Genomic DNA, 72,089 nt, shown 5'->3' with positions numbered 1-72,089 from the left:
TGCCTGGCCAAGTAACAGGCCAGGTCTTCCAGGCTACATGAAGGAAAAGAGATATAACTCAATGCAAATTGCTTACATAAGCAAAGCAAAGCAAAAAAGTTCACAAGGAACTAAGCAACTAAAGTACCTGAAATCAGTCAAGCACAGTTAGTATACAAGTCAAAGTTAAATCAAAATGAAACAGATATCAACCAGTCAACCCAAGCAAGTGAATGTGCAAAGCACAAGGCTCAAGGCATGTGAGCCAAGCCACCTACAAAACAAACAAGTTAGTCAATGATATTCAAGCAAGCTCAATCAAAAAGAATTGGTCTCATTGGTCATTTGGTGCTCAACCTGAAAACATAAGCTCAAAAGTGAGTAACAGGACCACTAGGGCAAGCCTAGGGTCAAAAGAGAATGAAAAAGTCAAAACAGCAAAGGGCAAGCATCCAAAATCATGTTCAAACAATCAAGAAACAAAACCAATTGGTTTCACATTCATATCAATCATCATCATCATTTCATGAACAGTTTAAGTCAAAGCATTGCAAACAGAAGCTCATAGAAGTCAACAGAAAGACTTTCATCAAAAGTCAACTCAAACATTTCCAAAAATCACCAAATAAATCATGCTTAATCACAACCCACAGCATGGTAAGCATGTCAAATTTCATCTCATTTGGACAAGTGGAAGGCAGTCAATGAAAATCAGAAAGTCAAAGCAATTTTGAACATGCTCAAAGAAGTCAACCAAACATGCATCAACTTAGAAAAATCATAAATCAGAAATGGTGTATGATAAATGAATGGGACTAAAACCATGGCAAAGATGAGGATGTCTAGTTATCTCATGTAAAATTTCATGTCCATCTAATAAATTATGAGAATTTCACAAATGAAATGGGAACATGTGTCACCAAAAGTCAACATATGACTAAACAGGGGAGAAAATCTCAAACAATTAGGAAATGCCACAAATAATTCCAAGAACATTCACATGTAAACTAGATATACAAGAGTAAGTTCATGCAAAAAATCAGATCAATTGGAGGTCAAGAAGCATGGTATCAAAAATCATGAAGTTGGACATCAATGGTGTGACACAAATTGTCACACCCTAATTCAAAAAATCATAACTCACAAACCAGAAATGATAAATTCACAAACTCTACACCAAAATCACCATGAGTGTGTCTAGTTTAAGCACAAAAAATTTGGGAGCCATTGGATAAAGTATCACCATTTCACAAATGTTTTGGCAAAGTGTACAAAAATTGGGTACATGAACAAAACCCTAATGCCATTTAAAATTCACTCATCCAAAAAATCAGCAAAAATCATGATAAAAAGGTAGAGATCCAGATGAACATAATGCAAAAATTCCCATGAAAATTGGATTTGAAATGAGTGAGTTATGATTTTTGCAAGTGAGCCATGCCAAGTGAAATAAAAATTGAAACAATTAAATGATTTAAATGAAATAAAAACCGGGAATGGCATATTTGTAATTCCCAGGTCACTTATCCAAAACGCAGCGTTTTGGCCAGGGAAACGAAATGTTTCTATTGGTCCGTTTCAAATGGAAAAGGGCGCGGTTCATACAAAACCCTAATTCAGAAATCCGCAGGAAAATCCGCAGCCAGCTCATGAAGGCTGCAGGAAAATCCGCAGGAAAAACGCAGCAACAGCGCGAAATTTCCAGAAAAAACCAAAAGTCCCAGAAACGCCATTTAAACATATTTTCATGAAGATCTAACAGCCCCTAACACGAATCAACATGCCATTTGTCTAAAAAACAACAACAACATCAAGAATCGACCAAATCTTGTCATAAACATAAAACTTTAAAACCCTCGTTCTCTCTCATTTTGGCACGGTTTCAATCGGTTTAAAGCTCATGACACTCACAGTGAAAAGACCTACAAGATGCATCATGTAATTTCATCAAAGGTTGAGTTCGAATTCTTACCAAGTTTTGAAGAAAGTGGAGAATCAGTTGTTGTTTGATGATGCAAGCTCGAAACAGGTACACACAAAGCTCCCAGGAGATGTATGGTTGGATACTTTTAGCTCAATGATGCTTGAAACAGAACAAATCAAAGCCTGCCATTGATGAGGCTCTTGAATGCAACAGTCGTGTGTGGGCCTTCCAGCTGGGGAATGGTGGTGAAAATAGGTTCAAAATGATGAATGGATGTTGTATTAAGCAAGGCCAGGTTCAGTTCTTTGGCCAATGTTGACAGATTTTGGAAAATGCAAAGAATGAAGTTTTTTTGAGAATGAGTGAATTTCTGTGTTTTTGAGGCTGCAACTAGGGGTTTCATTCAGCAGAAAATATGATGTATGTCTGCTGTTTTACTGGTGCTGAATCCAAGTCCATGGAAATGTGGGATAGAGTGGGTGAGAAGTGTACTTTTCTTCCAATTTTCAAGCAACTAGGTGATGGGTGTGTGTACTGCATGGAAATGGGCTTGCAACAGGTCATAAACCACATTTCAGAACATGTTTGGATAGTAGAAATGGTTGGAAATGATTATTTTAAAACTTCACTTTTTCACCTTACTTAAAATTAATTCAAGTAGGTTCAAAAATGCCATTTTGATTGGTGAAGTTTTGGTACATGAAAGTTACATTTTTGGAAAGAGGGGATCAAATGTGACTTGTAGGAAAAAACCCCACCCAATTTGGCCAAATGGTTTGAGAGATATGGCCTTTTGAAGTTCAAGAATTTCTGAAAATGATTCGATCATAACTTGCCAACCATACATGGGAATTGAGTGTTCTTGGACTTTTTGGAAATGGGAGAACAAGATCTTCAACTTTCATGTTGGGCAAAAATTTATTTGAAGCTTGTATCATGATGTAAGTTTGAGGATCAAGACTTTCCATTTTTGGTAAGTTTCAGTTACAGGTCCAGTTTCCATTTTTGGAAATTTCTGATCTGGCTTCAAATTCTTCCATGATGTTGTTTGACATGATATATGAGGACTATATGGACATGAATGAGACCTCTCAAACCAATTTCCATCATCAAATCACTGATTAAATGGACAGTTGACCAATAGTTGACTTTTAGGGTTTCTGACTGATTGTGCATTGACTGATGACTTCTGAACATCCAATCCTTGACCAAAACACTTCAAATGGATCCCCAAGTCATGTGAACATGTTGGACCAATCCTAGGGCTTTGTCTCCTTGAGAATTGTGCTTGCTTGCTTGGTTGACTGATCTCCTGATCAGTTTTGACCTAATTTCTTGATTGGCTTGCACTTGAGGCAACTGGGACAATGCAATGCTATGCAGTGGGCCATGTTATGTTATGACCTAATATGAGAATGTATGTACAATGATAGGTGCAAATTTGAGGTGCTACAGCTGCCCCTATTCAATCAACTGGGAACCCGAATGGATGAGAGCAAAGGCTGTCAGACTTTCAGGGTAAACAGGGATTGAATACCAAGAACCGTAGAATTTGCACAATACAGGGATCCACCAATGGAAACGTCCACTGGGATTTGATATTTATTACTGGGTATATATTTTTTGGTTTTGTTTTCAAAGGGTACGGCCACATCCAGACATCGCAACGACGATGAATGGGAAAAGAAATCACAACTAGATGCCAACGGACAACTAGGAAAAACTCAATGTTTAGCGAGACCAACGGAGAGGTAACCAGACATTAATGAATGACTGGAAGGGATACAAACATACGTCAACGGACGAAATGGGAAAAACTCAACGTTTACCAAGACCCACGGAGAGGTAACCAGACATTAACGAATGACTGGAAGAGATACAACCATACGTCAACGGACGAAATGGGAAAAACTCAACGTTTACCAAGACCAACGGAGAGGTAACCAACCGGGGACGACCAGGAAAAACTCGACGTTTATCGAGACCAACGGAGAGGTAACCAGACATTTACTGATGAATGGGAAGACTCGACGTTTACAGACACCAAAAAGATCGACCAGACATTTACTGATGAATGGGAAAACTCGACGTTTACAGACATCGAAAGATGATGTTTACAGACACCAAAAAAAGATCGACCAGACATTTACTGATGAATGGGAATAAGAGAAACACAACCAGACGTCAACGGACGAATGGGAAAAACTCGTCGTTTATCGAAACCAACGGAGAGGTAAGTCCACATGGGGAGGGTACAACTAGACATCACTGGATGACTAGGAAAAACTCGACGTTTATCGACACCAACGGAGAGGAGGAAACTCTTCTGGGAGAGTGAACACATCCAAATCATCAACGGATGATCGGGAAAAACTCGACGTTTATCGACACCAACGGAGAGGAGGAATCTTCACTAGGGGAGGGACGACGTTACGAACATCGAAAGATGATGTTTACAGACATCAAAGAAGACCAGACACTTACGCATGACTGGGAATCACCGAAAGATGGTGTTACCGACACCAAGGAAAACGCACGCGGGTGCTGACGGGATACTGACATCCGCAAGATGACCGGGCAAGGCTGAACACTTGCAGGGGGGTCTCACTGGGGAGAAGCAGGCTTTCCTTTCACCAACGGATGAGGAAATAAACCTCTATAGGGGATTATCAACACCAATTGTTGACTGGAGCAACTGTAGCAAATGCGTTGTACAGGTTGAACAAAAATCCGTCTCTGCAGGGAATACGGTCTAATGGGGTTTCGAACATATGAATGCATATGTTTGATTTTTCTATGGCGTAATGCTCCATTTATGAATGGGAATGCTACGCGATTTTTGAGGATGCAATGATTACTACATGCAAAATGCAAATGAAACCTGGCTAGGGAGCCAAAAGATCAGGTACTCCAACCCTGTGGGGAGACCCTGACTGAGGAAATATTCTGCGGGGAACTCTTCTTGGGGAATGGTAAAGCGACTTCACTGGGAGGAAGACTCAACCAATCCATATGTAGGAGAATCACTGCTGGAGATGTATTTCATGAGACCCGCTCCACTCGGGGAACTTGCTGAGGAAAAACCACACCACTCTGCTGAGGAGAACGATCCTAGTGGAGAGAACAACCATAGTGGTGAGAGTAACAACTCTGTTGAGGATGATAACACGTCATATCATACTGGAGATGAATTCCCACAAACCTGCTTGGGATAAGCACTCACGGCCATACTGGAGATAATAGCATCACAAAACCAATTGTTGGGGAACACACCAACAGTCTACTGATAGACTCCACTGGGGTGCTCCCGGGGAAAATAACTGCCAGGCGCTCAGCGGGGATTCTCAACTGGGGAAATCTGCAAGCATAGGCCTGCTGGGGAGAAGCAATCCTTAGATCTGCTGGGGAAAGAAGGTACTGTCTACAGGCATCTCCGCAGGGGAAATAACTCTGATAGCTTCAATACTGGCTTGGGCTGGGGACGTGATAACCTTCAGGCTTGCTGAGGAGACAACGATCTCGAATCTGCCAGGGAGATCACACTCTTAATCCTCTGGGGAGATACAGCTTGTTTGACAGGGATGTCGGTCGACTCGTCGAACACTGGTATCCATCATCCACCCATAGTGTTGACTTTCCACTTTTAAGAACTCCCAGACTCTTCTGGACTTTTCTGCTCCATCATCTTGTATTCCCAACTCGTCCGTACTTCACGGAGGTTGAACTCTTGGGATTCATACATACTTTCCAATCATCAGACTTTGAAGAGTCTTCTTGATTAACTTTCCAGAATCGTTGTCGTAATCCTTCACCGTCTTTTCACGGTTCATCTATCCCTTGCCCCTGGTTGGACTCTGAGGGGATCTCTTGTCAAAAAGGTTCATATTACCACTGGCAAGTGAATGAAGATATCTAACAGCACCTGCACAAGAGATCGTCAGATAAAAATGTGTCCCAGGTATGCCCCAGGTGTTCTGATATTTCAACACTTAGGTCACTCAGACTTCCAAGTAAGATTTCCAAATTTCAATCTCACAAGCATGCATCAGAAGGGACCTCTATGTTTCAAAAATGCAAATATTCTTATCAAAATGAAAGATGTTTTCGTAATCAAAACAGTAATGACACAAAAACAAAATTTATTTGACCGAACACACGTTTTATTGACTGGAATAAAAGATGGCTCACAATCGAGCAACACCCAAGAAGCAAACCCTGGAAAGAGGTGATTGCACATAAAAGGAAAAAAATATATCCTAAGGGCAACGTGAAACCATGATCTCATCGGGTTCCAACTCAGTTACACCTCATATGTCCTCAAGACTTTCCGCACTTTCTGTCTTCTGAACAAGACGCTTCCGATCGGTCTCTATCGGAGATTATCCAAGTCATCATGAGCACAAATGATCATGCTAGACACAGTTGTTCGTTTCATTCCCTCTTTTGCCTGGACCGCCCTTTCGGGTTTCAGTCCACCGGGATACCCTTTTTTGCCCAAGTCGCCCTTGCGGGTTTTCAACTTGCCGGGTGTACAGTTCTTTTCTTTTATTTTTATCCCTAACTTTTGCCCGAACCTTTCTCTTTTTCTTGGTTCGCCGGGATGCCCCTTTTTTGCCTGGACCCTTTATTCTTTTTGTCCAGCGGGTTTCTTTCACGAAGTATTTTCTAACTGCGTCCGCACTCACAGTGGATGGAAAATCGTCGTCATCCGTGGTTGTCAACTACAAGGTTCTGTCAGGGGAAACCTTCTTGACCACAAATGAATTCATAACTGCTCATCCATTTGCCCCACAATCGTCTTGAGGAGGAAGGATCCTTTTCAACCAATTCTTCCACGTGGTACGCGCGAGGTCACACTTCTTGGTTAACAACATGCTTCGTTCACTGGGTACAATTGCCCCATGCCAGGTAACTGTCAGCTCTTTCCCTCAGTTGGGCTCAACGTGTCATTTCGAGTCCTTATCCATTCAGTCTTCTCTGATTTCTCATATTTCTGTGAGGAAGACACTGCCCCAGGTAGATACACATCCCTAGGTTCAATATCCAGGATACAGACTTTATGTTCAGCCCCCATTGTTGGTGCAACCAACTGTGATCCGGGAAGCACTAACTTATTCACCTCATCTCCTTCCCCCTCAGACATCGGAATCCGTTCGGATTCGGGGTCAGACCCCTCCTCCGGGATCAGTCACTCTCAATCTTTCGATTTGAGTACCTCGAGATGTCCTCATCAGGGACCTCAAACTTCCTTGGTTGATAACCTTTCCATGGGTTGCTACTAGCTTCTTAAACACATATCTGATCAGATCCATTTTGGACATCCACAAAGTGGTATGAATCAGCATACACTGTCTCAGTCGGCGAGCAGCCTATGCCGAAGTACATCAAGTTTTTTCGAACAGTGAGTGTATTGTTTCACAGTCGATAAACTTTTTGCTTAGGTAAATTGCATACTCTTTTCGACAAGACTAGTCATGCTGACTCAATACGCACCTCGTAGACCCCTCGAGGGTTATCAAGTACCGGATTAACGGTTATTTCTTTCACTGAGGTATCGGAATCAGAGGTTCCTACAACTTACCCTCTCTCTTTTTTTTTTTTTTTTTTTTTTTTTTTTTTAGCAGGATCGACCTCGATTCCTCTGATTCGCTCACAACAAGCCTCGGTAGCTTGATGGACAACACTCCATAAGTGTACTGATTCAGACTCAAAAGTATGAGTTATCTCAACCGGTCAAACAACTTGCCCCAAGTCTATCGGATGCCCCTGTTCTGCTTGGGACTTTGCCATCATGTCATCAACATGGCATTTGCTTTCACGATGAATCATATCACGAAACAAAGTCACCGTAGACCTCTGATACGTGGCACCGGCCTCATGTGACGGAACGACATCAACTTAGAACAAGAAGGTGTCCCTTGTGTGATGGACCTGGTTTACTTCATATCATCTGGCAACAATTCAATCTGGTCTGGGCCAAGAAGTCATCCATGAAGATAAACACTGAGACCTGAGCCATATAATCAACCAATACCTCATTGTGATGTACCGGGAATCCATCTTTCAGATTAGCTCTGCTCGCATCTTGATAGTCTATTCACACCTTCTCTCTTTCTCATCCTTTGTCGGCCTCAGCTTTTGCACAGTCTCCTCCTGATGGTAGTTTATGCCCCAAAACATTGGTATCCCACCTTGGTGTATCTAGATACAACCAGGCACATGTATCAACCTTCTCTTTCAAAAGGGCTACCATTCTGCTCTTGACTTGCCTCTGAAACGACCTCAGCTTTTCGCTTTCTAACCTCGGCGGAGCTTGGAGTAACAATCTTGAATCGCTCCTCGTGTGGTTGAATCACCTTCTCCTCTTGTTTCAATGACCTGGCTAATTCCAGCAAATCACAATCTTCTTCGCCTTTTTCTCTGGCATGATAGATCGAATTGTCGAAGTCATACAGAGGTGTAACCAAATCGTTATCGGTGAGATCAGGAGAGTAATCACTTTGGAACGAGACAAAATCAAAAGGAAAGAGAATGAAAAAACGTTGCCATTTTTATTTGTTTTTTCCTTTTTTAAATTGCAAAATTAAATGAAAAATAGGGAACACCGCCTTTAACTACAAAAACATCCATTCATCACTGATGCAAAATGTTGCATAATGAAACACATGAGATGGCCCTTACAATGGACCATTACGTTTCGGGCAAAACGTATGGCTTTCATGCAAACAAAAATTGAAAAACAGAAATACTACTCTTCAGAATGAGTGACAGTGATGCTTTTGGAGTCCTTCCAGTTTCCTGGTACGCACGACTTTATCCACAACTCGAGTTCGCGGTCACTGCCAACATCTTCACCCACTGAACGGGCATGACCAGGATCCAACATTCCTGCACTGACGAAGGCGTACAGTGGACGACATCCTCTGTCTGGTCTAGACGACTCTAAATCCGACTGATAACCGATTCCAAACATGTCTGCTTTTACCACGATGTCAATGATCCTCCCCCAGCCTTGGGCCTCTTTGTTCTTCACCACTTCCAGAGCTTGTTTATAAGAAGAAATGGACAGCTTCTTCTTTTTCCCAGCGACAAAGGCATTCTCCACCTGGACGGTTTCAACTGCCAGACTGGGTGCTTTACATCTTTCATTGTCCATTTCTACTTTCTTCATCTTCTGGGTCGGGTCCTTCATCAATACACACCCTTCTGTAGTGACAGTCGCACAAGCATTATCAACAGCAGGGAAGGCTCCATCTCGTAGCGGAAGTTTTGGAACCATAGCCATTGGACCTTTTAGCCGACCCTCTTCAATCACTTCTATTCCTTTCTTGACCTTTTTCATCATCTTTACCTTTACTGGTCCCTGCCTGAGTACGGGGTTGACATCCTCATTCATTATCTGGGCCAAGCTGATAGCCTTGAAGTCCACCAGATCTTGGACAATATGCTTAAAAGCTCTGCAACCTTCAATGCTGTGTCCGGGTGCCCCAGAGTGAAACTCGCACTTGGCACTCTCATCATAGTTGGCAGGCCTCCGCTGCTGTTCTATAGGAATCAAAATCCTCGGCCGAACTAAACCAAGATCCATCAACCTTTGGAAAAGAAGGGCATAAGTTACAGGTGGTTCCTCAAACTGACGATCTTCCTTCTCCTTCTTCACCTGGCTCTTAGCTCCCGGTGTCTTCTGTTGAGGTGGCAGTTGTTGCTGTTGAGCAGGTGGATTGCTGACAGGAGTGGTTACAGTGGCAGCATAAGGATGATAACGATCTTTACTACGTTCTTTCTTTGCAGGCACACCAACTGGCTCAACTTCCCTCTTGAATGGACCACTGTCGGAGGATCTCCTTGCTACAGTACCAGAAGGTTTGTTCACTTCGGAGGACGGAGTCTTCCCCTGAACCTTCTCTACTATCAGCCATTTCTCAATCTTTTCCAATCTCTCAGACATGGCCTTCTGCCCCAAGGCAAGTCCTTGCACAACACTGAACAACTCCCTCATCATCTCTTTCAGTTCAAGGATATCGGCGTTGGGAAGATCCATCAGCTTGGATTTGTTGACCCCCAGCAGGTTATCTGAACAGACGAGCTATGCGTACCGGTTGAATACTGAAACCTACAAAACAGCAAATGTGTTAGTATGACTCACACATGCAATGTCTGTCCGTACTAGGAATATTCAGTCCTCTTTTTTTTTTGGTTTCATTGAGACAGATAAAATTTCATCAACAATATTTTAACATCTGGATGTCTCTCAACCTGAGTCTTAGTTTAAAAAATAATGGACCCTGAGTACGGACAGACATGAGTTGAATGCAGATGAATGCGAGATGATATGATGCAAATGCATGAATGCAGGCCCTTGTGCCACCAAATCATTTGAAGACCTCACACTTCTCTGAACCAGTCACATCTGCGGGATCAAGTCACCATAAATCCAACTTGGGGGGTTCCGAAATAAACGGAACCGGAGATTATATTACTATCTTCACAGGAACAACCACTGAACGGGTGACAAACGGATCCTCTGAATAAGTACTCTCAACTCAGCCCGGGGATCCGAAATAAACGGAACCCGCTGATAAACCACGGACAGAACTCTGGCGTCCCAGAAATAAATGCCCCATACTTCACAGTCGCCATCAGTACCAAGAGTTATCAACAAATCACCAACCAATCAGCAACTGTACCTGTAATGATCAAACCCTCCCCACTCACGGGTGTTATCTAGGCCAGGGTAAGGTCGAAAGAAACGCAGCATAAATAACCTTTCGCAGAACATCATCATATACACACCCGAAGTATGTAACGATAATGTCCCACCAGGGTCTGAACTGCTCGTGATATCAATGTTCCGCTAAGTGGCGCAATACCACCCGCTTCCCATGAATCACTCTATTCCTAAGTATCCTAAATTTCACTCATGGCCTGGGTATTGGGCCTTTTACCTCAAGTAACTCCCACCCCAACAGAGAGACACAGCACAGCCAATAGATGAATATGAATGCAAACATTAAATGCAAACAGTAAATGCAAATATATACAAATGAATGCAATAAATACAACAAACAGCAACCAAAACCCTAACCTAGAGAGCGCTAGGAGAGACTCGCTTAGGGAAGATGGACCAGCACAGGTCAACTTCTCTATAATCCCCAGCAGAGTCGCCAGCTGTCGCATCACGCGAAAAACCGGCGGGAAAACAAGAACAACAGAGCCGCCACCGTGCGTTATTTATCCCAAAAGAGGGAAAGGAAACGCTCAGAGTAAACCTGGAAAATACATGGTCTCGCGACCAAAGAGAATGGGTTCGGGAGTCGGTTATGCGAAGGGAAGGTATTAGCACCCCTACGCATCCGTCGTACTCGACGGGATCCACGCACAATGGGAAGGAAAATGGTTGCTAAAAATACTGCTCACACACACACAAACATCGGCTGAAAGAGACACAGGAAGCAAACAAGACTGAAACTGACTCGGCAGGATATCGCATCCTGGGCCTACTTAGTCTATCAGGCATAGACATCAGAGTCGAAGTAGTTCGGACTGGGGAAACGACACATGCTCGCTAGGATATCGCATCCTATGCATACGTATCTTCTCGGACGAGAGAAGAATCAGAGCATTCGTAGCTCGGCTGACACGCACACAAACAAACACAGGCAAAGGCAAACGTGGAGCCTGAATGCCAATCACTGGACTTACATCAGCATTCGAACCAAAACACACACAAAGAGGCAAACGTGGAGCCTGAACGCCAATCACTGGACTTACATCAGCATCCGAACCAACAAACCCACACTGGAACCCGAATGCCACTCGATGGACTTACATCAGCTTCCAAGCACACAACAAGACAAAACAAAGACACAGGCGCCCGGAGAGATCTGCTCATCTCCTGCCTACGTACCTCATCTGGTATGAGGATCAGGGCGACGTAGTTCCCCTACAGAGGGATACAGGACTAGCCTAACCAGATAACAGAGGGAGACACAACACTAGGGAGACTACGACTCGAGCCTAGATGTTATCATGCAAAATCATCCCTAAGTTAAGGTTTCTAGCTAACTGGCACAGGGAGCCAGCCTATCCTAGTCATGACTTGCACAGGAAGCAAGCCACACACACACCTAACTTGCACAGGAAGCAAGTCAAGCACAACCTATCTTGCACAGGAAGCAAGTCTAAACTAACCCTAACTCGCACAGGAAGCAAGTCAAACAAACATACAAGCACAGGTAGCACACACTATACACAAACAAGGGGCTCAAGCAAGGCTAGGTTTTAGTCGAGGGGTCATATCAACCTCAACAAACAAACCTCTGGAACTGGGTGAATGTGCTCTTAACCTTGCCATTGAGAGACTAAGGTGAAGCAGATGAAAGATGAGTGAAGATAAGACTTCACAGCTCTTATCCCTGGCCTGGGAGAGCTTAAGACAAGAATGTGTGGGTTCAGAAAGTGGGAACCCTTCTACACATTTGATACTGACTCAACTGTACGATTGTACAAGATCTTGGGTTTGTATCTGCAATGCATCAACACAGTGGTGTGAGCAAAGCAGAAGACACACAGAATAGCAGGGGATAGATTGCTTATCCCTTGGGTTCTGCCAATTGCCTCTTCACTTAGGAGGTCTTTGACTATGTACAGGGACAAAATTAAACATCCACAAACATTGCCTCTTAAGGAGGACTTCAGACAGTTGCCTGGCCAAGTAACAGGCCAGGTCTTCCAGGCTACATGAAGGAAAAGAGATATACCTCAATGCAAATTGCTTACATAAGCAAAGCAAAGAAAAAAAGTTCACAAGGAACTAAGCAACTAAAGTACCTGAAATCAGTCAAGCACAGTTAGTATACAAGTCAAAGTTAAATCAAAATGAAACAGATATCAACCAGTCAACCCAAGCAAGTGAATGTGCAAAGCACAAGGCTCAAGGCATGTGAGCCAAGCCACCTACAAAACAAACAAGTTAGTCAATGATATTCAAGCAAGCTCAATCAAAAAGAATTGGTCTCATTGGTCATTTGGTGCTCAACCTGAAAACATAAGCTCAAAAGTGAGTAACAGGACCACTAGGGCAAGCCTAGGGTCAAAAGAGAATGAAAAAGTCAAAACAGCAAAGGGCAAGCATCCAAAATCATGTTCAAACAGTCAAGAAACAAAACCAATTGGTTTCACATTCATATCAATCATCATCATCATTTCATGAACAGTTTAAGTCAAAGCATTGCAAACAGAAGCTCATAGAAGTCAACAGAAAGACTTGCATCAAAAGTCAACTCAAACATTTCCAAAAATCACCAAATAAATCATGCTTAATCACAACCCACAGCATGGTAAGCATGTCAAATTTCATATCATTTGGACAAGTGGAAGGTAGTCAATGAAAATCAGAAAGTCAAAGCAATTTTGAACATGCTCAAAGAAGTCAACCAAACATGCATCAACTTAGAAAAATCATAAATCAGAAATGGTGTATGATAAATGAATGGGACTAAAACCATGGCAAAGATGAGGATGTCTAGTTATCTCATGTAAAATTTCATGTCCATCTAATAAAGTATGAGAATTTCACAAATGAAATGGGAACATGTGTCACCAAAAGTCAACATATGACTAAACAGGGGAGAAAATCTCAAACAATTAGGAAATGCCACAAATAATTCCAAGAAAATTCACATGTAAACTAGACATACAAGAGTAAGTTCATGCAAAAAATCAGATCAATTGGAGGTCAAGAAGCATGGTATCAAAAATCATGAAGTTGGACATCAATGGTGTGACACAAATTGTCACACCCTAATTCAAAAAATCATAACTCACAAACCAGCAATGATAAATTCACAAACTCTACACCAAAATCACCATGAGTGTGTCTAGTTTAAGCACAAAAAATTTGGGAGCCATTGGATAAAGTATCACCATTTCACAAATGTTTTGGCAAAGTGTACAAAAATTGGGTACATGAACAAAACCCTAATGCCATTTAAAATTCACTCATCCAAAAAATCAGCAAAAATCATGATAAAAAAGTAGAGATCCAGATGAACATAATGCAAAAATTCCCATGAAAATTGGATTTGAAATGAGTGAGTTATGATTTTTGCAAGTGAGCCATGCCAAGTGAAATAAAAATTGAAACAATTAAATGATTTAAATGAAATAAAAACCGGGAATGGCATATTTGTAATTCCCAGGTCACTTATCCAAAACGCAGCGTTTTGGCCAGGGAAACGAAATGTTTCTATTGGTCCGTTTCAAATGGAAAAGGGCGCGGTTCATACAAAACCCTAATTCAGAAATCCGCAGGAAAATCCGCAGCCAGCTCATGAAGGCTGCAGGAAAATCCGCAGGAAAAACGCAGCGCGAAATTTCTAGAAAAAACCAAAAGTCCCAGAAACGCCATTTAAACATATTTTCATGAAGATCTAACAGCCCCTAACACGAATCAACATGCCATTTGTCTAAAAAACAACAACAACATCAAGAATCGACCAAATCTTGTCATAAACATAAAACTTTAAAACCCTCGTTCTCTCTCATTTTGGCACGGTTTCAATCGGTTTAAAGCTCATGACACTCACAGTGAAAAGACCTACAAGATGCATCATGTAATTTCATCAAAGGTTGAGTTCGAATTCTTACCAAGTTTTGAAGAAAGTGGAGAATCAGTTGTTGTTTGATGATGCAAGCTCGAAACAGGTACACACAAAGCTCCCAGGAGATGTATGGTTGGATACTTTTAGCTCAATGATGCTTGAAACAGAACAAATCAAAGCCTGCCATTGATGAGGCTCTTGAATGCAACAGTCGTGTGTGGGCCTTCCAGCTGGGGAATGGTGGTGAAAATAGGTTCAAAATGATGAATGGATGTTGTATTAAGCAAGGCCAGGTTCAGTTCTTTGGCCAATGTTGACAGATTTTGGAAAATGCAAAGAATGAAGTTTTTTTGAGAATGAGTGAATTTCTGTGTTTTTGAGGCTGCAACTAGGGGTTTCATTCAGCAGAAAATATGATGTATGTCTGCTGTTTTACTGGTGCTGAATCCAAGTCCATGGAAATGTGGGATAGAGTGGGTGAGAAGTGTACTTTTCTTCCAATTTTCAAGCAACTAGGTGATGGGTGTGTGTACTGCATGGAAATGGGCTTGCAACAGGTCATAAACCACATTTCAGAACATGTTTGGATAGTAGAAATGGTTGGAAATGATTATTTTAAAACTTCACTTTTTCACCTTACTTAAAATTAATTCAAGTAGGTTCAAAAATGCCATTTTGATTGGTGAAGTTTTGGTACATGAAAGTTACATTTTTGGAAAGAGGGGATCAAATGTGACTTGTAGGAAAAAACCCCACCCAATTTGGCCAAATGGTTTGAGAGATATGGCCTTTTGAAGTTCAAGAATTTCTGAAAATGATTCGATCATAACTTGCCAACCATACACGGGAATTGAGTGTTCTTGGACTTTTTGGAAATGGGAGAACAAGATCTTCAACTTTCATGTTGGGCAAAAATTCATTTGAAGCTTGTATCATGATGTAAGTTTGAGGATCAAGACTTTCCATTTTTGGTAAGTTTCAGTTACAGGTCCAGTTTCCATTTTTGGAAATTTCTGATCTGGCTTCAAATTCTTCCATGATGTTGTTTGACATGATATATGAGGACTATATGGACATGAATGAGACCTCTCAAACCAATTTCCATCATCAAATCACTGATTAAATGGACAGTTGACCAACAGTTGACTTTTAGGGTTTCTGACTGATTGTGCATTGACTGATGACTTCTGAACATCCAATCCTTGACCAAAACACTTCAAATGGATCCCCAAGTCATGTGAACATGTTGGACCAATCCTAGGGCTTTGTCTCCTTGAGAATTGTGCTTGCTTGCTTGGTTGACTGATCTCCTGATCAGTTTTGACCTAATTTCTTGATTGGCTTGCACTTGAGGCAACTGGGACAATGCAATGCTATGCAGTGGGCCATGTTATGTTATGACCTAATATGAGAATGTATGTACAATGATAGGTGCAAATTTGAGGTGCTACAGAAAGCAACAAGCTAAGTTTGGGATTATGATCACTCACCATTTATGTTAGTTTTGATGTCATTTGAATGGCAAAAGCAGGTGAATTATTGTGAGTTTGGGTAGTAGTTTAAGTTTATTTATGTAGATTTTTACAAAAGTTTGATCTACTAGTGTTTAGATAATTCTGAGATATTTTCTACACTTGAGGTAGTATTTGATATGTTTACAGGGCCAAAAGATCAAGAGGAGCTGGATCAGAGAAGAAACCGGACGATAATGCATGAGCAGGAGAAAAAAAAGCAAGTTTCCTGCCCATACGCATGTGAAGCCTCTCATACGCGTATGCCCACTCACCCTCACCCCCCAGCATACGCGTACCAGTAGGAGGGGGTGAAAAATAGATCTCTGCTCACTCCCGTATGGGAAGGCCCATACGCATATGAGACCAGTCAAGCCAAGCCCCACATGCGCAGCAGAAGCCTTACACGTATGGATTCAGCTGGGCCATACGCCCTACCCCGGGCCATACGCGTATGAGGCAGTGAAAAAAGAAGCCTGGAGGAAGCCATATATGTATGAGCGGCCCATATCTGAAAAAAAGCTCAAACTTGCCTATTTAGCCGAAAAATGCGAATTTCTAAGGGTTGGACGATTTTTGAGTATAGAGAACACATTTTGAAGGTTGAAGCACTGAAGAATTTGTGGTGGATCAAGACTTTAATGAACTTTTATGATTGAATACCTATTTTCTTCCGTTGATTTGTAATGTCTACACCTTTTTTCATGTTTTTCTTTATGACTATGGGTAGCTAAACCCCCCAATGCTAAGTATTTATGATACAAATTTAGGTTTTCACCTTGTAATAACTTTGATTCTATGATATATGATTTATTTACAATTTATGATTAATTCTTTCTCTTTCTAAAAAATTAAATATGATATGTGATTAATATTTAGGTTGGACCGCCATTGTTAATGTTTAATTATGAATAATTCATAGTAGATATCACCTAGGCTTAGGGATACCTGTGGAAACCAGAATATTCTTGATTAAAATGATGCTTAATTTCATTTGTAGTTCAATATGGACACAAGGATTAATTAATTTGAATGATTAAAGGTTTTCTCACTAAGGACTTAGGAGTAAACACCCTTAAGAATCGGTAGTCAAGGTTATTGAATTAAGTGGTCGCAAGGTTAATTTACTGTTGTTGATGAATTCAATCATACACCTTCCCTATCATGTTTACTCATAATATCTTTTAATGTGTTCAACTGCTGTTTTTACCTTCTATTGTATTTTATTTTCCATTGTCCAAACAAACAACCCAAAACCCAAAGACTTTTGTTTAATTAAGATAAAACACGAACTCTCTATCGTCAAACAGTCCTTGAGATGTATACTTGGGAATCTTTCCTTTATTACTACATATGAAGATTAATACACTTTCTAATTTACCGATCACATTGCAAACAACTATTTTCCCTTGGTGAAAATATATCAGATGAAAGACACTACCATTGAAGAAGCACAAGATGTGAGTACTATCAAAGTTGATGAGTTGATCGGTTCTCTTATCACCTTTGAAATGATAATTAATGATAAATTTGAGAAAAAGAACACGGGTGTGGCATTCATTTACCATGCAATCTTTGTTTACTCTGACTGATCATTTAAATATATATGTTCTAGGTTTGATGTGAATAGGACGATGAGAGTATGACTAGTTATATGTGTTGTATGTCCATCTAACAATGGTGACCTAGTATGTCTTCTCATTACCTACTTCTGTAGTTGCTCAGGGTGTTTTGCTAAGTTGGCTCCCGTGCACGTCACTGCCAGTTCTCAGGTCATTTTGTCTCTGCGATTGCTAAGGTCCTTCCATCACCCCTACTTCTTTGGTCGTTTTTCTGCCACCATTGATCATGGTGTAATGGTAATCCGCCAATTTATTCTTCTAGACATTCTTATTTTTTGATGATTTTTCTCTATTATATATTTTTTTGTTTACGTATGTATGTAATTTTTTTGTCCACATAAGGATGATAAAGAATAAATACATTTGTAGGATAACTATGATGAATGATATTATTAGAAGCTTGACGGATGATTCAGATGAAGAGATTTAAAATGTTATGACTCTCTATATTAATTTTGACTATACTTGTTTCTTGATGAAAAACTATAACCATAAATGACCTAATTGGGCCTCATGAGTAGAATATTTAAACGGTCATCCAAAAGATTATTTCTAATGACATTATCCCGACTTATTAAATTATCTAATTTGTTAAAATAAAGAGGAAAAATTATATATATATATATATATATATATATATATATATATATATATATATATATATATATATATAAAGAAAAATAATATATTGAAAGGAGCAAAAGGATGTTCAACCTAGACACTACAATTATTAGCGACGTGACTTTCACGTCACAAATGTGAAAATCATATCACAACCTAAATTAACGTTGTAGTAAATTACGAGACAGGAGCAATTGTGGTGACTTTTTTGCCACGTGAAAGTCACGTCACAAATTTTCCTCGTAAATTTATGTAGTAAAATTTTGCAACGTAATTTTCACGTCACAAAATTCTCCTGCAATTCTGCTGAACAACATGCTTGTAAGTCATATTGACATATTTGCCACGTGAGATTTATGACACAACTATCAGTTTTGTGACGTGTTTTCCGCGCCACTAAATTAAAAATTTATTATTAATTAGCTTTGTATATTCTATGTCGCCGACTAATTTTTTATTAAAAAGATATATTTAATAAATAATTAAAATACAAAATTAATAATAAAAATTTATAAATTTATTTATAATTAAAAATATTAATTTCAATTAATAATTAAAAATACTAATATTTTCAAATAATAATTAAAAATACAAATAACAATAAAAAGTCAATCAACATCATCATCCTGATCATCATCATCCATAACTTCGTCCACATCATCTTCATCATCCGTAACTTCGTCCGCATCATCATCATCATCTTCTACATTATCCCCATTGATTTATTTATTTGGTTCCCTTGTTGTGAGAGCAATTGTCGCTATAACGTTCCTTCCCTATCTACAACTCTTTCATATAATGTTCAATTTCCTAGGTTGTAGTTCTCGACCAAAGATCCATCACCAAATAAACACTCGGTAGGTCCTCTTCTGTCAACTATTAAATTCCAAATATAAAGATCCACACGATCATCAATCAAGTTTGAACCTATCGAAGTATACTAAGGATTTTGAACTAAAGTTCTGCGAGCAATGTCTGATAGTCCTTCTACACATACAAGAAAAAAATTTAAACTAAATATAATTTAAAGATTTTAGTTATATACAAGAATTAAATAAAATAAAATAAAATAGTGAAATATAGCCACGTGATTTTCACGCCACAAACAACATTAAATTAGTTGTCATATGAGAATCACGCCACAACTTTACCATTAAATATTAATATAATTTAAACAATTTATTCATATACAGAAAGTAATTTAAATAAAATAATACAATATAAACAACTTACCAAAGTTAATCTGGTACGTTCGTCAACAAAATCCCCCGATTTTTTGATACGAGTCTTTGCAACCAGATCATTCATTCATAGGGGTCTCCCCAAACCCTTAGACTAATTAATAAAATTAACTTTAATTAAAAATATATAGTAAATCAAAATATAACTTAAAAAAGTAGTTATAAGTACCATGTGTCGAGCATGTTCGGGAATAATAATGCTTCCAACTACATTGAGGTAACCCCCATTTTCAGATGCGTTCATTTTCTTTGCACTTTTCAGATCTTGCCTTAAAACCAGGTTTATCCCAATAGACAAGAAGTAGATCAAAAAATTCCTTGCCTATCCAATTAGGATGAACACTTTTCTCTTCCCAACCATGTCTAGCACGCTGTAGCATATCAGAAAGTTGGATTGTTGTTCTGCCTCACCAATTTTTCAATCCTAGCCTCGTTAACTACTTCCCACATATATTTTTTCTACAATGTTGTATGGCATTCAAATAAATTATTAGATGATTATAATAAAAAAGTAATTAAAATAAAAATAACTTAAAATAAATCCATTATACCTTAAATTTGTTAAACCAAACATCTTTATCACTCTTGGAAAGTTCTCGAAATCTCTTCCAATTTTTTTATACATTTGTTAAATAACATAACTTATACATTTGGCAGCAATCCGACTCGGCTCAAAAATAAACAGCAACAATTTGAATAAGTATTATTAAATCTAAAAAACGGGCAACATGTTTAAATAAATTAAAAATTTAGAAATTGAAAACTTACGATTTTCCATTGGGTCAAATATAGTATCTTCCATTAATCATCTCATACTCACTCGAATGTGCAACGAGATCCTTCCCCTCTCGATTGTCCTCATGATCATCCTCATCCTCTCCCTCGTGATCCTCCTCACTCGCATTGATGTGTATGGTAGGTGAAGTGTGAGGTCCCCTAGGATGCATGGATGATATGTGTGTGATAGGTGATGTGTGGGGTCTTCTAGGCTGCATGGATAATGAAGGTATATGTGTGGGATGTAGGATGCAGGATCCCTTAGGTTGCATGGATAGTGAGGGTATGTGTGAGGGACATGGGGTGCGGGAGCCCCTATGCTGCATGAATGGTGAGGTTATGTGTGAGGGATGATGAGGGTATGGATGCATGAAGGATGCGGGTACCTGTGCAGGATATAGAAATCTAGACACCCTAGTATGCTGGATGGAAAGCTAGACATCATAGTCGGCTGGTATGGAAAGATAGACACCCTAGTCTGTTGGTATGGAGATCTATATCCACCATTTTGTTGGAATGGAAAGGTAGATACCCCAAATGGGATAATGAAAGTTGGATTCCCAGATGGGAATATAAGATAGTCATGAGGGAAGAGTAGTGACATAAGAGGTTAGAACTAGACATAGAGATGGGATCTATCTGACTCTGTAGGGGATGACAGACGGCCAATTGAGGTGCCTCACATACCGTTACTCTCGGGCGCTAATGTTGGGTCTTCTTACCCTTCCTTATCATATTGAGGTGGCATTTTATCTATTTTGAAAGAATACACATATAATAAATTAACACAACATATATAACTAATTCGTCAACAAAATTAATAAATCAATAAACCACATTTAAATCAACACATTATTTTCTACCAACAACATAGATGCATATTCTCTCTACACGAATCATTAAGTAAAATTACAAAAATGATCTATTCAAACTCTTCATACTCTTCATCCATATGATTCTCATCATCTGATCTGATATTATCCTCATATCCAAACTCTTCATTCTCTTCATCCACATTATTTTCTTCCAACAATATAGATGTATCAACTTGACGACCCTCAACCACTGTATCACACAAACTTGTAATTTGTTCAACTTCAATCACATCATTAATTTGAGAAATTTCATCAACTTGGTAAGCAACGTCTTCCACCAGATTGTTAGATTCAATATGACCCAATGGTTTTGTTTTGATTACAACACACCACCCTCGCTTACGGGGCACAGTTGAAGGATAAGGAACATAATAAACTTGCCTAACAATATGTGACATTATGAAAAGGTAGTACTTTTTGTACCTTTAATCCATTCGAATATCTACGGTATTATATTTCTTATCTATTTTTGTGCCTCTTTGAGATGAATAATACAAATTACAGTAAAACAAGACAACTTTATTTTCTGAGTCAAAGTAATTATACACCAACTCGTAGATATGTGTAACAATGCCATAGAAGTCGTATTCACCATAATTTGTAACTCCTTTTATGAATACATCACTGTTTATCTTTTTTTCCCTTCAGTCCATGTCTCAATGTGAAATTTATATTCATTCACAAAGTATGTGTGCCATTCATTTGCACTTTGAACAGGGCCTTCAGACAAGTTTCTCAAATGGATTATTTCTTGAGTCGGTTCAATAATGCATGACAATTTCTCCTTGAACCATGTTGGAAAATTTGTATGAATGTGACTGGTAGGTAGTTGCTTGTTCACCGGTAGTATGAAAATAAGAGGTGTTAAATGCCTTATAAAGAAACACACTATAAGTTTGAAGGTAATAAGTTTTATATTCACAATGTAAAGATAAATAAATAGTTGGGGTGGGGTATACTTACTCAAGATATGGTTTAACTTCATCACAATTAATCATGGCAAGAACATGCGCAAATTGCATTTCTTTTTGGGTCAGCCCATGCACGTTCTTATTTCTAAAGGGACGACTTGGAAGACCTAAGAATGATAAGGTAAATTGGCTTCTTTCATTAACAGTTAATGCATTCCTTATGATTCTTGGAGTTAATATCAAGTGATTGAAATAATGACTGCAAAAATGTGATGTTTCCCGATGCAAGTAATATGCACATATTGATTCTTCAACTTTAGCTTTATTTTTCACTAATCGTTTTGAATCACCCATGAGCCTTTCAAAGAAATACATCCACCTATATTGGACAAGGACTCCAAGATAAGCTTCATATGCAAGATGCACAAGTAGATGCTCCATAGAGTCAAAAAAGCTATGAGGAAATACTTGTTCCAACTTATAGAGAATGATTGGAATATTTTGGTCCAATTTAATAATGTCGTCAACTCTTAAAGTTGGCGCACAAATATCTATAAAAATTCGCTAATTTGAGTTATTGGATTAAGCACATGTTTGGATAGTGAATCGAACGCAATTGGAAGCAATCGTTCCATGAAAGCATGGCAATCATGAATTTTTATTCCATGCAACTTCCCAATGTTGGGCTTAGCACACCTTGCTAAGTTTGAAGCATAACCATCAGGTATTCTCAAATCATTTAACCATTGACAAACCACTTTAGCTTCTTGGGAAGTTAGACTGTAAGTAGCCTTGTGTTATAGTAATTTTCCATTCGGTTGAGGCTTCAACTTCAACTCTTTTCAATTACACCAAATTTCCATGTCTTTTATAGACTTCTTATCATATTTTGTTTTGCCTTGAAAATCCATCATTGTATTAAATACATTATCAAAAAAAATTCTTCTCGATATGCATAAAATCAAGATTATGTGGCAACAAATCATCTTTCCATTATGGGAGGTCCCAAAATATACTTCTTTTTGTTCAATTGTGTGTGACCCTGTATCCTTGAATTCTGCATGCTTTACCATTATCTGTGAATTTTGGCAGTTCTCAAACTCGGTTCCATACTTCACCTGGTGAAAATTGACTGAGAGGAAATTTTTTTACTCACTCGCCTTTCTTGAAATCATTCTTGTTTCTTCTATAGACATTATGTTCTGGTAGGAATCTGCGGTGACAGTCACACCACAAACCCCCCCCCCCCCCCCTCATTTTCCAACGTAAATGCCTTGGTGTATTCCATGAAATAAGGACAACCGATTTTGCCATGTGTACCCCAACCAGACAACATGCCATATGCGGGAAAGTCGTTAATAGTCCATATTAAGGAATCTCGCAAAGTAAAGTTTTGCTTACGGGATATATCATAAGTCCATTCTCCAATCCACAACCTTTTCAAATAATCAATTAAAGGTTGTAAATACACATCGACTCAGACTTTTTGACACGAAGGTCTTGGAATGAGGCAAGTAAAAAACATGTATGGTTTTGTCATGCACATCTCAGGAGGGAGGTTGTAAGGGGTTACAATAACTGGCCAACAAGAGTATCCACCTCCTGACGCTTGGACATTTGGAGTAAAACCATCAGAGCATAATCCAAGCCTCACATTTCTAGGTTCTGCAACAAAATCAATAAGTATTCGATCAAAGTGCTTCCATGCCTTGCCATTAGATGGATGTTTCATAGTGCGAGAACTTGTTTTGTTTGTAAGATTCCATGTTATTTGACTTGCACTATGCATTGAAGCAAACATTCTTTTTAACCTTGGTATTATCGAAAGATAAAACTTGGACTTCATTGGTACACATATTTGCTTACAGTTAATGGCTTTACCGCGAACTTTATATCTTGGACTTTTACAAAACTTACATTCCTCCAACGCTCCATCATTAGTACCAAACTCATTGTCATAAAACAACATGAAACCACTAATGCAACAATAAATCTTTCTTACTTCTAAACCCAACTTTGATACCAACCTCTTTGCATCAAAAAGCTTGTAGGCAAATTGTCTTTCAAAGGAGTCGCGTTCAACATCATTTTTGTGAAGAGTTCAAAACACTGATCAGGAACATTCCAATTTGACTTGGCGGCCAATAACCTCACACACATTGATAATTTTGTGTCTGATGACCCCTCAAACAATGGCGTATTCATTTCTTTCAACAACTGATAAAATCTTTACTCTTCCTCATTCGATATCTCTTCGCCATCAAAATCTTCAAGTTCATCATCAGTCACATTCACCCCAAAAGCACCGCCAACCATATCATCAATCAGATTAAATTGTTTATCATATTTCATATGTGATCGACTACTTGAAGCACGTGTATTAGTTGTCTCTGGTACGTTACCCGACAATTCTTCTCCATTATGTTCAAATCCACTAATTTTTAATGAAACTCTTTCTCTTCAAATGATGTTCTACTTCCTCTGGATCATTAATTATAGGTCTACATTCACATTTAAGACAATGACATCTTACTCCTCTTTCGCTTTGACAACATTCTTGAGCAAATCCTCACGTGATAAACCCTTGAACTCCTTCCTCAAATTTTGGTTTAAGTCCACGTCTTCCTGGATACAACCTATCGTACATCCAACTATGGTAGTACCGATAATATTTCATACTGCATATTTGTATAATCATTCTATTTAATATATGATCTATAATATATACCCACTTACTATATTTACAAATACATTTCATACTATTTTGGTTTTAATAAACTTATATAATATATTCTTTAAGATAAACATATTATGTTGTTTTTGTTTTAAATAAACATAAAATATTTTATGTGTTTAATTATGTTCCATTTAAAAAAACAATATATTAACACATATAACATATCATACATATAATAACCATATATTCTATTTTAAAAACTTATATAATAGATTCATACTATTTTGTTTTAAATAAACTTATATAATATATTCTTTAAGATAAACATACTATTCTATTGTTGTTTTAAACATATAATAAACATTTAATATTTTATGTTTTTAATAAATGACTATAATGTTCTATTTAAAAACAAACTATTTTATGACTATAATAAACATTTAAAATTTTATGTTTTTAATAAATAACAAATATGACATATAATACACATATATAATATTTTATGTTTTTAATAAATATGTTGTTTAAAATTGTTATTATTCTGCTTTAAATATAATATATTATGTTTAGTTATATATTATAAAAATAAAAATAAAAGATACAATATATTATGTTTTTAAAAATTAATATATTCTGTTTTTATAAAAATAAAAATAAAAATATTTTTCTATTTTTATAATATATTCTGTTTTTAATAAAAAATAATACTATATTATGTTCTTTAAAATTAATATATATTTTTTTATAATATATTCTGTTTTTATAAAAATAAAAAATATTTATTTTGATTTTTTTTTTAAATATAATATATAATTCTGTTTTTCAAAAATATATATAATATATCTTGTTTTTAATTACATTTTATTTATACATATATTATATTATGTTTTTAAATATATATTATAAAATATAAATAAAAAAAACAATATATTCTATTTTTAATAAGTATATATTATATTTTTAATAATAATATAATATTTTTTTTAAATAATATAATCTGTTTTTTTACTAAAAATATTTTGTCTTTAATATATCTATATATTTAATTTTAATAATATATTATAAAAATAAAAAATGTTTTTGGATTTATTAAATAAATATTTTATATTTTCGGATTAATAAACATTATATATTAAAAATATGAAGAAAAAAACCTAAATATATTAAAAACAACAACAAACAACCAACAAATAATCTATACTACAAACAACCAACAACTTCATGATTTTATATATTAAAATCTGGAAAGAAAAAAAATAGCTTAAATAGCTCAATGAAGAAACACTAAATTTTCCACAATCTTTGAGTTTTGATAAAGCTCTTGAGCCTTGATGAAAGTCTAAAATATTGAGCAAAAATTAATCAACACTTAAAAAAGGAAAATTCAACAAGATAATTAACATGAATAAAATGAAAATCAACATGATAAATTAATACTTTCAAATCGAATTGGAAGAAGGTGGAAATTTAAAATCAAATGGGATTTTAATTTGAAGAAATTGGTGGAAGAAATGGGGGTGAAGTTTGGAATATGTAAATGGGAGAAAGAGGAAGAGAGAACTCTAGAAACGGTGAAGACTGAAGGTGGAAGTTGGGATATTTAATATCCACCTCAGCGTCGTGTTATTCACGTAGCAAATAAAAATAGTATTCGTTGGGTAGCAATGTGAATAACACCTCACAACCACTGCAATGTCAGAACGATCATAATCGTTTCGAAGTGAATTGCACTTCGCTACATAAAAGGTGTCAGTCAGCACCTGCACCCCAGTAATACGTCAGGTCAAACCTTCCCTCTAAACTTTTTGATTTTCTAAAACATGTTTGCAACATGTTTTCCAAGACACACTCAATTTTTGAAAATTTCAAAATTCTCCCCTTTTGAAACTTGACGTATTTATTTATTTATTATTTAAAATAAGATGTTGCGACGCGTTTTCTCCCCCATAATTTTTTTTTAATTTCAACGTGACAACCTGAGTTTACATTTTTTGTTATTTAAAATATATAGCGACATGATAAACATGTCACAACAACCTTTATTTGCCACATATTTATCACGTCACAAAATCATGTCGATGGAGAAAGGATTTCTTATAGTGAGAGTAAGAGAGAGAAAAGACGGGAAAAAAACTAACATGACTCAACATTATGAATACACAATAAAGGATTAGCACACCAATTAAACAAACTAAAATGAAAAGAGCCTTTACATCTAGCCCCAAACCATTCACAAGTAGAGGTTTTTACTGATCTAATAATATCTATCCTTCATAACTAAAAAATCCCTTTTAAAAAGAACTGTGTTTCTAGCTAGCCACAAATTCCACGTAACCGAGAACCAAAACAATATTCTAAAATCTTTTGAAACTATCCCTTTCCCTAACTCCTCAAAATAAAGAAAGTGATGAAGATGAGAGTCCGAAACAAGAAGCCCCAAACCAATCCAGTCCAGAATATTTGTCCAAATACCAGCTAAAATGACACAAGAGGTAAAAAGACGTGGAACAGATTCTTCATGTTTGAAACAAAGAGGACATATTAAATTTTAGGATCCACTCATCATGACACGTTTAGGGAGCTCCGAACGAGTCAGAATCCTCTGCAATAACCTCCAGATGAAGAATTGAATATTACTAGGGGACTTAGTTTTTCAAACTACCTGCAATGCTGGAGTAATAGGAGGATGGAGAGGAGGCTCAGAAAAGCAGCTGCTGGAAATTCTTGTGTATGCTGATTTGATGGAAAATCCTCTTGAATCAGGCCATCGACAATCACAACGAGCTGGAATAGGAGAAATTGAAAGAATGATGTTAATGACAACATCCAATTCACGCCTGGAATCATCAGAGAGAGAATTTGGGTTTAAGTTCAAGCTCCAAGCCCACTAACATCGGTCCAAACCCCTAAGGAGCTAACTTTGAGTCGGGGACCAATACACCAGTGTCTTTAAAAGTCAACCTCCAAACCTTCATCTAGCTTGCGAGAAGCACTATTGTTAAGCCAATTGCCACACTCCCCTCTATCGCCCATGTCCGAAAATGAAATCCTAAGGTTTCTCCACCACAAGAAGGCTTTGTTATTTTTAACTAACTAGCAAGGATCAAACAAAAAGGATTTAATATCACCATATTTGAAGGAAAGAATATTTCTCCAAGGAGAATTTTGCCTAATTAGGATTTTCGAAGCCCACTTAATCAACAAAGCAACATTAAGTAACTCCCAATGCTTGATGCCTAAGCCACCAAGAGCTTTGGACTTGTAGACATACTTCAAAGAAGCTCAATTTTTGTCCACTTCTTCTCTTACCCTTTCCAAAGGAAAGCTTACTGGATTTGGATGATTTCATTTATAACCATCTTTGGAGCCCTGTAAAAAGAGAAGTAGAACAAGGGGATTGAATTCAATTTTTTTTTAACAAAACCACACGACCACCAAACAAAACGAGTTTTTCATGCCAGAAATTGAGCATGTTTCAAAGATTTACTAGAATAGGCTCCCAAGTTTCTCTTCTACATGGATTCTCCTCTATATGGATACCAAGAAAGGAGAATGTAAGTTGCATGGTTGGACAAGCCAAGAAGATCGAAGTTTCTTCCAGAAAAGAATGATCCAAGTTTAAGCCGAGCATTTTGCTCTTGTGGAAATTAATGCTTAAACTGGAAACCATCTCAAAACCTCAAACAGCTGATTCAATAGCCCAATTATTATCCCATTTTTCCTCTATCAAGATAATTGTATCATCCGCAAACTAAAGCAAGCCAACATGGATGTTAGCTGACAACATGACCTGAAAAGTTGTTTTTTTCAATAGCCCCACAAGACCCTCTACAACAATGAGGAAGAGGAACAATGAAAGGGGGTCTCCCTGACGGAGACCATGCTCGGCAGAGAAATCCAATGTAGGGCTTCTGTTGGTTAAAACCGAAAAGAAGCAGGAAAAGACATAAGCTTATATCCACTTGATCGAAACAGTTCCAAAATTCATCTTTTTGAGAACGAATGAGATATAGTCCCCGGATACTGAGTCGACTTTAAACAAGAGTAATCCTTTCTTGCTTCTATAGGACAAATCAACCACCTCGTTTACAACAAGAACTTCGTCCAAAATATTCCAGTTTGCGATGAAAGCGGACTGAGAAGAAGAAATGAATCCTCTTATCACTTCCTTTATCCTTCCAACAAGAAGCTTGGAAATAATTCTATAAACGCTTCCAATGAGACAAATAAGACGATAACCATTTTAGAGAAGTTAGGGAAATATTTCAGTTTGTATTTCCAAAAAATGAATTTTATAAAACCGTTTTTCAAAATATTATAAGTTTTTTATATTCGTTTTTTCTAAATTGAAATATTAATTTTGACATTCTATAACATAAACATACATTAGTGAAGACCAAAACATAGTCGAAATCACAATTTTTTCAAAAAGTTGCATTTAAAAATTAATTTTTATGAGAAACTATTTGAAATAGCTTCAAAATTAAGTGATTTTTTTTTCAAAACTTTGATATCTAAAAGAAGTTTCAATAAAATAATGAGATATCTAAAATAACATTTTAAAAATAATTATTCAAACCAAATTTTTATTTGAAGCTTTTATAAAAAGTTTCTTTGTAAAAATTTTGTATACAAAATTATGTAACACTATAAAAATTATTAAAAAAAGCCAAAAAAATAAAATGGGCCCAGAGTATCTTCATAATCCCTTCCTTTCCCTGGAGGGACTTAATCGCCTTGAAATCGCCTCCAAGACACCACTCACCATCTAGAAATGAAGCTTTCAGCCTAATCAAATACATCCACAATTTCCTTTTATATGAAATGTGACATGATGAATAAATGCAAACAACATAAATCAACAGATCTTTTCACTTCAATTGAATACCAACAAAACTACTCCCTTGGAAGCTAAAGAAGACATTGAAAAGATTAGGATTCCACAACAGAATCATACCACCCGATCTTCCTATGGAATTCTTAGAGCTCCTTTGCACATCCTTGTTTCCCCATAGAGAGTGATCAAAGGAATCCTCCATATGTTGCTATTTTCTCTCTTGAATAAGGAATATGTCCATTTTCCCCAAAGAAATAAGATTATTCAAAACTTTCCTCTTTGAAGAATTTTCGCTCCCTCTAATGTTAAGCGAGAGCAAATTCATTTGGAACCCTTTTTAGATGCTTCCTTCGATATGAAGTAGGCCCGATCTTTAACTTTTAGCCGCTTGATTTTTGGGATGTCAGCGACATCATCACCATCATTTCTATTTCCTAGTTGAGAAACCCCCTTCTAAATTTTTGAAGCCACCTTCACCTATTCTTCTGCCCAGAACCTTAAATTCCCTTGAATAACATCATGATCTGGAGTTGAGCCGCAACACATGATTGAGCCGTCGAGAAATAAAAGGAAGAGGAAGAAGAAGGAAGAGGGGATGGAGAAACTTCTATGATTTTTTAAGCTTTTGGAGGAAGGAGAGAGGAAAAGTAAGAACATTTAACAAGGGGTAGGAAATTGGTAGGAGAAATCAAAGTGGGTGAGACCTCAGGGAAAACCAACGGTGAAGATCTGATATCCATCAAGTTCTTACACTCTCGAACAAGTTGGGCCACCAAAGAAGGAGAGACGCGTGGACCTAAAGAAACAGAATGGAGACCCACTTCAGGGAATGAGCCTAAACTACTAGGCCAAAAAGGATTTAACTGGGTATCCAAAGGAACATGGGAGTTAACCAAGGATGTTAAATTAGGATCAAGAGTATGAAAGTAGGAAGGCCTCACTAACATGTCGTGAGAAATGGAACAAATCTCTGCATGACAGGACATCTTATCTCTTGAGTTTACCAAGCCATCAATATCGTATCTCTGAACATTCGGGTACTTAGGATTCTCAATATGTGAACCGGAGATAACTAGCTTCTTAATGGACAAAATTTAAGCAGAATTCTCCACTACTTTCGTGTTGTTTTCATGGGGACACACATCATTTTTCGAAACAACCAAGCCAACCATAACCTCTTCTTCCTCCTTCCAAACTCCATCAAAGTTATCTGAATCATCGTTTGATCAAGAGTTAATGAACATGTTTTATGGCAAGACAATATGGAGAGGTTCGTAAGAATCCTCAACGATATTAATCTTGAAGGAAACATTGTTAATCAAAACCTCCATAACATCATTAAGAATATTAGAGTATTTTGTTTGAACCTAAATACGGGCCATATCCATCTTTTGTTGCAATCTAGTATTGTCATCAAAATAAAGGTAAGAGCCCATCGGCTCCACCAAAACTTCAAAAAACTCAGGCTTCCACGCTTGTAACGGGATATCATAACATTGTATTCAGGTTACTCTCTCATTGTCCACATCAGATTCACGTTAAGTGTTGACTTCCCTAAACTATTGATGAAACACTTTTCCATCACCTTCCAAAAGGGTTTTGAATTCTCCTTCAACGCAATCCTCCATTAGACACATATTTGCACCCAAGGGAGTGCCACGAACTGATAAGTAACCCTCTAGATTAAAATACCCTTTGCATGTTATAGGACACTTATGGATTTTCCACTAGCCCTATGAATGCTTATTGGAATAAAGAAAGATCTTTGTCTTCTATAGAAAATTTCAATGAAACTTTTTATGGAGAAATTATTTCCTTGAGAACCTCTGCATAAGAGTAGGATTATGAGAATCTAGACCTTGTCCTTACAACTTTCCTACCCACTCTATGGTTTTCAGGTGTTTCCTGCTTCTGCTTCAAATCCTGCTTCATATGGCCTAATGTAGCAACAAAGGGGGGGAGAAAAAATTCTTCTTTGAAATTTAGGGAGGTTTGCATGGATTTTCTTTCTACCAAGGAATATATCTTTGAGCTTCGTGTAGCCATCGATCTTTATTCCTTGACATCAAAGAATCTAACAAACTAAATCGACAACCTATAATATCTTGGACGTAATAACAACTTCATCAATATCACCATATCCTTTGAATTCTTCATAGATATCATTGACCCCTAGCTCTTCTATAAATGACGTAATAAAAAGGATGTTATTTCTTTGTTCTTGTTTAAAGAACCTATCCTTTCTCTCATTATCCCACCTTCTACGAAGGGTCGAAAGCTTGGGTCTTCTAACTGTTTTCCATCCTACTTCATCTACTAGATTAACCATGGCTAGAGCGATGGCAAGAGTTTAAAAGAGTCATAAAGGTGGTTATGTTATGGTGGTGAGGTTAAAGAGAGGTTAGGTGGTGAGGTTACGGTTTAAAGGTTAGAGAGAGGTTGGACTTTCTCTCTCTCTAACATTATCTTGAAGGGTTTGATTTTGCATGCATTTGTTTAGGCTTTTACTTGGTCAATCATATCATCAATGAAGCAAAAGGTTTTTCTTATGAAATTTTGTTCCTCAGGGGACAAATGTCGAACACGATGTCCTAGACAAATGGTTCGAAAAGTTAAACCAGAATCACCATAAATAACATAGATCAAATTGTGCAAGATGATGGAGCAGAAAGGAAATAAAGAAAACAATAATTGGTTACCTAGTTCGATGCAACAACAACTATGTTTAGAGGGTTGGCTTCCAACCCAAGAAAATAAATTCACTATTAGTATCTTAGTACATTTAGTCTTACAAGCAACAACAATCCATATGTTGTTCAAAACCTCTTCCTAACACTACCCAATGACGTTCTATTTAGGTCTCCCTCTAAATATGAGAACCCCTCTCACTTTCTTTCAATCACTAAATCCTAGTGATTGGTGTTTAACCCAATTATTAATGTTGAATATTACAACTCAACTAGAGAAACCTTCTATGCCAAGTTACTGAAACATAGAGGTGTACATAAAGCAATAACAAGGACTCTAAACCCTAGCACTCTAAATATTCAACGAATATTTCTTGCTTTCTAATGTAGGTTTTGAGCTCCTTATATAGAAAAAGTATTATGAGTTTTTCCCTTTTCAGATCTGTATTTAATTTCGTCCATAATATTTGCATAATTAGTTGGATATTATTTGCTCCATAAATATCTCCAGCAAAAAGATATGATTTGGTTTAATTCAAATTCAAATTTAAATCACATCTAAACTTGATTTGATCTTCACAGTTGTCCAACAAATCATATAAACATGTTGCTAAATAAAAGAAATAAAATCTAATTGAATCTTCAACAGAAGATTCAACCACAATGCAATAATTTGGCCAGTTGAGCAAGACCCAGATGTCGTACCCACATGTTATGACATTTCATCCAACATGTGTCCCTTATGCACCAGAAAATCACCTTAAAACAATTTAGCAAACTTGAACACTTCTCCATATTGTTGTTTTACAAAATGCAATCAATCTAAAAGGAACAAAAATTTGTCCTTTGTGGAAAAACTATTCAAGATAGACATAACTCATTCAATCGGAACAAGTAACATTCAGTAGAAGACTATCAGAGCATACACTTTCATCAGCAACATCATTCATCAGCGTTGTAGCACAGTAGCGGAAAATCAGTAGCATAGATGCATGCCACACAAAGAAATGCTCCAAAATCAATTAAACATACATGCAATCATTCACAACTTAATCATGCATGACACTAAGTCAACTCATAGTTAGCAACATACAATCCTACCAACTAATAATTATCAGTATGCAATCATTCACATACTTAGTCATACATAACACAAATAGTTAATAGTTAATATAAGGGTATGAAAAATTCTACTAACATAAATTCTCACTCCAAAAGGGCCATATGTCTTACCCGATGCTCCAACATGTGAGCACATCATTAGTACAACAACCAGAGATGGTCAATATTAAACAAATACTTGTGTTACCTCTACAACACCATACTACTCCCCCTTTTTTGCCATTATTTTTAAAAGGGTTAGTACTTCAAATAGAAGCTAGAAGACAATCATGCATAGGTTAGTATGTTAGCATATACACAACCAAAACAAAAGTAGAACAACTAGAACATCATCCCGAGATGCACAAGCATTAGATTTATTTTGTTGTACAAAGGTTCAAAGAGGCTTACATAGCCTTTACAGATCCAAACAAAAATAATGTCCAAATATAAGGGCCAAAAATAGCTGAAATCAACATCCTTCAGAGTTGATCTCTTGACCAACCACCTGACTCCAGGAAAGTAACATAGTTTTCATCAACCTCCAAGTCAAATTCATGAGATTGAAGAATTCACTTCTTCAAGACCTTCATCTTGGTGACAAAATTCTTACAAGCTGAAGATGCTCTAACAGATGATGCACCTTGAGCATTTACCCCATTTGCATAGGAAGTGGGACCGATTCCCTTGTTCTTCCTTTCTTTGTGCTCATGTAACCTATCAATATCTTTCATGATAGAAATCCCCTTGTTAGAGGGTTTCTTCTTTGAATTTTCAGGCTTTGACTCATGATGATCAGCACAAACACTTAGAAAATTCAAGATAAGGATATGAGAAATTTTATCTTGCTAGTATCAACAATCCAAAATAAAAGAAGTGATTGGAAAAGAATGAATTACTCTAAATATGCGTGCATCATAGAATATGAGAGAGATATTGACTTGGTCTCCTTGCAGGTTTCCCAATCTTTGACTGGTATAGGATCTCTAATATGCATATTCCAAGTGCAATTCTTAACTTTTCAAAGCGGACAACATCCAAAGGCTTGGTGAATATTTCATCCAGTTGTTTATCATATGATAGGTGCACTAGATTTCCCACTTTATCTTTAATAAGATCCCTAATGAAATGATGACGAATATCAATGTACTTAGTTCTACTGTGTTGAACAAGATATTTTGAAATGTTAATAGCACTCAAGTTGTCATAAAACAATGTCATGACATCTTGTTCGACATTGTATTCCTTCAACAGTAGATAAAGAGACACAATTTTTCTTCTTGCTAAACAAAGAAACTAGATTGTTACTCATAAAGAAACATCCCTCTAATGTACTTTTTCTGTCATCAACACTTCTATCCCAATCTGCATCACAACACCCTACAAGCATGGGATTTGTATCATGAGGGTACAATATGCCATAGTCATGAGTCCCACTTATGTACTTCAAGTTTATCTTCACTTGAGTGAGATGGATAGCCTTAGGTTTAGCTTGGTACCTAGCACATACACCTACAACAAAGGTGATATTAGGTTTAGCTTAGCGCCTAATGTCATACCCTAATTTTGTCTGGGCATTTTAAAACTTTCATGCATCCGACTTTATTTTTGCTTTACATCATATGTATAACATAACATGTCTTTCATCACGCATAATGCCTAAATTATCAACCAGAATAGACTTTCAGATATACAAACATATCGGTTGTATTAATATTCAAATGTACGTAAAATTAACGGACGAAACATTTCCATATCGGGCTTGCAGACGTCAGTATTATTAATCTACGATTCAGGTAGTTTAACCTAACATGCTCATTTTATTTTTTGAATCCTTTTTCGGTTGCATTTTGATCAGCCTGAGCCTTTTAACCGGTCATTTTTTATTATAAAAATTGATCAAAACATTTATGTTTTTGAGAAGTTTATTTCGCGCTGATCATTTTGATGCATTCAATATAATTTTTCGAGCATTTTTATGCCAACTTTTTATTCATTTTTTAGTCCTTTTATTTTTATTTCTTTGTCAAAATGTTCGTAATAATTAATTATAATTTTCTATGTTTTAGTTTCGATTTAATTTTGTTTATTTAGGATAGTTTGGTTTTTGTTTAATTTATGTTGTTCTTAATTTTTTTTGCACTAATTAACTCATTAAAGGGCATATGTGGAAATGTAGAAATGATAACCCTAATTCTCGTGATATATATACCAAAGTGATATGAAAAAGAGAGGACCAATAGACCACTCATAATCACTCCTCAAATCTCATCTCAATTTCTCTTTCAGACTAAAAAGCGAAAATGAAAAAAAGTTATAGTATTCTTTTCCCTCTCATTCATTACTATTCTGTATAGCCATCACCTTCTTTTTCCAATACAAAAACACACAAACCAATACACTCAGACCAAAAATCATCACTCATAAAATGCCACCCTTGCCCTGGGGTCTCCCTCCCTCTCTCTCTCTCTCACACACACACACACACACACAATTTTAGGTAGGGGGAAAGAGTAGGGAACAAGAAGGAAGTGCTTTTGTTGAACACAAGAAAATGCTTAAAAATTACTTCCTCTCTCTTCGTACAACACCATTTTCACCCAGCAACCTAATTCAAACTTTCATCCTTATTTTCATTTCCATCATTCACAGTTTCATTTCACTCCCAAATAACTTATATAACCTTCAATACTCTATCTACTATTACAAACACTTCATACCATCTTGTTCACTCATCACAAATACTGGAAATGTAATAGTAGATTTGGCCATCAACTCCATCGTAACCATAAACCACTGCCATACACAACAAAACAACTCAGTCACCTCCATTAAAATAATTGTGACATCCACTGTTCACTACCAAATTTCCAATTCATTAAACACGCAATAACCAAACATTAATAATCTTATCATATTCATCTTACCTCTAACCACATCAACACCATCATACACCACCCACTTAATCCTTCCATCTTAAGCATCACCAAACCACCTTCTTGCAAACTCCCATTACCGAGGAAGCACTTCCACTGCAAAATCGTCCACATGTCAGCCACCCATAGCGCCTTCATATCTGCACTACAAACCAACTCTACACGACCTCACACCCTTCTCCAACAATCATCTACAAACCCTCCATGTAAATTTCACAATCCCAAACCTTCCACCATTTTCACCGTGTCACAACCACCAAACACACAACAATCCTCACAAGCTTTATTTTCCGGCTGCACTCACTCGCCAAAATAACCACTAACAAACCACTCTCTCGCAAACCCGCCAACCACCACTATTGTGTACCTTATTCGCCTCCCTTAACACCACACAAAAATCAACATAAAGCCACTCTTGCATAAATCCCATGGCTGGCGAACGCATGATGGAGATATTTGATGAAAAGTTGAAGCAAACATGTTTTTTTTTTGTTTGGTTTTTTTTTTCTTCTTATTATTTATTTATTTTTATAATATTGTTAGCATGCCACTTCTCGTGATTTGGTTGGTTGTTTTTATTTATTTTTTATTATTTATTGAAAAAACTGCATGTTTATAGGAGGCGCTGATGCCTCCTTCTTGTTATTTCCTTTTTGTTTTCTCTTTTTTATATAATTATTATTATTAGTTAAATTAGGATAAATTTTATTTGTGGGTCGTGCCCATTAACTTTTTTACACCCCCGTGTTACAGCATGCTTTATTTTTTATCATTATCATTTTTGTCTTTAATTCTATGATATAATTAGGGTTTTAGTGATCATTTCGATCGGGCCATCTATTGTTGATGTTTGCACCTTGCCCAATTATATTGGCACTTCTCTTTTTTTCCCCTTCTTTTGATTATTTATTTAGTTTAAATTAGTATTATATTTTGACTATTTTGTGGATTAGTTGTTTAGTTAATTAATTGCTTTTCCAATTATTAAGTGAATTATTTAATTAATTATTTGCATTTAGTTAATCAATGGATATAATTTTGTGAATATGTAATATAATTGCTATTGCCTTTTATTGTGTTGCGATTCCGGAAGATTAAATCCAATTTAGCTTTTGAAAATCATTTGGACACATAGATTTTGTTGACCGGCCTCTTATATAGTGATTCCAACATAAATCCATTTTACGAATGCTTAACATAGCGCTAAATTTAGTACCATAGACTTTGGTTTGTTTCCGGTACTGTGGCTTTTTCTTGGATCTTCTTACAATGAGCTCCTTTTATTTTATACTTGTTTAATGGACGTGTATCTTAATCGTCTCTCTTTTGATTGCTTTGTTATTTTAGTTAAATTTTAACTCAAGATTAAAATCAACCATTCTCAAAAGGAACAAATAACCACTCGATTCAACGTCGAGTAATTTTCTTAAATCAAAATCATTTTCACTATCCCAATTTCTCAATCATTTTCAATAATCAAAATCCTTGGTTCAATGCCAAACAAGTCTTTTTTCGAACTTATTTCAATTATCCCTCGATGAAAATAAAACCTCGATCAACATCGAGTATATTTTCTTAATCAAATTTAAATACTTATTATCCAATTTTTACAAACAATATGGATGAAAAAGGAAGGATGGTGTAGACTTTCTCCTTCCTCAAATGGTTGGACAATGTTGTAGACCTCTATGTTAGAATGTTCCTCCTCCATAAGTAAAACACAATAATTACTTGAATTGAGTTTGGTTCTCCTATAGAAGAAAAAGGAAGGATGGTGTAGCCTTCTCCCTTCCCGATTATTTGGACAATATTGTAAGGCTCCCTATACGAATAATCGTCTTTCGTTAATTCACGTCAACTCAATTCGCGACACAAATATTTATAGTCAATGAGAAGGAAAAGGAAGGACGGTGTGAACTTCCCCTTCCCCAAATATTTGGTCAATGTTGTAGAGCTCTATGTTTGAATACTCGTCTTCCGCCTAAAACATACTCAAACACATTAAACCTAATTTTTCTCGCCCCCTCGCCTCTTAAAACATACTCAAACTTCAAGCAATCAAACCTCTTTTTCTCGCCCCTGTATGATCGAAACCCTTTTCAAAGAACATTGTGTAGTCTGTTCTAATGCGAATACAAACTAGTGCTTAAGCCTCAACCGCGAGACAACAAGCCAATGTTTAACCGTTAGAATGTGACATAAACACTTGTTCATTAAAATCGATTAACAAACACTCTTGGCTACCAAGAACTATGTAGATTTGAATTCTCCACCGCACCTGGAGATACATAGAATCGAGATCCATCATCTCGTCAAGCACTATAATAAAAAAACACCAAAAATATCTTTTCTCTTGCCCAGAACTACGAAGCTTTGAGTTCCTCATTGTACCCGAGGATATGTAGGAGCAAGACTCGTAATCTTGTCAAGCACCCTAATAAAAACATTTTTGTGACTCTTTTATTTTCCTTTTAGATTCTTTATCACTCGAAGAAAATAATTGACATAAGCTAACATTTAATTGCAAGTTTAACTAAAAGGTCCTCTTTGAGAACAACAAATGTAAGAGGTGTTAATACCTTCCTCTTGCGTAATCGACTCCTGAACCCGAATTTGGTTGTGATGACCATCTTCATTTTCTTTTAAGGGTATTATCCATATGTTCCTTTTCCTTATTTGGAATAAGTAAAGTTCAATGGTGACTCTATTCGAATATTTTTTTCCGCAACTTCGCGAAGGACCGCCTTTCTCGAGATGCGACAACTAGTGACTTTGCTGGGGATTTTCGCTCCAAGCAAGAGAGAGTGAAGCCTAACTTAGTTCAATTTGCGATGAACATTAGCTTTATCTATTTGTTTTCTTCTATCTTCTTTTCTTTATCTCATTGTTATTACCTTTTCTTATCTGATGTTGGTTCTCGTGATACTATTGGAGATCTTTGATTGTTGGTACTTTGTGAGATAGTTTCTACCCGAGTCTGAGGAAAAACCTAAGTTTAAGATGGTGGTTGTGTAGTGTTCAACCTGTGAGACTTAGGAGTCGTTGGGTTGATATAAGAACCCCAGTCAGATGAGACCCCTTGAAAGTATTACTATCTTATAATTAGTCATTTTGGAGGTAATATTTTCAACCTAGATCCATGATTATGAGGACATTTTTAGAACCTTGGAGTTTATGGTTGACTAGTATGGGCCTGCAAGACTTAGGACTCATTGTATACGAAGACCTCACCCGGAGTAGATTCTCGTGGAAATATGATTGTCTAACAATTAGTCGTTACAACGACTATATTCCTAAGAAGGATCTATGACTCTGGGAACCTACCACCTTAGAGCCTACCCATGGGGTTCCTTTAATCATAAATATTGGTTATTTATCCATCACTATGAATGACCTGAGAAAACGATGAACGTGCGATTCTAAGCATTACATTACATCTTCATTGCATATTGAAAATACAACATATCATGCATTTGCATTCATCCGCATGTCTGCATATCATTTTCAAAATGATAAAATAAACTCATCCATCCTTTTTCCATAACCCGCAACTAATTTTTTGAGACCCATATCAGACATGAAGCAACTCTCGAAAGATCATGGATATGTTGGAGTAGAACTAGTTAGTGTTAAAAGCAGATGTTGACTTGATGAAGAACAAGTTGAACCAACTGTGGAGGCCATGATAGTTTTAGCAAGAGAGAGGATAACATTCAATGGACTGTAGTTACTGAGAATGTCATTCCACCTTAAGTAAACGATCCTGCTCATTCTCAGCCTATACGAATCCCGGTTGAGAACTCTGTTTTACAAGAACATCCAATTTTTCGAGATAGGTGTTCCTAATCTCATGATGTTGTTGAGTATCATAGCTTTGCATTCTCAACACCAAATTCCCAAGGGGAAGGCCGATGATGAATATTGAACGACCATAAGATGATGAGATTACTGAAAGACGTCGCATGCTGGAGAAAAGACTTAATGCCATAGAAGGGCGGGATACGTTTGATATGGATGCTTAAAACATGTGTTTGATACCTGGACTTGTTATTCCAACAAAAAAAATTGGACATGGGCCCCAATCACATAGCGTTGAGAAGCTTATCTCAAGAAAGCAACGACTCCTTTAAAGGGTATGCCCGAAGATAAAGAGAGTTGGTTTCTCGCATTCAACCACCACTCTTAGAAAAATAATTAGTTGAGTTTTTCATTGATACCTTACAAAGTCCATACTTTGAAAGGATGATGGGTAGTGTGTTATCTAACTTTTATCACCTTGTGATAGTTAGAGAAATCATCGAGAGCATGTTCAAAAGCAGAAAAATCCTAGACGCCGCGAGTAGCCAGGCTAGTGAAAGTGAATCCATTGTTAGTTCCTAAGAGGAATAAGAGGATGAAATTAATGCAGTTTGGGAAACTCCACAAGCTCTATACCAAACACCATTCCCTCGACATGTTTAATACCCTTTTACAAATGGAGGACCTCCTCAGCATCAACGACATATTTCATAATAGCAGCCATACCGACACCAACATGTTCCATATTAGAAGCAACAACACGCCCGACAAAGACCAAGAAATCCAGAGAGGCGCGTCAATACGCTACCAATGCCATACATTAAAATACTTCCATATTTGATCAAAAGTGGACTGATAATGCCGAAGTAACTAAATCTGGTGCTTCCACCATACTCACCAGGCTTTGACACCATTGCCCATGTGACTTCCACGATGGGGCATAAGGGCACTCGACTGAAGATTGTAAGGTGCTCAAGATTAAGGTATAGACTTTGCTTGACTCCAAGATGTTCTCATTTACACCCAAAGGAATTCATACCAATAATAATCCTTCACCTAGTCATACATGTCCATCAGTCCATGTTATAGATGAAATTATCGAGAATAGGTTTGAAGATGATTATCATACCGGTCTGAATGAGTAGAATGGACTCAAACTCTGAAGAAGGCTAGCCTAATAGTGAACCAAGCACGCGAGTTTTTCCTCTACATTGGCAATCATTTGGCTATTTTTAGCATTTCATTTGTATTTTCTTTGCATGTTGAACACTTATTTTCTTTTGAGCATTATTGTTTTCTTTTAATGGTAGTATTAATGAAGTGATCATGCATTTTTTGAATTAATCATGTCATATTCACTCATTTTCCATTTATATAAATATCAAAAAACATTTCTCCCATTCCTTTATCAAATTGTTGTTTTAGCATAAATTGGAGGGAGGATGACAAAAACAAAATACCCAAGTTGATAATGGTATGCTTTCAGATTAAATCCTGCTTATGATGTACATGCATTGTTTCAATTTCCCTAACAATAGAGAGATAAGGAGTTAATCCGTAGTTAACCACTTCGAGCCTAGAAGTAGGTGTTTATTTCAGATCTAAAAACCCTTACGCTTAACCTGGGGAAGAATAGTGTTTAGTTAATTTGACTACGCATTTGAATCACAAGATGAAACATCCCGATATTCTTTGCACCCATCCTGAAGTGTCGAAGGAATCACGAAAAATCCAAAAGTTATGCCAGTTGTTCTTCAATGACCAGTAACTTGGCAGTCACAACCCTTTAGCAAAATAAAAATAAAAGAAAAAAACCCGCTAAGTCGAACACCCAAAGAGGTGACTTAGGTAAAAATTAGGGCAAACTCGATGGACTAAGAGCTTCGAAAAGGGGTCCAGGAAAGAGTTAGGGATCAAAATAAAAAAAATTAATCAATGGAGGTTGTTAAATCCTCAACAAAGAAAAACAAGATTCAGTGACCACCATATCAAAAATCAAAGGGTCACCAACATCTATGGCAAAAATAAAATAAGGTGGCTTCCATTTCAAGATAATATTGAATCATCATCTTCAATCTCACACCGTCAAACTCTCTTAGAAGACGAATGCGTGTGTTGAATTCACTAAATGTAGGACTAGAGAATCATCACGAAGAAGGTGTAGGTTTAAACAAATTTGAGTCTTATATCCTTTGTTTCATAAACCATGAACCAGACCGTATTACAATGGTCCAATGGACCTTTGTTTCACACACTAGCTAAATCAGCCCTACATTTGGACCAATGGTCCACTCATCACACAATATCATATCATTCCAATAAATGATTTTTTTAAAACCTGCATGAGCATTGCATTTAAAATTACCATTTTTGAATGAGCAATTTTAACTGCAAGTGACTAATTGGCATCAAGGAAATACCAAGAAGCAATCAGAGAGGAATTTGAACACTCATTTATGCTGACCTGAATCAAGACCATCTCAGAACCCTATGGATCAGGGGCATGACATCCAATGGCTATATTTACCAAATAATTAGTCAGTCTGAAACAAATCTCCAAGCATCAGTTGATCAGGGAGGAAAATCTTTGCAAGATTCAGACACTAGGGAAAATCGTCTCAAACCATATCATGGTATAATCACCCCCAAGGTTTCCTTTCGAGGAGAATTCCTTCAAATACCCTACAGACTGGGGCAGCCAAGTTACAAAGGGGCAAGTTCCTCTATGCTTTCAAGTTGGTCAAGTAGACCGTGCCAGACACTAGTAACCATTGAGTTCACAACAAGTTTCGAAAGATCACTAGTAAAACATCATATCCTGGAAGAATCCTTAGACAAAGCAAAAACATAATCGTCATGCATTGATTATGTCACTATGTTCATGAAATCATTTCCAAGTCATCGTGATATATTAGGCAAAGAATTTGAGGTTCTCTCAGGAACAAACACACAATTTTAACAACGGATCAAACTTGGGGCACCAAGAGCATCTACATATATCCTCTAATCATCGCATCGTCAAAGACCGAGTGTCAGGAAGTCAAATCCTTTCACCAACCAAAAGTCTAATCCATATTTGCAACTACTAAAGAAACCAAAAGTCCAATCCATATTGGCAACTATCCAGAAATCCAATCAACATTGGTACCCAAAAATGATATCACCCTTGAAAAGGGAAGACACATTCCATTACAAAACTCAATCACTTGCTTCCATTACCACATGCATTGCATACAACTTATATGCATAACTTTACCGCTGAAACAGGAAGTTTCATATCAAAAAATCTCTCTCACTGAAACGAGAAGTTTTCATCCAAACATGCATCACTGCATGCATAAAATTTCTGACGAAACTGAAAATTTCATCCATAACTTTCCTTCCAAAATAAGAAGTTTCATATCAAAAAATCCTCTCGCCGAAATGAGAAGTTTTCATTAACATGCACCACATGCATACATAACACATTTCTTTCCATTAACCCTTTGATGATGAAAAATCCTTTCCCATCAATCCTTTGATGATGCCATAAACCCTTTGATAATTATATTACAAAATGTTCCTTTCCCATCAACTCTATAATGATGCCATCAACCATTTGATGACGACATTACCTAACTGAATCATTTCCCGTCAACCCATTGATGATGTCACTCCATAGTGAAATCCTTTTTCGTCAACCATTTCACGATGTCACTCCTTAGTGAAGTTCTTTCCATCAACCCTTTGATGATGACAGTACTTTATAATCCCTTTTCGTCAACCCTTTGATGATGTCACTCTATAGTGAAGTCATTTTCCAATCAATCATTTGACGGTGTCACTCCTTAGTGAATTTCTTTCCATTAACCCTTTGATGATGACAGTCCTTTATAATCCTTTTATGTCAACCCTTTAATGATGTCACTCCTTAGTGAAGTCATTTCCATCAACCCTTTAATGATTATATTTCCCAACAATCTCTCATCATAAAAAAAAATAAAGCCCTACAAAAAAATCCAATTACCCAGTTGCATTCCCACATGCATCGCATGCAGCACTTCATGCATAACGTTCCTGTCAAAACAGGAAATTTCAAAAGAAACAATCCTATCAATCATCAGAATACCTATGCATAACATTCCCTTCGAAACGATAAGCTTCATCAAAATGAACAAAATAATTTGCATTCCTACATGCACCTAAAAAATCCCCAGCAGTTGTATCCATACATGCATCTCCATTCATCATTCATGCATGGTACTTCCACCCAAAATGGAATGTCGTACAAAACATCATAACATACATGACATAATTCAGGATCCAAGGATAATCATGAGTATCCAGATCGGTCCTCATTCAAGTCGGAAGTATTTCTCTGAAAAGAGATATTACCCCGCATGTGCTCATGGAATTATTTCCCAGCAAGTCATTTTTCAACTTTGTGTTGATAATGATGTTCCACCAGCATCTTCTCTATTATTTCTCCCCAAGCAGAGGTTACCCTTAAATCTCTTATTAATTTTTTCCCTGCAGAGCTTCGCCAATAAACTTGTTCTTCCTGAATTTCATTGCATTTTCTCTCTACATTTCATATCTACATTTCATCTCCGCATCTCGAAGAACAAAATTCAGGGTCTTTTCGTATTTAATTATCTTCCACTACAAATGTACGAAGACCATGGTCATTTATACCTTCTAGTTCAAGGTAATTAAATAGGGACAACTATCATACTCTAATTTTGTCTAGACATTTTAAAACTTTCATGCATCTGATTTTATTTTTACTTTGCATCATCTGCATAACATAAGATGTCTTTCATCACACATAATGCCTAAAATATAAACCAGAATAGATTTTCGGATGTACAGACAAATCAGTTGAATCAATTTTCAAATGTACGTAAAATTAGCGGATAGAAAATTTCAAGATCAGGCTTGCAGATGTAAGTTTTATTAATCTACGGTTCACATAGTTTAACCTGACATGTTCGTTTTATTTTTTCGGTCGCATTTTGATCCTCCTAAACCTTTTAACAGGTCATTTTTTATTTTAAAATTTGATCAAAATATGTATGTTTTTGAGAAGTTTATTTCGCGTTGATCATTTTGGTGCATTCAACTTAATTTTTCAAGCATTTATATGCCCGATTTTTATTCACTTTTGAGTCCTTTTATTTTTATTTCTTTTTCAAAATATATTTTTTAATTAATTAGAATTTTCGATGTTTTAGTTTTGATTTAATTTTGTTTATTTAGGATTGTTTGATTTTTGTTTAATTTAAGTTGTTCTTAATTTTTTTTTGCACTAATTAACTCATCAAAGGGCATATGTGGAACTATAGACATGATAACCATAATTCTTGTGATATATATATATATATATATATATATATATATATATATATATATATATATATATATATATATATATATATATATATATATATATATATATATATATATATATATATATATATATATATATATATATCAAAGTTGTATGGAAGAGAAAAGACCAATAGACCACTTATAATCAACGTCTCCAATCCCATCCCAATTTCTCTTGCAAACTAAAGAGTGAAAATGAAAAAAGCTATAGTATTATTTTCCCTTTCATACATTACTATTATGCATAGCTATCACCTTCTTTTTCCAATACAATAACACCTAAGCCAATACACTCAGACCAAAAATCATCACCTATAAAATGCCACCCTCGCTTTGGGATCTCTCTCTCTCTCTCACACACACACACACACATAATTTTAGGTATGGTGGAAAGAGTGGGAAACAAGAAGGAAGTGTTTTTGTTGAACAAGAAAATACTTAAAATTAAGTCCTCTCTCTTTGTACAACACCATCTTCACCATGTAAAAACTTCACCATTTTGCTTCCCTATCTTATCCTCTTAAAACAACTTTCAGCAACCCAATTCCAACTTTCATCCTCATTTCCATTTCCATCATTCACAATTTCATTTTACTCCCAAAAAACTTATATAACCTTCAATACTCCCTCTACTATTACAAACACTTCATACCATCTTGTTCACTCTTCATACCAACTGCTAACGCAACAATAGATCTGACCATGAACTCTATCATAACCGCGAACCACCACCATACACAACACAACATTTAAGTCACCTACATTAAAACAACAGTGACATCCACTTTGCACTGCCGAATTTCCATCTCACGAAACACACAAAAACCACACACTAACAATCTTCTCACCTTCGTCTTGCCTCTCACCATATCAACATCATTATACACCATCCACTTGATCATTCCATCTTAAACATCACCAAACCACCTTCTTGCAAACTCCCATTACCGGCAAAGCACATCCACTACAAAACCATCCACGCGTCAGCCACCCATAACGCCTACATATTCGACCAGAAACCAACTCTGCACGACCTCACACCCTTCTCCAACACTCATCTCAAAACCCTCCATGTAAATGCCACGATCCTATACCTCCACCATTTGCATCGTGTCACAACCACCAAACACACAACAACCCTCACAAACTTTGTTTTCCGGCCGCATTCACTCGACGAAACAGCCACCAACAAACGACTCTCTCTCAAACACGTCAACCACCACTATCGTGTACCTTGTCCGCCGACCTTTACACCACACAAAACTCAACATAAATCCACCGCTGCATAAATCCCATGGCCAATGAATGCATGAGGGAGAGACTTTAATGAAAAGCTAAAGCAAACACTTTTTTTTTTGTTTTTTGGTTTGTTTTTTTCTTCTTATTTATTTATTTTTATAATATTGTTAGCATGCCACTTGTCAAGATTTGGTTGGTTATTTTTATTTTATTTTATTTTTTAAAAAACTGCATGGGTACAGAAGGCGTTGATGCCTCCTTTTTATTTCCTTTTTGTTTTCTCTCTTATTTTTTTGTTTTTTTTATAATTATTATTATTAGTTAAGTTAGGATTAATTTTAATTGTGGGTTGGACCCATTAACTTTTTTACACCCCCACATTACAACATGGTTTGTTTTTTATCATTACAATTTTTCTTTATGATATAATTAAGGTTTTAATGATCGATTGGATCGGGCCATCTATTGTTAATGTTTGCACCTTGCCCAATTATATTGGCACTTCTCTTATGTTTTTTTCCTTCATTTGATTATTTATTTAGTTTAAATTAGAATTGAATTTTGACTATTTTATGGATAGTTGTTTAGTTAAGTGATTGCTTTTCTAATTATTAATTGAATTATTTAATTAATTGCTTGCATTTAGTTAATCAGTGTATATAATTTCGTGAATATATTATATAATTACTACCGCCTTTTATTGCGTTGCGATTCCAGAAGTTTAAATCCAATTTAGCTTTCGAAAATCGTTTGGATGCATAGATTTTGTTGACCTGACTCGTATAAAGTGATTTCTATATGAATTTACCTTACGATTGTTTAACATGGCGCTAAATTTAGTACCATAGACTTTGGCTTGTTTCTTATCCAGTGGCTTCCTCTTGGGCCTTCTTACAACGAGTTCCTCTTATTTTATACTTGTTTAATGGACTTGTATCTTAATCGCCTCTCTTTTGATTGCATTTTTATCTTAGTTAAGTTTTAACTCAAGATTAAAATCAATCATTCTCAAAAGGAACAAATATGAACTTGAACCAACATCGAGTAATTTTCTTAAATCAAAATCATTTTCACTATCCCAATTTCTCAATCATTTTCAATAAGCAAAACCCTTGGTTTAATGCCAAGCGGGTCTTTTCTCGATCCTATTTCAATTAGCCCTCAACGCAAATCAAACATCGATCAACATCGAGTGTATTTTCTTAATCAAATTTAAATACTTATTATCCTATATTTACAAATAAAATGGATGAAAAAGGAAGGGTGGGGTAGGCCTTCTCCTTCCCCGAATGGTTGGCCAATATTGTAGAACTCTATGTCCAAATGTTTGTCCTCCCTAATTAAAAGACAATAATTGCTTGAATCGAGTTTGGTTCTCTTAAATAAGAAAAATGAAGGATGGTGTAGACTTCTCCTTTCCCAATTATTTGGGTAACACTGTATGACTGCCTATGCGAATAATCGTCTTCCGTTAATGAACCTCAACTCAATTTGCCACACAATTTTGTATAATCATTGAGAAGGAAAATGAAGGATGGTGTAGACTTTCCCCTTCCCCAAATACTTGGTCAATGTTGTGGAGCTCTATGTCCGAATACTCGTCTTCCGCCTAAAATATACTCAAACACATTAAACCTAATTTCTCACTGTCGTGCGATCAAGAACTTCTTTTTGCAAAATAACTTTGTTTAGTCCGTTCTAATGCAAATACAAACTAGCGTTTAAGCCTCCACCAGAAGCAAACAAGCCAATGTTTAATTGTTAGAATACGATCTAAACATTTGTCGATAAAACTAACTTCAACCAATTAAACCTCTTTTTCTCACCCCCGTGCCATTAAAACCCTTTCCAAAGAACATTGTTTAGTCTGTTATAATGTGAATACAAACTAGCACTTAAGCCTCAACCGTGAATAAACAAGCCAATGTTTAACCGTTAGAATGTGACCTAAACACGTGTTCATTAAAATCAATTAACAAACACTCTTGGCTACCAAGAACTACGTAGTTTTGAGTTCTCCATCGCACCTGGAGATACGTAGGAATGAGATTCATTGTAACACCCTTCTACCCAAACGACATATTTAAATAAATTATCAGAGTACAACATGTAGAAGAGTTTACATTTCTTACAACATAACACTTATCGCATCACAACATAAAACATATTATTTATTTTATTAAAACTTCGCAGCGGACAATAACACAAATATTATCATTCATCATATAACAATTCATAATAATGTTTCAACATTATCTCAACAAAGCATCTCAACATATTAGTCATCATAAACAACGTAAATAATAACCAATTATCTATCGAATCCCATAACCCCGGTGTCACATGACCAGAGCATTTGACTCGACTCCGTAGAATAACTCTACACTTATTCTTCAAACCTCAACAATAGCTACTCCTCTTTATCTGCACATTGCTCATCATAGATGAACATAAACACATGCAGAAGGGGTGAGAATTACATTATTAAATAATAATATAACGACAGAAATATAAACATAAATATATTTCACATATGCCAACACAGCTCATCATAATCATCATAATCAACATAATCAACATACTCATGAACATCAACAAAACAACATATCAAATGCAATGCACACACCCATGCATGACTCAACACGACTCGGTATACCCATTTTGTGACCAACTACAGGATCACCACTCCCAGATTCATCACCATAGAATCCGAGTTCCCCGCAAGGAACCAAGCCTCTCCACAAGCCCGGAGTCAACAACATCATTGGAACTCAGTCCGTTCATCACTAGGCATCGGCCTTTCATGAATGCATGCGCACCAAACATGCATCATAATCAACATAGCAACAACAGCATCATATAGTCATGTTATCATCATCATTAATAGCATGACATACAACTCAACAAAACAACAACAACATTACAACGATATCACATCTGGGAGTTTAAAACGCGAAAGCTGTCCGTCAAACTGATATGGCGAACGCCATTAGGCTAATGGCGAACGCCATTAGCGTTAAACGCTCTTATTCTGGAAAAACTGTCCGTCAAACTGATATGGCGAACGTCATTAGGCTAATGGCGAACGCCATTAGCGTTAAACGCTCTTATTCTGGAAAAAAAGCCCAAATGGCGAACGCCAAAGGCATAATGGCGAACGTCATTTGGCTGTTATGTGCATAAATAAGATTTTAAGTGCGGAAACAGTGGACGCGCGGGCTTCTAAGCATATAACTCAACAAAACTCACAGATCGGAGAATTTCCATCAAAACCCCAAACTTTCCCAATCTCCCTAAAATCCCCAAAATCCATCAACAATCCAACATATATCATGAATTTGCTCGCATATTATCGTTTAATAAGGTTCAGACCCCTTACCTCTTTGGATTGAAGGAAGTTCTGAGCAATCTTTGGCCTTTTCCTCTTCCTTCTCTTTCTCTTCAGCGTTTCTCCCTTTCTCTGACTCTGAGGCAAAAATACGTGAAAACACTCTGAGTTCTTACCTTGGCCTCTTTTATCCATTTCCACTTTTACCCTTCCACTCTTCATATTCCATTTATTTTATTTATTTAATTATTATTAAAATAAATAACATCTATAATAATAATAATAATTCCCAATATTATTTAATAATTCATTTTACCTTCAAATAATCATATTAAAATAATATTTAAATTAATCTAACAATATTCTGGGTGTTACAACTCTCCCCCACTTTAGAAGTTTTCGTCCTCGAAAACATACCTCAAGCAAATAGAGCCGGATACGACTCCTTCATCTGATCTTCACGCTCCCAAGTCAAGCTCTCACCAGCTGGACCTCCCCAAACAACTTTCACTAGAGCAATCTTCTTACCTCTCAGGGTCTTCTCTTCTCGGTCATCTATCCGAATTGGCAACACCTCAACGGTCAAATTATCCCTCACCTGGATATCATCCAACTGAACAACATGCGAAGGATCCGCAATATATTTTCTCAACTGAGATACATGAAACACATCATGCAGATTAGAAAGCGATGGCGGTAAAGCTATCCGATACGCCACTTCCCCAACCCTCTTCAAAACCTGATACGGACCCACAAACCTCGGAGTAAGCTTTTTAGACTTTAAAGCTCTACCCACACCTGTCGTCGGAGTAACTCTCAAGAACACATGATCTCCCTCTTGGAACTCAAGTGCCTTCCTCCTCTTATCATGATAACTCTTCTGACGACTCTGAGAAATCTTCATTTTCTCCTGAATCATCTTAACCCTTTCAGTCGTCTGCTGCACAATCTCAGGTCCGAGTACAACACTCTCACCTGGTTCATACCAACACAATGGAGTTCTACACCTCCTACCATACAATGCTTCATATGGAGCCATACCGATACTAGCATGAAAACTATTATTATAAGTAAACTCCACCAACGGCAAATAACTATCCCAAGAACCACTCTGCTCCAACACACAAGCTCTCAACAAATCCTCCAAGGATTGGATAGTTCTTTCAGTCTGACCATCAGTCTGAGGATGATAAGCTGAACTCAACCTCAACTTAGTCCCCAACGCTTTCTGCAAACTTTCCCAAAATCTAGAAGTAAATCTGGGATCTCTATCAGACACAATACTGGATGGAATACCATGCAGCCTCACTATCTCCTCAATATACAACTCTGTCAACTTCTCTAAAGAGTGATTAATCTTCATCGGCAAGAAATGCGCCGATTTAGTCAATCGATCCACAATCACCCAAATAGAATCATTACCTTTCACCGTCCTCGGCAATCCCGTCACAAAATCCATGGAAATGCTATCCCACTTCCATTCAGGAATCTTCAAAGGTTGCATCATACCTGCCGGTTTCTGATGTTCAATCTTTGACTTCTGACAAGTCAAACAGGCATACACAAACTTAGCAACATCTCTTTTCATACCAGCCCACCAAAACAACTTCTTCAAATCTTGATACATTTTAGTTGCACCTGGATGGATACTCAATCCACTCCTATGGCCCTCTTCAAGAATACTCTTTTTCAATTCAGACACCTCAGGAACACAAACTCTACCTTTAAATCGCAGGATGCCATTCTCATCAATCTCAAAATTACCACCATTACCCTGGTTAACCATAGTAATATGATCAACTAGAGCGACATCAACTTGCTGACCATTCCGAATATCTTCCAGAATTTCACTAGTCAACTTCAGCATACCCAACTTTACACTATCAGCGGAAACTTCACAACCCAAACTCATATCACGGAACTGTTCAATTAACTCAAGCTCCCGAACCATCATCATAGACATATGTAGAGACTTTCTACTCAGCGCATCTGCAACTACATTAGCCTTACCGGGATGATAACTCAATTCAAAGTCAAAATCCTTCAGTAATTCTAACCACCTTCTCTGCCTCATATTTAACTCTTTCTGATCAAACAGATACTTCAGACTCTTGTGATCACTGAACACTTCGAATCTGGAACCATACAGATAATGCCTCCACATTTTCAACACAAATACAACAGCTGCAAGTTCTAGATCATGCGTAGGATAATTCCTCTCATGAACTTTCAACTGTCTAGAAGCATAAGCTACAACTTTACCATTCTGCATCAAAACACCACCAAGACCCATCAAAGAAGCATCACAATAAACAACGAAGGACTCACCAGGATTAGGCAAGATCAACACTGGAGCACTGGTCAACCGCCTCTTCAACTCAACAAAACTCGCTTCACAAGCTGCATCCCACACATACACTTGACCCTTCTTAGTCAACTGCGTCAACGGCAATGCCAACTTAGAGAAGCCCTCAATAAATCTGCGATAATAACCAGCTAACCCCAGAAAACTGCGTATCTCAGTAGCAGACTTCGGAGTCTCCCACTGTAATACAGCATCAACTTTAGCAGGATCAACAGAAATCCCACCACTCGAAATCACATGGCCAAGGAAACTCACTTCCTTCAACCAGAACTCACATTTAGATAACTTTGCATATAATTTCTTTTCTCTTAACACCTGCAAAACAATTCTCAGATGTCCTGCATGCTCTTCTTCCGTCTTAGAATATATCAATATATCATCTATGAACACCACAACAAAATTATCAAGGTACGGATGAAATATACGATTCATATATTCCATAAACACACCTGGAGCATTAGACACACCGAACGGCATCACAGTGTATTCATAATGACCATACCTCGTACGGAAAGCAGTCTTCGCAATACCATCTGACTTCACTCGGATCTGATGATAACCCGACCGCAAATCAATCTTACTGAAAACATGAGCTCCAACCAACTGGTCCATCAAATCATCAATCCTCGGCAATGGATACCGATTCTCGATAGTCACCTTATTCAACTGCCGATAATCGACACACAACCTCATCGTACCTTCTTTCTTCTTCACTAACAATACTGGTGCACCCCAAGGAGAAACACTTGGACGCACAAACTTCTTCTCAAGCAATTCTTCAAGTTGCTTCTTCAATTCAACTAATTCAGTTGCCGACATTCTATAAGGAGACATCGACACTGGACTCGTACCTGGTACTAAGTCAATGGCAAATTCGACTTCACGTTCTGGAGGTAAATCACTTACATCCTCCGGAAACACATCCTGAAATTCACAGACAATAGGCAAATCTACACTCACCACTTTCTTATCCGCTTGCAGAGACGCAAATAAAGCGAATATCTGAGCTTCATCTTTCACAAAATCCCCCACCTGCCTAGCAGATAGAAATCTTGCCTCATCATTCTCACCAACTTCAGAAAACCGCACCGTCTTCCTATAGCAGTTGATAAACACGCCATAGAATTCTAGCCAATTCATTCCCAGAATAATATCAATTTGGTGCAAGGGTAAGCACACCAAATCAATCACGAACTCTCTCTCAAAGATCGTCAAATGACAACCTCGACAGACAACAGAAGTCTTCACAGAACCATTAGCAGGAGTATCTATCACCATACTTCCGCCTAGGGACGACATAATCACACCAATCCTGGTCGCACACTCATACGAAATAAACGAATGAGTAGCACCAGTGTCAACAATAGCAAGCAATTCAACATTATTAATCAAGCAAGTACCTTTAATCAGATTATCTTCTTTAGGAGCTTCAGCCCCACTCAGGGCAAACACCCTACCAGTAGTATGAGCTGCAGTAGCCGCCTTCTTCGGTTTCGAGCACTGCGAACTGATATGGCCTTTCTCGCCACAATTAAAACATGTCGGACCAGCATCCTTACATTCAGTAACTCTATGACCAGCCTGACCGCATCGGAAACATCTCAGCACTTTCTTGGTACAGCTATCAGCACGGTGGCCTGGCTCGCCACACTTGAAACATTTACCAGCTATGGGAGATCCTCCCCCACTTGGCTTCTTCTCATCTACTACTTTCTGCTTACCTTTACCATTCGGAGATGCATAAGGACTACCACGATCCTTATTCTTCTTCTCACTAAGACTCTTGTAATGAGCAGTCCTAGCCTTGCTATCTTCATCAAATATCCTGCACTTATTAACCAGTGTAGGAAACCTACGAATCTCCTGGTAACCAATGCCTTGTTTGATCTCGGGACGCAACCCGTTCTCAAACTTGACACACTTGGATTCCTCAGCATCAGCATCATTATAATGAGGACAATACTGCACCAGCTCCTCAAACTTCGAAGCGTAATCAGCAACAGACATGTTACCCTGCTTCAGTTCTAGAAATTCCATCTCCTTCTTACATCGCACATCAGCAGGAAAATATTTCTCCAGAAAGACCGTCTTGAACCTTTCCCAAGTCATCTCAGCACCTGGTACTTCAATTCTCTGGCGAGTGTTATCCCACCAGTTTTCAGCCTCTTCAGATAACATATGCGTACCAAACTGCACCTTCTGTGCTTCAGTACACGTCATCACCCGGAAAATCTTCTCAATTTCCCTCAGCCAAATCTGAGCACCATCTGGATCATAGCGCCCTTTGAATGTAGGAGGGTTATTCTTCAGAAACCTTCCCAAATTCTTAAACTCGTCGACCGGCGGATTCTGCTGCGCCTGCATAGCCTGCGCCATAGCAGCCAAAGCCTCAGCAATCGCACGGTCATTTTCTCCAGCCATACTCTGCACAACACAACCACCACCGTTAAATATCGACAGTGTCATTTACACTAATCGACCAACAGGGAAAACATCACATTATGACTCGACTGGACTGACCAGGCTCTGATACCACTAATGTAACACCCTTCTACCCAAACGACATATTTAAATAAATTATCAGAGTACAACATGTAGAAGAGTTTACATTTCTTACAACATAACACTTATCGCATCACAACATAAAACATATTATTTATTTTATTAAAACTTCGCAGCAGACAACAACACAAATATTATCATTCATCATATAACAATTCATAATAATGTTTCAACATTATCTCAACAAAGCATCTCAACATATTAGTCATCATAAACAACGTAAATAATAACCAATTATCTATCGAATCCCATAACCCCGGTGTCACATGACCAGAGCATTTGACTCGACTCCGTAGAATAACTCTACACTTATTCTTCAAACCTCAACAATAGCTACTCCTCTTTATCTGCACATTGCTCATCATAGATGAACATAAACACATGCAGAAGGGGTGAGAATTACATTATTAAATAATAATATAACGACAGAAATATAAACATAAATATATTTCACATATGCCAACACAGCTCATCATAATCATCATAATCAACATAATCAACATACTCATGAACATCAACAAAACAACATATCAAATGCAATGCACACACCCATGCATGACTCAACACGACTCGGTATACCCATTTTGTGACCAACTACAGGATCACCACTCCCAGATTCATCACCATAGAATCCGAGTTCCCCGCAAGGAACCAAGCCTCTCCACAAGCCCGGAGTCAACAACATCATTGGAACTCAGTCCGTTCATCACTAGGCATCGGCCTTTCATGAATGCATGCACACCAAACATGCATCATAATCAACATAGCAACAACAGCATCATATAGTCATGTTATCATCATCATTAATAGCATGACATACAACTCAACAAAACAACAACAACATTACAACGATATCACATCTGGGAGTTTAAAACGCGAAAGTTGTCCGTCAAACTGATATGGCGAACGCCATTAGGCTAATGGCGAACGCCATTAGCGTTAAACGCTCTTATTCTGGAAAAACTGTCCGTCAAACTGATATGGCGAACGTCATTAGGCTAATGGCGAACGCCATTAGCGTTAAACGCTCTTATTCTGGAAAAAAAAGCCCAAATGGCGAACGCCAAAGGCATAATGGCGAACGTCATTTGGCTGTTATGTGCATAAATAAGATTTTAAGTGCGGAAACAGTGGACGCGCGGGCTTCTAAGCATATAACTCAACAAAACTCACAGATCGGAGAATTTCCATCAAAACCCCAAACTTTCCCAATCTCCCTAAAATCCCCAAAATCCATCAACAATCCAACATATATCATGAATTTGCTCGCATATTATCGTTTAATAAGGTTCAGACCCCTTACCTCTTTGGATTGAAGGAAGTTCTGAGCAATCTTTGGCCTTTTCCTCTTCCTTCTCTTTCTCTTCAGCGTTTCTCCCTTTCTCTGACTCTGAGGCAAAAATACGTGAAAACACTCTGAGTTCTTACCTTGGCCTCTTTTATCCATTTCCACTTTTACCCTTCCACTCTTCATATTCCATTTATTTAATTTATTTAATTATTATTAAAATAAATAACATCTATAATAATAATAATAATTCCCAATATTATTTAATAATTCATTTTACCTTCAAATAATCATATTAAAATAATATTTAAATTAATCTAACAATATTCTGGGTGTTACATTCATCGTCTCGTCAACCACTATAATAAAAAAAACACCAAAAATATATTTTGTGTTTCCCCGAATTATGAAGCTTTGAGTTACTCATTGTACCCGAGGGTATGTAGGATCAAGACTCACAATCTTATCAAACACCCTAATAAAAAAAATTTGCGACCCTTTTATTTTCCTTTTACATTCTTTATCACTCGAAGAAAACAATTGACCTAAGCTAACATTCAATCACAACTTTAACTAAAAGGTTCTCGTTGAGTACAACGGACGTGAGGGGTGCTAATACCTTCCCCTTGCGTAATCGACTCCCGAACCTGAATTTGGTTGTGACGACTATCTTCATTTTATTTTAAGGGTTTTATCAATATTTTTCCTTTCCTTCTTTAGAATAAATAAATTTCGGTGGAGACTTTGTTTGAATCATTTTCTCTGCGACTTCGCGAAGGATCATATTTCTCTAGATGTGATACCTAGCACATACACCTACAAGACTCATTTGAAACTCATGTTGCATTTGTTGAACAAAACATTGCACCATTGTGTCAGACATCCCACAAAAAACTATGTCATCCACATATAATTGGACTATCATAAGCTTCCCTCAATCATTCTTCACAAATAGAGTTTTGTGTATTCCTCCTCTATTATATTCATTGTTGATCATGAACTTAGTAAATCTTTCATACCATGCTCTTGGGGCTTTTTTCAAGCCATAAAGAGATTTCTTCAGTTTTAATACATGATCTGGAGAGTTAGGATCAATGAACCCCTTAGGTTACTCCACATATACCTCTTCATTAAGGTACCCATTTAAAAAGGAACTTTTAACATCAATTTGAAATAGTATCAACTTCAGCATGCGTGATATTCCAAGTAATAGTTTAATGGATTCCAATTTGGCTACTAGGGAAATGTCTCATCAAAGTCCACTCCTTCTATTTGAGTATACCCTTGAGCAACTAACCTTGTATTATTCCTTGTCACATTACCACTTCCATCAAATTTGTTCTTGTAAATCCACTTGGTACCAATGATGTTCATATCTTCAGGTCAAGGAACTAGCTCACATACCTTGTTTCTTTCAAATTGACAAAGTTCTTATTGCATAGAATTGATCCAGAACTCAACAGTCAATGCTTCCTTGACGTTCTTAGGCTCAATCTTAGAGATGAAGCATGAGTTTGGAATACTTTATATGGATCTTGTTACAACTCCTTCATTAATATTTCTTATGATATTCTCTATGGGGTGATTCTTCTAAAATATGATTGATGATACTTATTTATTTGAAGATCATTATAATTTTGTATCTCAGGCACAATGTCAGACTCCTTGGGTGGGACATTGTCTGGAACATCAATTTGTTGAGCAGGAAGCTCATATTCTTATTCTTTCTTATCTTCAGGAGTGTCATAAACTACCACATTCATGGAATCCATCATAGCCATGGTAGGATTTTATACACTTTATAAACACTACTGTTAGTAGAGTATCCAAGGAAGATTCCTTCATCACTCTTAGGATCCATCTTTCTTCTTTTCTCACGATCTGCCAAGATATAGAACATGCTCCCAAATACATGGAAGTACTTGACATTTGGATTTCTCCATTTCCATGACTAATTTTGAGTTTATTTACTCCTAGCGCTAATGGTCACTCTATTATGAATGTGGTGGGTTGTGTTCATTGGTTCAACCCAGAAATAGTAAGGAAGTTTCTTAGCATGTAACATAACTCCAACTGACTCTTGCAAATTTCTATTCTTCCTTTCCACCATCCCATTTTAATAAGGAGTGATAGGAGATGAGAATTCACAACCAATACCTTTTGAAGAATAATACTTAGATAATTTTGAATTTTCGAACTCTGTCCCATGGTCACTTATGATTTTTACTATCCCAATCCTTTTTTCTCTTTGAAGAAATTGACATAGCTTTTTGAACACCTCTAATGTGTCAAAATTTTACCTAATAAACTTTACCCAAATGTATATTGAGATTGAGAAGTCCCCCACACACACAAAGACATACATTTTTCCTCCTAGACTTTCTACTTGCATGTGCCTCATCAAGTAAATATGCAATAGTTCAAGAACCTTTGTGGTGGCAAGATGATGGAGCTTCTTTTGAGACATCTTGGGTAGCTTGCCTATTTGGAACTCTCCACAAACTTTTCATTCTTCAATATTGAGATTAGGAAATCCCTTTATAGCTTATCCATAAACAACCTTCTTCATGCTCTTGAGATTGAGGTGACCAAGTTTTTGGTACCATAGTTTGGTCTCATCAATTTTTGACATCAGACATGTAGAAGGATCTTCTTTGGTATGAGATATCCACAAATAAAATTTATCCTTGGACCTTGAGCCTTTCATAACCACTTCATGGCCTTGGCTGGAAACAACACATTTTGATTTGTTGAAGCTTACTTTAAGACCTTGATCACATATATGAATTATACTTACTAAGTTGGCAGTCAAGTCTTCTACCAGAAGCACATTCTCAAGGCTAGGAAGTCTAGGATACACTAGTTTGCCTATGCCTTTAATTCTGCCTTTTACACCACCACCAAAAGTAACAAATCCGCTTGAATAAGGTTTTAGCTCTACATGATAAGAATTTACCCCTGTCATATATCTGGAACATCCACTATCAAATTATCAATCCTCTCTAGAAGACACTCTAAGAGAAGCATGATCTATGAGACTTGAGATTTCCATTTTGGCTTTCCACACCTTTTTTTTAACTTTCTTTTCTTTCCTTTTAAGCCTTGGTTGACTATAGGGTTGAGCATAGCCATACAGTTTATAACAATTAGGACTTATGTGCCCATATTTACCATAGTGATGACATCTTCTATCAAAGCTCTTGTAACTCTTATTATGAGGGTGCGCATGTTGGGTGTTATGTTGGAATATGTGTCCTTTCTTGTTCATAAAGTTGTAGTTAAAGCCTATTGTTACCAAATTAATTGACTTCTTCCCTTCTACCTGGATTTATCCTAATAATTTAGCACCAATCTTAAATCTTAACCTCTTCCCATCTTCTATAATTTCATCTATCTTGTTAGATTCTTTATTTAATATCTCACCAGATTTTGCGGTGTCCTCAAGCTTGGATGATAACACTGTCACTTATTTTTCTTTCAGACCTAAGATGGTAGTGGTAAGATTATCTTTATCTTTATAAAGATCACTTATCATTTTCTTTAGTCTCTTTATTTCCACACAAGCTTCTTTCCACTTGGTGATTAATAGTATAAACGAAGTCAGTATCTCTTCATTAGTTAAGTCCTCATCACTAGGTTATCCCTCAACATCACCCTTACCAATATATGCCATCACTTTTTTAACATTTTCTCCATCACTTTCATGGTCAGAGTCAGACCAGATGATTGACAATCTTTGCTTCTATTTCTTCAAGAAAGTAGGACATTCAGTTTTAATGTGACCATACATTTCACACTCAATGTATTCAATCACTTTGCATTTGTTCTAGGAACTGATGTCAGACCCCTTTTCATGGACATTAGTCATCCACTTTCTTCCAGGTTCATTAAAGATTTGTTTAACTTTTTCCCAAGAAGAGTTATAACATCTGAAATGCTCTCTTCTTCATTACCTTGATCTTCTTCACTATTGGAAACAAATGATATACCTTTGTTATTCTGTTCTAACCTTTCATTGATGAAAATCTCAAAGGTTTGTAGGGAACCAACGAGTTCATCAACCTCAAAACTGCTTAAGTACTGAGTTTCTTCAATAGCAGTCACTTTCATATCAAACCTCTTAGGTAATGATTTGAGAATTTTTTTGGCAAGCTTTTCTTCAAACATCTTTTCACCGAAGGCATGCGAGATGTTGGCAATATCACACAACATGATGTGAAATTCACAGATAGATTCATCCTCAGATTCTCAAACTTAGTGGTAAGGTGCTGCAACCTTGACATATTATCCAATTCACTGCAATTATTTAATTCATCATATTTAATTTTTTCCATCAAGAATTGGAAGAGAATTGGGAATAATATTGCTACCATTCATCTTTCCAGTAAACACGATTCATGATCCCTGGAAACACGGTCACCAGAGTTCAATTCTTGAATTCATGATCAAGAAAAATGAATCAGAAGTTTTAGATACCAATCTCTTAGTGTCAATGCACTTGGGTAGGGAGGGAATGAGAGAGAGAATGAAAAATAATTGTATTGAATTTTTATATTGAGATTTATCTACACATGTATCTATATACAATAGGTTACTTGTAACCCAAGGAGCTAGTATAACAAACTAACTAACTTGATAATCTAGTAACTAACTTAGATTATATCACAACAATGTAAAGTATTGTGTATGGTGATTATGATATTCAATGTTATGTTTAAATTACAGTGTGTGATGCAATGAGTTGGTTAATTAAATTGCGATATAGGATGTTAGTGTGCAAAATGTTGCATATGTTTGAGTTATGTGAAATATATTTGTTGAACTTGCTATATAATATAAATTTGTCTTTTCCACATAAATGTTATATATATGATGGTTTTAATTGATGAATTTTACTATTGTCGTGGACTAAGATTAAAGTCTCATCTTAATATTAACAACAATGTTATCTTTACACCCTCTTTTACACCTCATACTTACACAAAAGCATTGTACACCGTATTTATACGGTAAACAATATTTTTTAAAAATAAAATAATAATGTTTTAAGAAAATATTTTTATTTTAAAAATTATTTTTATGACACAAATATAAAATTTATCATTAATTATTATATTAACCATAACATATTTTATTAACCAATAAAATACGTAACATTAACTAAATTCTAGCATTAAAATATGAAATATAATAACCAATCTTTACACTATATTAACCAAGTTCTGATATTAAATAATAAAATATATGAAATATAGTAAATAAAATTGGCTAATAGAGTGTAAATATTGATTATTATATTTCATATTTTAATGTTAGAATTTAATTAATGTTAGACACTTTATTAGTTAATGAAATAGTAAATTTGATTAATAAAAAATATGTGATTAATAACGTGTATTTTTATGGTTAATACAACAATAAAATTGGTTAGTTTCAAATTTTATATTTTTGTTACAAAAACAATTTTAAAAGTAAATATATTTTTTATAAATATTTTTTTTTTATTAAAAAACATTTTTTTACCATATAAATACCATAAAGAATGCTTGGGTGTAAGTATTAAATGTAAAACATTATTCTATTCATATTAATATGTAAAGAGCATAAAGATAATGCCTCATAAACTTATCATTGGTACTTTCATCCCTTGAATCCATGCCTCATAAACCATCAAACATTTTTTCTAGAGACATTATGGAAGAAGTTGTTCAAACAGCCCACGTACATCTAGATAATGCTCTCAACCATACCCAACAACAAATGGATGGGAGATTTGAAAAAGAAAATGCAGATCTAGGGCAGATCAACGCCATACTAGACAATGAAAAGAACATTTCTTACTCTAGATATGAATCCATCATGAACATTCTCACGAAGCTTGCACCTCATAGTGAACAACAACAAGCTACCATGACAGTTTCCACTTTACAAAATAGATTTTCTACAAGTATATCATCTTTACTCTTAAACACAACTAGTTCTGAAAATATGATTATCAACACCTTTGTTCCCATTATGTATATACCCCTACCATCGTCCTCTCCTCATACAAGGAAAAGCTTAAACACTAATCAAATTACTTCCTCACCACCACCCTCACCACTCTATTTTGCCCAACCACAACCTAGCATTTAAGTTGTCCAATCAACTTTTACAGTTGTCCAATCAACTTTTACAGTTGTCCCACCAACCCCACCTCCACCACCAGCCCTAACTTCTGCACAATCACAACCCATTTTACACTCTAACTATTATACTTTTAAAGCCACCCTAACCAACCATTTTCCACCCCCAATAGCAAGTGTTTCCCTCATTTCCACATACTAAAATTTTGGGCAATGATCTTTTCGAAGCCCTAAAATTGACTTAGGGATTTTTGATGGTATTGATGCTCAAAACAATTTTTTGCTTTTTATAATATTCCTTATGAAAATAGATTGCCAATAGTTGTATTTTATATGAAAGAGGATACTTTGGGATTGTATAAATGGATGTTCCAAAACCATGACCTTACTGATTGGCAGGCTTTTTCTAGGGCTCTTGAACTTTGTTTTGGACCCTCAACCTACGAAAACCACCAAGCCCAATTGTTCAAACTGCGACAATATGGTTCCGTTTCAGAATACCAAGCCAAATTTGAAAAATTAGGTAATAAAGTAATTGGACTCCCACCAGATGTTGTATTGAATTATTTTATATTCGGTTTAATTCCAGAAATTTATAATGAACTAGCTATACAACGTCTTTACTCTATTTCACATGCTATCAGATTAGCCAAACTCATTGAAGCAAAGCTCAAAGATGTAAAACCTAAAACTACCAAATCCCCATACCTAAACAACAACACCCCAAATTCCCAACCACATCCTAAACAACCATACATTAGCCCAAACACTTCAACCCTACATAAGCCTTAAGCTTCAACCCAACACAACATAGGCCCAAATAAATTCCCTATTCGTCATATCACCCCTGCTCAATAGGAAGAATGTTGTTCCCAAGGGTTATGTTTTAATTGTGATGAAAAATTCATTCCATGCCACAAATGTAAAGCAGGAAAATTTCTCCTACTATTGGTAGATGATGTTTCCCCCTTACAAACTCAAGAGCCTAATGAAGTTTTTGATGTTGTAGAAACAAAGTTAGAATTGGAAGAAACTTACTTTCAACATTCATCACAAGCTGTTAGTGTCCATTATTCTCCTAAGACTTTGAAATTCAAAGGTTTGCTTGATGGCTTAATAATGACATTTCTTATTGATACATGCAACACTCATAATATTCTACAATCTAGAATAACCCAACATCTCAAAATCCCTACAAAATCGATACCAAACTTTTTAGTCATTGTGGGAAATGGGTCTCACCGGCAATGTATAGGACTTTGCCCTAAAGTCTCAATTACACTTCAAAATCACTTGTTGTGCCCAAGGGTTATGTTTTAATTGTGATGAAAAATTCATTCCAGGCCACAAATGTAAAGCAGGAAAGTTCCTCATACTATTGATAGATGATGTTTCCCCCTTACAAACTCAAGATCCTAATGAAGTTTTTGATGTTGTATAAACAAAGTCAGAATTGGAAGAAACTTACTTTCAACTTTCATCACAAGCTGCTAGTGGCCATTATTCTCCTAAGACTTTGAAATTCAAAAGTTTGCTTGATGGCTTAACAATGACATTTCTTATTGATACATGCAACACTCATAATATTCTACAATCTAGAATAGCCCAACATCTCAAAATCCCTACAAAACAGATACCAAACTTTTTTGTCATGGTGGGAAATGGGTCTCACCAGCAATGTACAGGACTCTGCCCTAAAGTCCTAATTACACTTCAAAATCACTTATTTTTCATCCCTTTATACTTGCTTCCCATTGAAGGGGAAAATGTAGTCTTAGGAATGGAATTGTTGAGAACGCTTGGACCATTTTCAGCTGATTTTTCAATACCAAAAATTTCATTCACATATAACCAAACAAAAATCACAATAACTGGTGATACCAACCATACCCCAGCCCTATCCACATATAACCAACTTTGCCACTTAATACAAACCGACTTCATTGCTTCTTTACACCTTTTATTATACCAACCAACACCCATCCAAAATAATCAACACACAACATCTCCTAGCGGTACATTACACTCTCTCTCAAACTCCCCCCCCCCCTGTAACACCCTTCTACCCAAACGACATATTTAAATAGATTATCAGAGTACAACATGTAGAAGAGTTTACATTTCTTACAACATAACAATTATCGCATCAGAACATAAAACATATTATTTATTTTATTAAAACTTCGCAGCGGACAACAACATTAATATTATCATTCATCATATAACAATTCATAATAATGGTTCAACATTATCTCAACAAAACATCTCAACATGTTAGTCATCATAAACAACGTAACTAATAATCAATTATCTATCGAATCCCATAACCCCGGTGTCACATGACCAGAGCATTTGACTCGACTCTGTAGAATAACTCTACACTTATTCTTCAAACCTCAACAATAGCTACTCCTCTTTATCTGCACATTGCTCATCATAGATGAACATAAACACATGCAGAAGGGGTGAGAATTACATTATTAAATAATAATATAACGACAGAAACATAAACATAAATATATTTCACATATGCCAACACAGCTCATCATAATCATCATAATCAACAAATTCATGAACATCAACAAAACAACATATCAAATGCAATGTACACACCCATGCATGACTCAACACGACTCGGTATACCCATTTTGTGACCAACTACAGGATCACCACTCCCAGATTCATCACCATAGAATCCGAGTTCCCCGCAAGGAACCAAGCCTCTCAACAAGCCCGGAGTCAACAACATCATTGGAACTCAGTCCGTTCATCACTAGGCATCGGCCTTTCATGAATGCATGCACACCAAGCATGCATCATAATCAACATAGCAACAACAGCATCATATAGTCATGTTATCATCATCATTAACACATTCTATCACAAAAGCACATCACATCATGCCACATAATCAAACACAGTATTATCACACTCTACTAATATCTATACCACTCAAAGCAACGGGAAATGATCCCTCGTATACTATGCATCAGCTAAGTTACCTCGCTCAGCCTAAACAACCAAAAACTGCACAACAACAGCCCAGGAAAGACCACAAGTCTGCCCATACGCGTATTGCCTATGCTCATACGCGTATTACCCACGCCTGACCAAATCCATACGCGTATTGCCCATGACCATACGCGTATGCTACGCGTATCACATTCCCATACGCGTACCAACAGAGACCAAAACACGTTCAAAACATCATCTTCCTCATCCATACGTGTATTGCCTAGTGCCATACGCGTACCAGCTATCTCATACGCGTATTGCCTAGTGCCATACGCGTATGACCAGAACCCAGATTTCCAGATCTGCAATGGCTTTTTCTGCTACGGGATCTATCCAAATTCATCCTTCCACAGTCCAAATTTCACACAAAATCACTCATATCATCTAATACAAATAGTCCCCTATTCGATTTCACAAATCCTAACATCATTGCATATAATTTCTACGAATTCCTTCGATTAAAATCCCCATTTTCGTTCATCCAATATTTCACCATTTTCAGCATATTATTGTTTAATAAGGTTCAGACCCCTTACCTCTTTGGATTGAAGGAAGCTCTGAGCAATCTTTGGCCTTTTCCTCTTCTTTCTCTTTCTCTTCAGCGTTTCTCCCCCCTTTCTCTGACTCTGAGGCAAAACACGTGAAAACAACCTGAGTCCTCACTTTGGCCTCTTTTATCCAATTTCCACTTTTACCCTTCCACTCTTCATATTCCATTTATTTTATTTATTTAATTATTATTAAAATAAATAACATCTATAGTAATAATACAAATAATCCAATAATTCAACTTTATTTAATTAAATTAATAAAATAATATTAACTCAATTAAATAATTCTCTTATTTTAAATCGGGGTGTTACAACTCTCCCCCACTAAAAGAGTTTTCGTCCTCGAAAACATACCTCAAGCAAATAGAGCCGGATACGACTCCTTCATCTGATCTTCACGCTCCCAAGTCAAGCTCTCACCAGCTGGACCTCCCCAAACAACTTTCACTAGAGCAATCTTCTTACCTCTCAGGGTCTTCTCTTCTCGGTCATCTATCCGAATTGGCAACACCTCAACGGTCAAATTATCCCTCACCTGGATATCATCCAACTGAACAACATGCGAAGGATCCGCAATATATTTTCTCAACTGAGATACATGAAACACATCATGCAGATTAGAAAGCGACGGCGGTAAAGCTATCCGATACGCCACTTCCCCAACCCTCTTCAAAATCTGATACGGACCCACAAACCTCGGAGTAAGCTTTTTAGACTTTAAAGCTCTACCCACACCTGTCGTCGGAGTAACTCTCAAGAACACATGATCTCCCTCTTGGAACTCAAGTGCCTTTCTCCTGTTATCATGATAACTCTTCTGACGACTCTGAGAAATCTTCATTTTCTCCTGAATCATCTTAACCCTTTCAGTCGTCTGCTGCACAATCTCAGGTCCGAGTACAACACTCTCACCTGATTCATACCAACACAATGGAGTTCTACACCTCCTACCATACAATGCTTCATATGGAGCCATACCGATACTAGCATGAAAACTATTATTATAAGTAAACTCCACCAACGGCAAATAACTATCCCAAGAACCACTCTGCTCCAACACACAAGCTCTCAACAAATCCTCCAAGGATTGGATAGTTCTTTCGGTCTGACCATCAGTCTGAGGATGATAAGCTGAACTCAACCTCAACTTAGTTCCCAACGCTTTCTGCAAACTTTCCCAAAATCTAGAAGTAAATCTGGGATCTCTATCAGACACAATACTGGATGGAATACCATGCAGCCTCACAATCTCCTCAATATACAACTCTGCCAACTTCTCTAAAGAGTGATTAATCTTCATCGGCAAGAAATGCGCCGACTTAGTCAATCGATCCACAATCACCCAAATAGAATCATTACCTTTCACCGTCCTCGGTAATCCCGTCACAAAATCCATGGAAATGCTATCCCACTTCCATTCAGGAATCTTCAAAGGTTGCATCATACCTGCCGGTTTCTGATGTTCAATCTTTGACTTCTGACAAGTCAAACAGGCATACACAAACTTAGCAACATCTCTTTTCATACCAGCCCACCAAAACAACTTCTTCAAATCTTGATACATTTTAGTTGCACCTGGATGGATGCTCAATCCACTCCTATGGCCCTCTTCAAGAATACTCTTTTTCAATTCCGACACCTCAGGAACACAAACTCTACCTTTAAATCGCAGGATGCCATTCTCATCAATCTCAAAATTACCACCATTACCCTGGTTAACCATAGTAATATGATCAACTAGAGCGACATCAACTTGCTGACCATTCCGAATATCTTCCAGAATTCCACTAGTCAACTTCAGCATACCCAACTTTACACTATCAGCGGAAACTTCACAACCCAAACTCATATCACGGAACTGTTCAATTAACTCAAGCTCCCGAACCATCATCATAGACATATGTAGAGACTTTCTACTCAGCGCATCCGCAACTACATTAGCCTTACCGGGATGATAACTCAATTCAAAGTCAAAATCCTTCAGTAATTCTAACCACCTTCTCTGCCTCATATTTAACTCTTTCTGATCAAACAGATACTTCAGACTCTTGTGATCACTGAACACTTCGAATCTGGAACCATACAGATAATGCCTCCACATTTTCAACACAAATACAACAGCTGCAAGTTCTAGATCATGCGTAGGATAATTCCTCTCATGAACTTTCAATTGTCTAGAAGCATAAGCTACAACTTTACCATTCTGCATCAAAACACCACCAATACCCATCAAAGAAGCATCACAATAAACAACGAAGGACTCACCAGGATTAGGCAAGATCAACAATGGAGCCCTGGTCAACCGCCTCTTCAACTCAACAAAACTCGCTTCACAAGCTGCATCCCACACATACACTTGACCCTTCTTAGTCAACTGCGTCAACGGCAATGCCAACCTAGAGAAGCCCTCAATAAATCTGCGATAATAACCAGCTAACCCCAGAAAACTGCGTATCTCAGTAGCAGACTTCGGAGTCTCCCACTGTAATACGGCATCAACTTTAGCAGGATCAACAGAAATCCCACCACTCGAAATCACATGGCCAAGGAAACTCACTTCCTTCAACCAGAACTCACATTTAGATAACTTTGCATATAATTTCTTTTCTCTTAACACCTGCAAAACAATTCTCAGATGTCCTGCATGCTCTTCTTCCGTCTTAGAATATATCAATATATCATCTATGAACACCACAACAAAATTATCAAGGTACGGATGAAATATACGATTCATATATTCCATAAACACACCTGGAGCATTAGATACACCGAACGGCATCACAGTGTATTCATAATGACCATACCTCGTACGGAAAGCAGTCTTCGCAATATCGTCTGACTTCACTCGGATCTGATGATAACCCGACCGCAAATCAATCTTACTGAAAACATGAGCTCCAACCAACTGGTCCATCAAATCATCAATCCTCGGCAATGGATACCGATTCTTGATAGTCACCTTATTCAACTGCCGGTAATCGACACACAACCTCATCGTACCTTCTTTCTTCTTTAGGAGCTTCAGCCCCACTCAGAGCAAACACCCTACCAGTAGTATGAGCTGCAGTAGCCGCCTTCTTCGGTTTCGAGCACTGCGAACTGATATGGCCTTTCTCGCCACAATTAAAACATGTCGGACCAGCATCCTTACATTCAGTAACTCTATGTCCAACCTGACCGCATCGGAAACATCTCAGCACTTTCTTGGTACAGCTATCAGCACGGTGGCCTGGCTCGCCACACTTAAAACATTTACCAGCTATGGGAGATCCTCCCCCACTTGGCTTCTTCTCATTTACTACTTTCTGCTTACCTTTACCATTCGGAGATGCATAAGGACTACCACGATCCTTATTCTTCTTCTCACTAAGACTCTTGTAATGAGCAGTCCTAGCCTTGCTATCTTCATCAAATATCCTGCACTTATTAACCAGTGTAGGAAACCTACGAATCTCCTGGTAACCAATGCCTTGTTTGATCTCGGGACGCAACCCGTTCTCAAACTTGACACACTTGGATTCCTCAGCATCAGCATTATTATAATGAGGACAATACTGCACCAGCTCCTCAAACTTCGAAGCGTAATCAGCAACAGACATGTTACCCTGCTTCAGTCCCAGAAATTCCATCTCCTTCTTACATCGCACATCAGCAGGAAAATATTTCTCCAGAAAGGCCGCCTTGAACCTTTCCCAAGTCATCTCAGCACCTGGTACTTCAATTCTCTGGCGAGTGTTATCCCACCAGTTTTCAGCCTCTTCAGATAACATATGCGTACCAAACTGCACCTTCTGTGCTTCAGTACACGTCATCACCCGGAAAATCTTCTCAATTTCCTTCAGCCAAATCTGAGCACCATCTGGATCATAGCGCCCCTTGAATGTAGGAGGGTTATTCTTCAGAAACCTTCCCAAATTCCTAAACTCGTCGACCGGCGGATTCTGCTGCGCCTGCATAGCCTGCGCCATAGCAGCCAAAGCCTCAGCAATCGCACGGTCATTTTCTCCAGCCATACTCTGCACGACACAACTACAACCGTTAAATATCGACAGTGTCATTTACACTAATCGACCAACAGGGAAAACATCACATTATGACTCGACTGGACTGACCATGCTCTGATACCACTTATGTAACACCCTTCTACCCAAACGACATATTTAAATAGATTATCAGAGTACAACATGTAGAAGAGTTTACATTTCTTACAACATAACAATTATCGCATCACAACATAAAACATATTATTTATTTTATTAAAACTTCGCAGCGGACAACAACATTAATATTATCATTCATCATATAACAATTCATAATAATGGTTCAACATTATCTCAACAAAACATCTCAACATGTTAGTCATCATAAACAACATAACTAATAATCAATTATCTATCGAATCCCATAACCCCGGTGTCACATGACCAGAGCATTTGACTCGACTCTGTAGAATAACTCTACACTTATTCTTCAAACCTCAACAATAGCTACTCCTCTTTATCTGCACATTGCTCATCATAGATGAACATAAACACATGCAGAAGGGGTGAGAATTACATTATTAAATAATATATAACGACAGAACATAAACATAAATATATTTCACATATGCCAACACAGCTCATCATAATCATCATAATCAACAAATTCATGAACATCAACAAAACAACATATCAAATGCAATGTACACACCCATGCATGACTCAACACGACTCGGTATACCCATTTTGTGACCAACTACAGGATCACCACTCCCAGATTCATCACCATAGAATCCGAGTTCCCCGCAAGGAACCAAGCCTCTCAACAAGCCCGGAGTCAACAACATCATTGGAACTCAGTCCGTTCATCACTAGGCATCGGCCTTTCATGAATGCATGCACACCAAGCATGCATCATAATCAACATAGCAACAACAGCATCATATAGTCATGTTATCATCATCATTAACACATTCTATCACAAAAGCACATCACATCATGCCACATAATCAAACACAGTATTATCACACTCTACTAATATCTATACCACTCAAAGCAACGGGAAATGATCCCTCGTATACTATGCATCAGCTAAGTTACCTCGCTCAGCCTAAACAACCAAAAACTGCACAACAACAGCCCAGGAAAGACCACAAGTCTGCCCATACGCGTATTGCCTATGCTCATACGCGTATTACCCACGCCTGACCAAATCCATACGCGTATTGCCCATGACCATACGCGTATGCTACGCGTATCACATTCCCATACGCGTACCAACAGAGACCAAAACACGTTCAAAACATCATCTTCCTCATCCATACGCGTATTGCCTAGTGCCATACGCGTACCAGCTATCTCATACGCGTATTGCCTAGTGCCATACGCGTATGACCAGAACCCAGATTTCCAGATCTGCAATGGCTTTTTCTGCTACGGATCTATCCAAATTCATCCTTCCACAGTCCAAATTTCACACAAAATCACTCATATCATCTAATACAAATAGTCCCCTATTCGATTTCACAAATCCTAACATCATTGCATATAATTTCTACGAATTCCTTCGATTAAAATCCCCATTTTCGTTCATCCAATATTTCACCATTTTCAGCATATTATTGTTTAATAAGGTTCAGACCCCTTACCTCTTTGGATTGAAGGAAGCTCTGAGCAATCTTTGGCCTTTTCCTCTTCTTTCTCTTTCTCTTCAGCGTTTCTCCCCCCTTTCTCTGACTCTGAGGCAAAACACGTGAAAACAACCTGAGTCCTCACTTTGGCCTCTTTTATCCAATTTCCACTTTTACCCTTCCACTCTTCATATTCCATTTATTTTATTTATTTAATTATTATTAAAATAAATAACATCTATAGTAATAATACAAATAATCCAATAATTCAACTTTATTTAATTAAATTAATAAAATGATATTAACTCAATTAAATAATTCTCTTATTTTAAATCGGGGTGTTACACCCCCCCCCCCCCCCCACCAAATTAGAGATGTTATAAAATCTTACCCAACTGTTTTTCAAGCTCCCCACGGATTACCCCCACCAATGCCACATGGACACCATATCCCAATTAACCCAAACACAACCCCAATTAATGTTAAACCTTACTGATACCCCCATTCCCAATAGGAAGCAATGACCACATTAATTC

This window comes from Lathyrus oleraceus, chromosome 6, assembly GCF_024323335.1.
Source record: "Lathyrus oleraceus cultivar Zhongwan6 chromosome 6, CAAS_Psat_ZW6_1.0, whole genome shotgun sequence".
Lineage (NCBI taxonomy): Eukaryota > Viridiplantae > Streptophyta > Magnoliopsida > Fabales > Fabaceae > Lathyrus > Lathyrus oleraceus.
This window is presented reverse-complemented; position numbering follows the sequence as displayed.